Source organism: Staurois parvus, unplaced genomic scaffold, assembly GCF_062004578.1.
Source record: "Staurois parvus isolate SC_StPar_1 unplaced genomic scaffold, SC_StPar_1.0 ptg000669l, whole genome shotgun sequence".
NCBI lineage: Eukaryota > Metazoa > Chordata > Amphibia > Anura > Ranidae > Staurois > Staurois parvus.
Genome location: NW_028318465.1, coordinates 1,295,912 through 1,363,955, shown reverse-complemented (window position 1 = coordinate 1,363,955; position 68,044 = coordinate 1,295,912). Strand labels below are relative to the sequence as shown.

Below are 68,044 nucleotides of genomic sequence, written 5' to 3'. Positions count from 1 at the left end.
TTCCAGTGTCTCCATGTCTGTGAGAGATTGGAAGAAGTGACATCCAGTCTCTGAGGGGGTTTCAGGCCACTCTCCATAGTGCAGTCTGATAGGGACTCTGTACTTACAGTTGCTGATTCTCTGTACAGTTCCAGTGTCACACAATCTGTATTTGTAGACAGAAGACTTGCTATTCAGAGGTTCAGTGCCCAGCTGCCACCATGTTCTGTTAGTCGATCCTGCTCAGATGCTCACACACTGTAGTTAACAGGAGACATTTTATTAGGTGCTCCTAGCTGCCATTATACATGTGTCTGCCCTAGAACTACAACCAAAGAGAGGCAATAACACAGTTGTACCAGTATCTAAGTAGTGAGACCCCTAGAGGCCATACACAGCATATAACATATTGCTACACTCATATTGTGTGACAGCAAAATACCAGTATACCAGCGTAATGAGGCCCTGGGTTTGTTCAGTAAGGCTCCCTCAGAGCAGTGGAAAGGAATATCAGTCCTGTTGCATATTTTAAATAGCAAGAATTTTTTAATTTGAAAATATTGATGACATAGGTTTTTTTAATATAAAGATTTGTTGTCACGACGGTGCACTGAGATTCTGTTAGGTGGTCAGTTTAGATGCAAACAGTGTTTAGTGCAGTTCTCACTTGATGTAGAGTAGAAAATCATTAACGAAGAATTCCAGGTATAGAAATTTTTACATAGTTACATTGGTCCACCTTGCAAAGCATTGTTTGATTGGATAAGGTGGACAGTGTGACGTCAACCCCCACCTGTGCAAGTGGAGTAGTGGTGTATACTACAGTGATTTTCAGCTTCTAGAGGGATCCCATATGTTGCCTATAAGGGGAATGCGTGCTGTTAGCAAGTGAGACAGTTTGCCCAGGCTGGTAAGGGGTTACACCTGTTTCTGCAGTTCCTGCCCATGTCTGGACTCTGCCCTCTTCCCTGTGCTGCTATAAAAAGGGGGAGGACTCTGCCCAAATAGTGGTCTGCATGGGAAGAAGCCAGAAAGATGTAATCAGCAGCTGCTTTACAGAGAGGCTCACTTTGGCTTCTAGGCTTCCAAGATGCTATGATATCGCGCTATGGAGGGGGTCCACTGGGCCCTGCAGTCTGCTCACAGGAGAATCACCACATTATGGACTTTCACCAGTTAGAGACTGTCACGGTAAAAGGTATGCCTAGTCAGCCACATATTAAATAGCTAGGAGGAATGTGTTTTGCACTTGAACTGTAATGCTGCAGAAACATTCAGTTAAGTTTGTAAACGGTTTACTGAGCCTGGTCTGAAGTTACTAATAAGGGGTGCATGAAGGTTAAGACCAAATATTAGAACTTGGGTCAGTAAAGCACATTGGGGTATGAAACATTGACGCAGGACAAGGTACCCTATGTGCAGGGTGAGTGACCCCGCCCCTTGCCTGGTGTCGTCCAAGAACCCCTGTGGGCATACAGCTTGGAGTAGTTGGCAAGGATATTCCTCCCACCACCCACATATAGGTATGGTATATGCAGATACACTGATGCAAGCTGGAATATATGTAACTATGTCAAAATATCCATACCTAAGTTCTTGTTTGGGTCTTTAAGCCCTTAAAGCTGCCTCTCAGTGACTCTTTAAGTGGGCTTTAATGCTGGGGGGAGGGTGCATGTGTCATTGGCTCTCACAGCAGACAGGGATTAGTCGCGGACAACATGTTTCTTTCCTGAGTGTTTCTTCCGCTAGTGTTGTTGCAGTTTTACCGTCGCTATCACTTGCTGATTATCATGTCTTCTCTGCTCTTTCACAGGTAAATGTCTGTGTGCAACACCCATCTGCACTATCCCCATGCCATGCATGACTGCTAATTGATACTGATGTGCTATATGGTAAATGTCTGGGTGCAATATCTTTCTGTACTTATTCCTCTGTATCATCTCCATGACATGTATGACTGCTAATCAGGCCCAGACTGGCCATAGGGCACACCGAGCATTTGCCCAGTGGATCAGGACCGTCAGGATAGGAGGGGCGACCAGGCGGCACACAGAGGAAATGGGCATTTCTCGCTTGCTTTATGTGCAGCCCGGCCACCCCTCCTGTCCATCTCCTCTATGCTCCCAATTTCTTTTTTTCTCTCTTTCTGTCTCCTGTTTCTCTCCTTTCTTTCTCTCTCACACACACTCTTTCTCCCTCTCTCTTATACTCTCTCTCTCTCTCTGTCTCCTGTTTCCCTCCCTTCTTTGTTTTTTCTTCCTTTCCCTCCCTTCCTTCCCTCTTTCCCTCCCTTCCTTCTCCTACAAAAAAATGTAAAAGGCTATCAGGCTCCGAGGAAGGGGTCCCCGTGCTTGGGGCTGCTCACTCCAATTTTTTGTCCCAGTCCAGGCCTGCTACTAATTGACACTGCTGTGCTATATGGTAAATGTCTGTGTGCAATATAATTGTGTACTATCTCCATGCCATGTATGACTGCTAATTGACACTGCTGTGCTATATTGTAAATGTCTGCATTCAATATTCTTTAAATTTGTCTATATACTTGGTGATTTAAATCTTACCTCCTTTTTGCCTTAGTAATCAAAGAATCAATTGCTTTTTATGACTTTGCCCTGTGTCTGTGGCTGGTCTAGTTTTTTTCCCTCCCTCTACCATTCAAGTGTCTGTAATCAGATCCTAATTTCATCAATTTTTAATAGTGGATGAAGCGCTCAGCCATGAGGGTAATAAACTAATTAAACTAAATATATAATTTTTTTTGTTTATATATATATATATATATATATATATATATATATAATAAAGTAACTAGTGCTCCAAATGAATGTGCAAAACAAAACAATAAAAACTATAGATATAAATACAAAAATTCCAATACATAAATATTAAGTGAAGGTGACTGGTGCTTCAAATTAATCAATGTGTGCAAACAAAGCAAACGACCAGTCTGCCGCCCAGTGGCTAAAACTGGTACTAAATGTACACACACTAAGTGTATGAAAAGTGACAAGTGCCCAAAAACTAAATATATATATACATACATACACACAAATCCACACATGATCACGTATATTAAATATATATAAAAACTGTGAATAAATACAAAGTGAACAATCACTACCTAAAGTGACAAGTGTAAAATAAAACAAAAAACAAGTCCAAATTAAAGTGCAACAATCGTGCTATCATTCTTTTGATGTGAAACTAAATATATGCTTTTCCACTTCAAAATCTTGTGCTCAGAAAAAAGGAGTGACACTCTTGTGCATATATCCTCCAGTGGCTAGAGTGCCTCCTCACCTCCTTTATTCGACCCCTAAGGGTCACAAATCATGTAATCAGATATTCCACCCCAGATTAACTTCCGATAATATTGATGACTTCACAATACCTCATCTATCCCTCCGATATCCGCTCCAAATGTATTGGGCATAGAGAGACTCAGCAATATAGTATCAGGGTCATGGAAGGGTAAACAAAAAGAAATACTTCCATAGTGTAGTACGTCCAATGTATTTAATCAAAAAATGCCAGATGAATCACTCACATGGTCCAAGTATACAACCCACGGTTTCCCATATGTTATGGGTGTACTAGGGGACTCAAGATGGCGAAAAACCGGAAGTCCGTCACTGGAACTGTGTCAACGAGCTCCACCCGGAAATGATGTCACTGCGCTCTACGCGTTACGCCCTGAACACGTGGCTTCTTCAGGATAGCGCATTGGCAGGCAGGACTTCCTATTTATACTACCTAGGTAATTGCTCAGGAGGAGTGTCCTACTACACTGTATACATTATATATTAGCATTTACATGGACTGGGATAGGGCTCCGAGAAAATGGAGGAGTAGGACACTCCTCCTGAGCAATTACCTAGGTAGTATAAATAGGAAGTCCTGCCCACCAATGTTAATCCGGGGTAGAATATCTGATTACATGATTTGTGACCCTTAGGGGTCGAATAAAGGAGGTGAGGAGGCACTCTAGCCACTGGAGGATATATGCACAAGAGTGTCACTCCTTTTTTCTGAGCACAAGATTTTGAAGTGGAAAAGCATATATTTAGTTTCACATCAAAAGAGAGATAGCACGATTGTTGCACTTTAATTTGGACTTGTTTTTTGTTTTATATTACACTTGTCACTTTAGGTAGTGATTGTTCACTTTGTATTTATTCACAGTTTTTATATATATTTAATATACGTGATCATGTGTGGATTTGTATATATTTAGTTTTTGGGCACTTGTCACTTTTCATACACTTAATGTGTGTACATTTAGTACCAGTTTTAGCCACTGGGTGGCAGACTGGTTGTTTGCTTTGTTTGCACACATTGATTTGAAGCACCAGTCACCTTCACTTAATATTTATGTATTGGAATTTTTGTATTTATATCTATATTTTTTTATTATTTTGTTTTGTTTTGCACATTCATTTGGAGCACTAGTCACTTTATTATATATATATATATATATTTTTTTTTTTTATATTTAGTTTAATTAGTTTATTACCCTCATGGCTGAGCGCTTCATCCACTATTAGATATTTTTTTTCATCCCGAGGTATAGGGTATAGATGATAGCAGCTGGCCTTGTTTAGTTACTCTGTAGAGCGCAGGAGGACATTCCTATAAAGACTAATTTCATCAATTGACAACTTTTTGCCAGCTCCACCTATAAATTTAGTTCAGCTAATGGGGAAGCCGCAGACAGGGGTTAGTCACGGACAACATGTTTCTTATCTGAGTGTTTCTTTTGTAAGTGTTCTCGCAGTATGAAAGCTGTATGAAGATACAAGAACTCTTCTCCACTTTGGAAGGACGGCAAACAAATCAACATTTGATATTTCCTTTCCTATGATGTCTGATTCCCACTAATATGTTCCCTTTACTCTTTATTCTCACACTAGTGTTCTCTGTCTTCAAATTGTCCTTATTTTACCCCTCATCTCCACCCCACAGCTTATACATATCACCCTCACTCCTACCCTCTCACTTTTACTGCACCATTCACTTCTTGCAAATATTGATCCCACATGCTGACACAAACACCAGGGCAGTGAAATATGTTTGCTCCTATACATACTGCTCCCATCTTACTTTCCTCACCCTCCTTCTTCTAATCTCTGGGGACATTTCCCCTAATCCTGGCCTGCCATTTTCTAACTGCAAACCCCACATTCTGAACCCGTCCTCCTGTGGCAACAGCCGCAATCTACATAGTTTAATTTCTATCCCCCTACTCCCAAAAACTAGCGCCCAATCTCATTTGCCCTCTGGAATGCCAGTTCAGTCTATAACAAGCTGTCATCTGTGTATGTACTTTTTATCTCCCATTGCTTTAACATACTTGCTTTAACTGAAATTTGGCATCAAGATTCTGATTCGGCTTCTCCTGCTGCCCTTTCCCATGGTGGTCGCCACTGGACTCATTCACCCAGACCAAGTGGACGGAAAAAAGGTGGAGTTGGATTCCTTCTATCCCCACAGAGCACCTTCCAAGTCTCTACTATTCCTCCCTCTCTATCCCTCCCTTCTTTCGAGACACACTGTACTTGTCTGTTTTCGCCAATTTCTCGAAGGATTGCAGGGATTTTTTTTTGGGCCTCCTGGACCAGTATCACACTTTTTTGATGACTTCTCTGCCTGGCTACCCTAATTTCTTTCTTGAAATACCCACTATTATTCTTGGTGACTTCAACAGCCCAGCTACTGCTCAATTTCTCAACTTAACCTCATCTTTTAACCTAACACAATGGACACATACGTCCACTCACTCGAATGGTAATACCTTGCATTATCCCATCTCTGCACTCTTAGCAACCTTACCAACACCTCCTTTCCTCTCTCTGATCACAACCTCATCACTTTCACAATATCCTTGTCTTCAACCACTTATCCCCCAAACAGCAAATGATTATTTGTAGAAACCTTCACTTCAACCAACCCTTCACTTCTCTATTCTGCTATTGACCACCTCTATGACAAAATCTCTCCCCTTTCCTGTCCAAACCTGGCCACCTTTGTCTACAACAGTTTGCTTTCATCCTCACTGGACGCACCTGCTCCTCTAACTACACAAAGAATCAGGCCCCCGACTGTTACAACCCTGGCAAACTGACAACCCCAGAAATCTCAAGAGACGTTGTTGTGCTCTTGAACAACTGTGGCAAAAAAACAAATTCCTGCAGGACTTCACCCTATACAGTATAAATTTTTCCTTCCTAAAATAGAATTTCTCCCCCCATGCTGCCAAACAAACCTAGTCATCCAGTCCTCTTCGGCTCTTTGCTATCTTTAACCCTCTGCTTTGTCTCCCACCTCCTTTACCCACTAACTCACTCACTGCCCAAGAGATTGCCAATCACTTCAAAGACAAGATTGATGCAATACATGAGAACACGTCCACTATACAGATATCTTCCCCACTTAACATACCTCTAGCAGCACAGTTTTCCCTTTTGACCCGGCTACTACTGAAGAGGTTACCAAACTGTTCTCAGATGCCCACCTAAACAATTGTCCCCTGGATCCCGTTCCCTCACAACTACTGCAGTCACCCTCTTCTTCTATCCTATATTCTCTTGCTCACATCTTCAATCTCTCCCTCTACTGGCACCTTCTCCTGTCCTCTAAATCATGCACAGATCACTCCCATACTTAAAAAGCCCTCACTGAACCCCACCAAACCTGAACAACGTAAGACCCATCTCTTGCTCCCATTCACCTCTACACTTCTAAAATGCTTAGTCTACAACCGTCTTAGCTCCTACGTCACTGAAAACAACCCTCTTGACCTCTTACAGTCTGGCTTTCACTCGCAGCACTCAACAGACACTGCCTTACTAAAACTATCTAACAATTTACTAACTGCTAAAACCAACCACCACTACTCCATACTCTTACTACTAGACCTCTCTGCGGCCTTTGATACTGTTGAAAACCAGCTCCTTTTCAATAAACTCCACTGCTTTGGTCTCAAAGATTCCTATCCTAGTTCTCCTCCTTCCTGTCACAGAGCTCCTTCAGTGTTATCTATAACTCTGTCTCCTGTTCTCCACTTCCTCTTTCTGTACGGGTCCCCCAAGGCTCTGTTCTTGGATCCCCTCTCTTCTCTATTTATTCTCTTCTCAATGACACCCAAATCTATTTATCTATACCTCACCTCACTCTTTCAGTCTCCTCTCGCATTACTAACTGACATATCAGCATGGATGTTGCACCACTTCCTTAAATTAAATCTCTCTAAAACCGAGCTAATAATATTCCCTCCCCCTCGTGCATTCCTACATGATTTTTCATCAAGATCAATAATACAACTAACAGTCCCTCCCCTCAAGCCAGGGTACTAGGTGTAATCCTAGACTCTGACCTATCTTTTCGGCCCCAAATCCAATAGCTGTCAAAATCTTGTAGACTACACCACTGTATCATCTCTAAAATTTGCCCCTTTTTAACCAAGGAAACCACCAAGCTACTCGTTCACTCTCTTATTATCTCTCGCCTTGAGTATTGCAACTCCCTTCTCATATTTCTACCTCTCCGTAGGCTATCCCATCTTCAGTCTATCATGAATACTGCTGCCAGGATCACCTACCTTACCAACCACTCAGTGTCTGCCACCTCTCTCTGCCAATCCCTCCACTTAAATTCAAAATACTAACTAAAATATACAAAGCCATCAACAACTCTGCACTGAGCTATGTCACCAATCTTGTATCCAAGTATCACCCAAACCGGCCTCTCCACTCATGTCATGATCTCCTGCTCTCAAGCTCCCTTGTCTCCTCCTCCCATGCATGTCTCCAGGACTTTGTCAGAGCCTACTCTGGCTGCCTATAGGCGATCCTCGAAAACTCAGCTCTTTGGGGAAGCCTATCACGCCTCCAAATAGACATTTATCACTTTCATCAGCTCATCCCCACAGTTATAATCTTTTGTACCACTTGCCCCAGACTAAGCTCTTATGAGTAGGGCCCTCTTAATCCTTCTGTTTTGATTGTATTGTGGCAGTACGGTCTCCCTTTATATTGTAAAGTGCTACGCAAACTGTTGGCACTATAATAATGACAAAAACAGCAGTCACATGATCAGGAATCTGTCTACCTGGCTCCTCATCAGAATCCTTGACCAAGAGCTAAAAGTGACAGCTCAGGCAGCGTGCTGGGAGCATGCAGTGAGTACAATCTCAGCACACAAACTTCATGCTGCCATGGACACATATGTGGGGTGACTGTGGGGTTAACATCCATCTTTCTTGCAGCTGCATACATGCATTACACAGTCTGCAAGAGATTTAAAAAAACTTCACAAAACTCTAATTTGTTTTAAATTCTGCTTAAGGGCAATAAAGTGTAACTGAGGGAAAGTAGGGCAGCAGAAGTGCTCGCCATAATGTGTAAATATACATAAGGCAAACATTACCTCTCAGCAACGTCAGTATGGCGGTGCGGGAGGGTGCGGACCACACTCAGGTGACACCCGCAGAGGGGTGACACCAGGGGTAGTCCACACCCCCATAGCATCGCGGCCAGCAGGGGACCCTATGAGAGACTCTAGGGCATGCTGCAGATCCCCCATAAAACCCATCCGTCCCCCCTTTCCACCTCCACCACAGCTGCCGTGCCCAGCCATCATAATCCTTTTCCCTGGGTCAAGACCCAGCATAATGTGGAGAGGGCATGGCACTAGTAGCATTGCTATGCCTGGCATCCAGGTACTGCCCCGTTGCCATCTCCTGCACCCACATTATATCTTCCCGTCTGTCACAAATGTCCCCTTGGCTCCTCCCTATAATGGCCAGTGAAGAAAACAGTGGTAGGCAGAAGTAAAGTGAAGAAGAAAAATCTGAAAGGAGCAAGGCAAAGTAGTGGCAAGAATAAAGGTAAAAGTAGACTGTACAGCCTGAAAAATATGCATTTATAGAGTTATCACAGATTGTGGGAGAAATCACTCTTTTACCCCCCCTCATTCCCTCTCTCCCACCACCCCCCCCCCCCCCCACCACCTCTGTCTCTCACCCGCTCTCTCTCTCACTCTTCTCTCCCACCTGCTCTCTCTCTTACTCTCCCTCTCTTACCTTTTCTCTCTCTCACACCCCTCCACCACCTCTCTTTTACACCCTGCTCTCTCTTACCCCTCTCTCAACTCCCTCTTTTTTACTCTCTCTTTCTCTTACCTCCCCTTTTCATTACCTCACTCACCCCCACCAAATCTCTTACCTCCCTCTCATCACCCTCTCTCACCCCCTTTCTCTCCCCTCTCTTTCTCTCACCTTCTCGTCTCTCACCCCCACCTCTCTTCCGTACCCCCCTCTCTCACACTCTTATTTCTCTCTCACCTCTCACCCCCCCTCTCTGATTCCCCCTCTCTCTCAACCCTTTTCTCTCTCAACCCCCTCTCTCTCTAACCTCCCCCCCTCATGATCTCTCTCACACTTATTGGGGGGGGGGGGTGACACCATGTGTTACTGCACCAGGTAACACCAACCCTAGTGACGCTGTAACAGAAGAAACCCAGTCTGCGCTTGGGTACTTCCGTTATAATACCGCTTCCCTGTCCGAACACCGACCATAGACACCACAGCCGACCAAACAAGACTAGACAACATCAGTCTGTCTGAACATGGAACTCTTTATTTGAAACTTAAACTGACTTTTTATACACTCAGGGGAAAATCCCCCCTCCCTACATAATGACACAGGGTGGGGCAATCTACACTTAGCAACAAGAGACACACAGGTATTCAAACTTCACACCAGCAGACAGCCCCATCAGGAGGGAGGGCTGCTGGAGACACCCCCCCCCCACTAAGCTAATACACATAAACATATACATCCCATAATAGTTTGCTCCCAAGCAAGACACACAATAGAACAATGGGATGCAACCACATGGCATTAAACAATCAACAGCCCCCCACCCCAATATTAGGACAGATCACCCTATACCCCTAACAGGCACAGGGTGACTTACACATAATAGGGATATGGGGAGCTGAGACAGGGGTCTCCCCACCTCTCTAAAGTGAGCTGGGTTCCATGGGCCCCCCACCCAAAGTGACTCCCGTCACATATCTCCCCTTTCGGCATAAGCCAGCACACAGGAGGAGCTTATGAATGATCTGAAGGCAGTTGGGACCAGAGTAACCAAACAAACCACTGGTAACACAAAACACTGCCATGGATTGAAATCCTGCAGTGCCCAGAAGGTCCTCCTCCTGAAAAAGGCACATGTACAGGTCCATCTAAAGTTTGCCAATAAACATCTAAAATATTCAGAGAAGGATTGGGAGAAAATGCTGTAGTCAGATGAGACCAAAATTGAGGTCTTTGGCATTAACTCGGCTTGCCCTGTTTAAAGGAAGAAAAATGCTGACAATGACCCTAAGAACACATCCCTACAGTCAAGCATGGAGGTGGCAACATTATGCTTTGGGGCTGTTTCTCTGCTAAAGGTACAGGTCAACTTTGACACATTGGGGGGCCAATGGATTGCAAAATCTTGGATGAGAACCTTCTTCCCCCAACCAGAACACTGAAGATGGGTCGTGGATGGGTCTTCCAGCATAACAATGCCCCAAAACATACATCCAAGACAACAAAGGATTAACTCAAGAACAAGCACATTAAGGTCATGGAGTGGCCTAGCCAGTCTCCAGACCTTAATTCTATAGAACATTTATGGAGGGAGCTGAAACTTTGCGTTACCAAGTGACAGCTGAGAAACCTTCAGAATTTAGAGATGATCTTTAAAGAATAGTGGACCAAAATTCCTCCTAAGATGTTTGCAAACTTGGTAACCAACTACAAGAAATGTCTTACCTCTGTGCTTGCCAATAAGGGTTTCTCCACCAAGTACTAAGTCAAGTTTTGCTTGGGGATCAAATACATATTTTACTCACTGTACTGCAACTCAATTTATAACATTTGTATCGTGTTTTTTCTGGATGTTTGGTTGATATTCTGTCTTTATCATTTAAAATACACCTATAATAAAAAATTATAGACCCTTAATTTTTTTGTAAGTAAGCTAACTTACTAAAGCTGCAGGGATCAAATAATTATTTTCCCAACTGTAAATGTCATAACAGCCACCTCAGTCTGTCATAACTTCAGCTCTCCCCCTAAGGAACGATGCAACATTGACACTAATTCACCTATGGGGTTATATAGGGGCAGAAATCACCCCCTCACGATACACACCATTTCCGGTATCTAGCGTCGGAATAGCGCGGCGTGAGTGGATATGTCACCATGCACGCGCCAACAAAGCAGTGTGTGCCTCAACGTGGTGCACTGCCGGGCAGCGTGCATGTGCAGTGGTGGTAAGTTTGGCTGAACTGCCAAGCATCCCCATGACACAACCCCATTCAGACAACAGCCCATCCTCCCCTAAACAATCCGAGTCACAGTTCATACTGCATGGGAACAGAGGGGCTGGACCAGTGTCCCAACACAAAGGCAGTCAACAGGAGGCAGAGCAATAACCTCTCCACTCCAGGATGGCAACACAATGCCATTACTCCACAGTCTACCAACAGGCTTCATCTAGTGATCAAAAAACAATATAGCATTCCTGCCAAGGCAATGAACAATAACATGACACAATAACATATATTGGGCACCATCATTTCCAGATCAAATTTATTACAATCAACCTCAGCCTGAGAGATTCTCCATCAGGGTGACCAATAACAAATCCTAACATTCCAATAGGGACAGCCACATATAAACGCCTAATTGATAGAACAGATTGAAGGAGGGAGGGCTCACACATCCAACTGTTCCCTGCAGCTATCTATGTGAGTACTGCAAAGGAACTCCCAAAAACATAAACCCCCTATCACCTCTTAATTCTCAAAGTACAGGGTCAGACAAGCGGAAGCATCCAAAGAGAAGCATCAATAAGCATAGTAAATATATATACAATTCGAACATTCACAAAGATAAGATAATCATAATGATAGTGATAATTGTTATGGCAGATGAGTATTCTTGGATTAAATGTTAACCCCACTGCAGGGAGTGCAGTTTCTCAGAGCTCTTCAGTGTCCAGACAGCATCACACATCTGTTTTCACACAAAGGCTTTGTTTGTAGATGGGAGCCCAAAGCTATGCTCAGGCTTGGCTTATAATGACCCTAAACACCTGTGTACTCACCCAGCCTACAGGCCTTCAGTGAAACCTGAACATTGGATTGAAGGCAAAAAAAACCCCCAACAATCCCCTGCACTCAAGAGTGGTGTACTGGCAATAGATGGATCACAGGTCCTTAGCAAGTCCAATACAGGCACAGGCTTTGCTGCCTTCTGAGGGTCGGGGGGAAAGAATTGAAGGCCTCGTCCCTCCTTATACACTTTGAAGCCTTTGAACTCCGCACCCTGGCCTGGGATTACAAAACCCAGAAAAAGGTTAAAACACATCTTTTTCCACTCACAATAAACATGCCAGAGCTTTTCAAACTGTAACTTTGAGAATCCTGTGTCATTTTTATATCTATTTCCATGGTAGCAGGGCCTTGCACTGTCACAAGAGACACAAGATACATTATTGCTTTCAATATGTTTGAGGCATTGGAGGTATTGGAGGCACAGTAGGAGTGGGATTTATTTAATTTGTTTAATCGGGAAGTGCTTCACTGATATATATATTTTTTCTGGTATTTTTTCTCAAAGTAGGCATTCTTGGCTTATTTGACAACTATAGCTGCTCCATAAATAAAAAGTATTTTCAAAAATATTTAAATTCAATGAATAATAATAATAAAAAAAGTAAAAATGTTTCTCATGGGTAGTCAATGGATTAATGCCCCCTTACACTGGTGGTGGTGAAATAATAGAATATTTACTGAAATATAGCATAATGCTCTTTCAATGTACCATATATTCACCAATACACGTACAAAACTTATAGCAAACCTAAATAACAGCAAATGATCAAATAAAGTCTCTAATTCAAACAAATCCATCTTTTTTCTTTTTTACTTTATGGTGTATTTCCACCATAAAGAGTGATCAGAATCTCTTTTCCACTTGCCTGCAATCACCACCACCAGATGTCCTCTCACCTGGGAACCATGACCTTACATGCTATGTAGGGTCAAAATGAGCTTGTGTCCCCTATAAATGGACCTGTATTAAGCCTCAAGATTTCACAAATGGTCCTCTATTAGCATTCCACCTCCTCCAACTTCCACTTTTGAACTAGGAGTCTTCCTTATTATTTCAGACACTTTCACTTTAACACAATGTTTCCAGCTTTTTCTCTCTCTTCTCCTCTTTCACTCAGCCACAAACAAAACACTATATGGTGCTTTATCATTTAAACTTTGAATTCACTCATTCCCACACTTACGAAGCATCACTCACAATATTAGGGTGCTTACAAACACCAGAACAGAATCCCTTTTGTAATGGTAAAATACTCTACTAAGGCGCGCAGTGATTTCAGTGTACACATAACGATCTATCGACACTTCCTGAACGTGATGATGTCATCCAGTTAGCCCCACCCCTAAGTGTTTCTTCACAGGGTCACATGACGTCATCAGGGGGAATTGATTGGATGACTCATTTCCTTCATATATAGTGAACCCAGCGCCATTTTGTTGTAGTTCGCATTGTTTATTTATAGTTCTTTGCCCTTTGTATGTATTCGGCACCATATTTTTGTAGTTACATCAACTCAGACATTTTTCCTGCGTTTCTACTATTACAATCTACATTTTACTACAGGTAAACAGTATATGGTGTAATATTACATGCACTGGCTCTTAACTTTCTTTTACCTTATTTCGACCTATATAACAACCCTTTCTTATACAATTAAATTAACCTTTACTAGGGACTCTTATCAAAACATAAATTGTACCATGTAACTCCTTTCATGTAAGTGACTCCATACGTGATCCAATCAAATCGTACAGTCAGTAACATCAATTAAATAATATAAAATACTAAAAATATTTTAGTAAATGTTATTTATACAGAACCTTACATTTAATGTACCACTTTATTTAATATCTCGCATGACTATACTAAAATGAAATAAAATTTAATATTAAATAAAATATATTTATTTAAACCTGTTATTCTCTCTGTCACCCCCTAGTGTTTTGTGGACTTTATATACTATTAAAACTCGTATATTTAAATACCTCATTAAAAATCATTTATAAAACCATTTATATAAAAATCCACATTTAGACCTCTGGGGATTAATGTGTGTAATTTGTGGATCCACCATGATTTTTTACTCAATTCCTGAATTGTATTACTCCCTCTCTAATTACTTTTATATTTTTCTATTTCCCAGAATTGGAGTCCACTAGGGTCTTTATTGTGGAATGGTAAAAAAAATTTTGAAATATGGTGCTTTCAAAAATCAGTGCTGATATTATAAAAATGCTCATTTGTTCTATCTTGCAGGGCTCTCTTTGTGTGGCCCGCATTATAAAAGGCCGCAGGGACATTCTAAACAAACGACCCCTTCAGTAGAGCAGGAGATTACAGTAAATATTTTTTTATACTCTTTTCCTGTAACATTGCACACAAAACTATTTCTATTTTTATCATTATTCTTTACCCTTACACAACTATAACAGCAACCACAAGTGTAGAATCCTTTTTTCTTCTCCTCTGTGGTGGGGGAGTCTGTTCAACCTCTCTAAATTTCAAACTCTCCAGACTTCCTTCCCAAAGCATCTCTTGTAAAGTTTTAATTGTGGTGGTCTTTCCTTTAGAACACATTGCTCCTCCCATTTGGCCATGTAAATATTGGCAATACTTAGGGCAAACTTCACAGGCTGCTGGTTTCATTGTTTCCCCCTGCATTTTAGAGCAGGCATTACTAAATGGTGGACCTCAGTCTGGATCTGGATGGAATAATAGTCCTATCCAGACCACAGCCTCGCCAAATAGATGCCTGAGTGTCCTCTCCCGCCCGTTTGCCTGCTGCTGTCATCCTCAAGGAAGGGCACAAGATTGTAGGCGTGGCAGGTCTGGATAGATGGATGGATTTTTCAAGTTATGAAGTGGGTGATTGGTTGCTAGGCTGTCATGCAGTCCAAACAATCATTCACCCACCTTTAACATGCAATTTTCTTACACCCAAATTGCAACGCAGGTGCAGGACTATATGCAATTTACACTCTGTCCTTCATCTACAACCTCTCACAACAGTGTGAACCTGGCCTAAAGGGGGACTGTGATGTAAAAGGGGGGGGGGGTGATGCATGTAAAGGAGAGTCTAGAAATGATGTAAAGGGGGGCTGAGGACACTGATGTAAGGGTTTGTTCAAACTTGTGCAGTGATCTATGTTTTTCTGCACTAGAAGAACACAAGTCTCTGCAAGGCCATTAGAAAACAACTGTTTTTTCTGTGCCCTGTTTACACTGCAATAGTGTCCCTGGGTGCTGAGAAGTGCGATGCAAAAAAAAATGCTTACTGTGTGCATTTTTCTTCAACTGACTGCAGCTCACCTGAAGGCCCCATGCACAGTCTATTAATTCATAAAATGGAACATATTTCATTCACAAACTGACAGGCAGTAAACACAGTTTACTATCTGTCAGTAATTAATGAATACAGAAGTGATCTGTAGTCAGAGGTGTATTACCACAAGGCAAACAAGGCAGTTGCCTAGGGTAGCATTTTTCAGGGGGGCAGCACTGCTCCCCAGAAGAAGGGACAGAAAAAGAGACACACACAGCATGGGGACCAGGTGGGATCCAAGAGAGGCTGCAGGCTGCTTGACAGTATAGACAGAGCCTGACTCTCCTTCTAGGGGATGTCTGGAGCGGTGAAGGTGAGTGTCTTTCTCTCTCTTGCTGGGGGGGGGGGAGGTTGGGGGGTGGGGTGGCCAGTGTATGGAGGGTGGTGGTAGTGGAAGGATCTCTCGGGTGGGGGGGCTGATCTGTGCTGATCACTGTCTGTATTCACTGAGGAAAGATAGGGGGCTGGTAAAAACATATTTACCAGCTCACCCCCACTCTCGGGAAAGGAAGGGGATTGTTAAACACATGTTTACCAGCACCCCGCTCTCCATGCTGTCAGCGGCTGCAGACACAGGAGGGGAGGAGGGAGAGCTGGCTAGCAGCTACAGGGAGGGGAGCCCACAGAGAGGGGGGAGGGCATATTTTCTAGCAACTGGATCTCTCTGTGGCTGGCCTGCAGCAATGAAAGTCAGTGGGAGAGGCAGAGGAGAGAAGCCGACAGCTGCAGGGCAGACACAAGGGGATCGGGGTTTGCGAGGGGGGAGATCCGTGCTGGGGGGAGAAATAAGAGCAGACAGGGCCAGGCAGTGTAAGGGACAGTTAGAGTGGAGGTTGGGGGGCATGTTAGCTGCTAGCATAGGTGGGTGGAGAGGTGGGAGACAGTGTGGGGGGGGTTACCACATTTTAAGTATACCACATTTTAGGTATATACAGTAGCTCTATTCAGTGCTGTAAGACAGAACGCCATGTGAACCTAGCAGGGAAAGGGTTAAAAAAGGAATAAAAATTGTCAATCAAAAACAATATTAAAATGATAATTAATTAGGTTGATAGTGGATGAAACCAATGGCACTACAGTCTCAAGGAAATCTACTATTAAAAATCAATCTTGGCAGATGACGATTAAAATGAAATGCAAGAAAAGATCATCCTAAGACTATAATAACTGTTATATATAGGGTAAATAAGAGACATCCGCAGAAACAAAATGCAACACAGTGAGCCTATAACAGGAAGTATGGGAACTGAGTATTTACATGTAGGCTCCTCTGGCAGGAATGACTTCTGAAATGACATAAACATGTTAAAGCATATGAGGTATTAGTGACTAAGTTTACATATAATGCTTTTCCACTGTCTTCTATGATAAGATTATGCATCATCCACTCTGGGAGGAAAAGACCCTGGGAATGACAGATACACCCAAAAACTCTATAATGAATTACTTTGGGTATACATGACCTGGTCTTCCTTTGCCACCACAGTTGCATAGTTACATAGTTAGTCTGGCTGAAAAAGTACAAAAGTCCATCCAGTTCAACCATTAAAAAAAAAAAAAAAAATAAGTTATAATCCTATACCCACAGTTGATCCAGAGGAAGTAAAAAAAAACAGTAAAGCATCATCCAGTTTGCTCCTGCAGGGAAAAAAATTATTTCCCGATCCCCCGATCGGATATTCCATGGATCAACTTTACCTATAAATGTTAGTATCCAGTTATATTCTGTGTATCTAAGAAGGAATCCAGGCCTTTTTAAAGCAATCCACTGAGCTGGCCAGAACCAACTCTTGAGGGAGTCTATTCCACTTTTTCACAGCTCTCACTGTGAAGAAACCTTTTTGTATTTGGAGATTAAATCTCATTTCCTCCAGACATAGAGTGCCCCCTTGTCCTCTGTGATGACCTCAGGGTGAATAGCTCATACAGAATTCACTATATGAACCAGTGATGTATATACATGTTGATCATAATCCCCCTTAATCTCCTCTTCTCAAGAGAGAATAAATTCAGTTCCTCTAATCTTTCCTCATAGCTGAGCTCCTCCATGCCTCTTATCAGTTTGGTTGTCTTTTTCTGTACATTCTCAAGTTCCCCAATGTTCTTTTTGTGAATTGGTGCCCAAAATTAAACTGCATATTCCAGCTGAGGTCTTATTGATTTGTGTAGGGGTAAAATTATATCTCTCTCTCTGGAGTCTATACATCTTTTAATACAAGAGAAGATTTTGCTCGCTTTACAAAACTGCAGCTTGGCATTGCATGCCATTATTAAGCTTGTGATCTACCAGAACTCCCAGGTCCTTCTCCACCATTGATTCCCCCAGTTTACTCCCCCTAGTATGTATGATGTGTGCATAACCTTACATTTATCAATATTAGACCTCATTTGCCACATAGTTGCCCAATTAAACAGTCCATTGAGGTCAGCTTGTAAAATGAAGACATCCTATAAGGAGGTTATTTTACTGCACAGCTTGGTGTCATCTGCAAAGACTAAAATGGTATTTTTAATCCCAGACCCTATATCCTTTATAAATGTATTAAAAAGTAAGGGTCCCAACACTGAACCTTGGGGTACACCACTGACAACCGTAGACCAGTGTTTCTCAACCTTTTTTTCGGTCAAGGCACCCTTTAAAATTTTGGACAGTCCCAAGGCACCCTTTAGAATTATAGACAGTCTTGAAGCACCCCATTCTACAATGTGAAAAACTATTCTAATAATTTTATATAATGCAGCAACGTCCACACATGTAGCGCACCAAACATTAGAGGTGATTTATTCTTCCAAAGCAAATACACTTTTGCACACTGGTACTGACTAGTATTCCAATGTTTCTCTTCTCCCTCAGTTTTTCTCCATCACTGAGCTAATGTGACCCCCAGCACTGATGGAGAGGGGTGGGGGAGAGTCAAACTAGGATGCTGTGCAGGCAGCTGACATCCTCCTTATCAACTGATGTCATTGGTTGTCAGGACGCAGGTGGCTAGAAGGTTGTAATAATGCACAATGGAAACCTGTGGCTTTGTGTAACTAGAGGCAGGCTTGATCCACCCATTGGCTTGTATTTTGCACAATTTTTAGACATTTTGCCAAGGCACCCCTGAAGAAACCTCAAGGCACCCTGGTTGAGAAAGGCTGCCCTAGACCATTCAGAGTATGAATCATTAACCACTACTACTTTGAATACAATCTTTTAGCCAGTTTTCTATCCATTTACATACAGATTTTTCCAAGCCTGTAGGCTATACCTTACACATTAGCCATGTGTGGGGAACTGTGTCAAACGCTTTTGCAAAATCCAAGTATACCACGTCCACCGCCACCCCTCTGTCCAAGGTTTTGCTCAACTCCTCATAAAAAGAAATCAGATTTGTTTGACAACTTCTGTCTTTCATGAATCCATGCTGTCTGTTGCGTAAAATATTTTTTTCCAGCAAGACCTCATCTATGTGGTCTTTTATTAAACTCTCCAGTATCTTCCCAACTATAGAAGCTAAACTAACAGGTCTATAATGTTGATGTTGTGTCTGTAGAAGACATGGAATTAGGCATGACACCCGCTTTTTTTGTCCCTCCCATCCTGGCCAACCTGGTCTCTGCCTCAAAGACTTCAATCAATACCACACACTCGTGGAGTATTAGTATAGGGTACATCACAGCACAGTTCAGGGCACATACTTACACAGGGTCTCGAAAGATGTTAGGTAGTCAGGAACCTGGGAGAGAGGGGGAAAGGGGGGTAAGCATACGGGCTAAAACGCAGGTGCTGGCAGGTTCTGGGGCTGATCCCGCTAATGCTGCGTTTTTGGGGACACTATACTAATGTGAACGCTGGTATAGTGCTGATCTGATCAAAGATATTGATCCGTTCAAACACTATACTAGCAATAGAGGTTTATTGTGAATGTGAGCGTGTTCCTGGCAATCAAGGGGTTAAATGTGGTTACTGGTGTACTGACCGGCAATCTGACGCTATCTGGGAGGGGCACTAACTGATGCTAACAGATGCTAACGCTATGTGAACTCGCCGGTGACAGTAATACAGTGATCAGCAAAAATCTGTACACTGTACTAATGACACTGGTGACAGGGCAAATGTGTCATAAAATGTGTTCTAACTGTCAAAGTGTAGTGCTTTTAATCACTGTGTCTTTCTTCTCTCTCTGGGACGGAATGTGCCTGTGTAAGTGTAAACACAGGTACCGGAAGATCCCTGATAGAACAGGGATCGATCATCCGATTCAGGCTGACGATCAGTGGCCTAAATAAGATGATTGATCCCTTGGGGATCAAATCACGGCACCCGCGGGTTGGCCCTCGGCCCACGACAACTGCAGGAGCACGAATCACTTATATATATACGTGATTTTGTGCACCTGTGCCGCCCTGTAGCAGTATTTCTACTATAGGGTAGAGCGGAAGTGGTTAAAGATCACCTTCAGAGAATCTAAAGAATCTCCTTTGCAGTAGGGGAGAGTAAAAGCAGTTTTACTTTCCAGATCCTCTACTACCCAGGAGACGGCACCCCTTCTCAGCCTTTTAGCTAAGATCAATTGTAGTATCTCTTCTTATCAGTGCCCAGTAAAGGTGCTCTGCTGACATTCTGGTTTTGCAGCTGCAATGGCTGTCAATATAGTATCCCTGCTGGTATGATGGTGGTCCCGAGATATATAAATAAAAACTGAAGCAGTTCCCGGTAGTGGAAGCTGAGACAAATTCCCTAGTGGAGGATTCAGAGGGATCCAGTGCTTCCTGATTTGTGCAGTGCTCCCTGGTCTACAAGTGGCTGAGAAGGCAGAGAGCCCCTGATGTTAAGCACCCCTTGAGAGTGGCATCCCTGGGGTGCTTCGAGTATTACTTGGGTAAGAAAGGGCACTTAGCCAAGACACTAAGCCTTTTTGCACAATGCCTCATGGGCTGGGCCTTTTGACTGAGACTGGGGCGCTTATTGTTACCAGGCCACAAGACCTAGCAATTGTCTAGTAGGGTGTGGGTCTTCAGGCCTACTCTGAAGTCTAGGAGGAGGATGTGTGGCCATCATACCTTGTGGGGGGGGTCTCTCTTCGGTAAAGCCACCCACCCAGTATTCATTGGTCAGCTTTAGCTGATCATGAGGGGCAGGGCCTGCTTGGCCTTTTGTCTAGAGATCTTAGTGTGCCTTACCTCCATCAGGAGTCTTGCACCCAGGAGAATCAGGGAGGATTCTTTCCGCTTCTGGAGGGGACCATTTGACGCACATTGTGCATTATTTTTTGTGTGTGTTCACATGCACTTTTTTGGTTCAATCTTAGCACACTTTGTTTGTTTTTTGTGCACCGCAGGCTCAAAGAAGAGATAAAAAGCATGCTCTGGTGGTGGACTATCCCTTCATTTCATCACGTTCCGTGCAGGTCTATGGACACTGCAGTGATCTTCTTTATGATGTCAGGACCTAAGATCTCTGGGGCATAGGGGAAAAGACACTGTGGTGGAGTGGAGGATCAAGTAAGTAAATATTTTCTATACCCCCCTAGACCTAAAGGTGCAGCCCCACTGTAAGGGGAGATTTTCAAGTTTTTTTGGAGTTCAGCTTTAATAGATCAGGCCCTTTGAAAGTGGCTTGGAAACCTTTTTTTGGATATCTTTTTAGCCTTGCCATGCAATGTATCTCCAAGTGTTACATTCTTACTGAAAGCTAAAGCGAAATTTCACCTTCTCAGTCAACATTGACTATTTTTAATCCTTATGCTGCTAGAATTAGTAAATAGATAAAAGTAATCATATTTACTTGTTTTAAACTTTTTTTTTTTTTACATTTCATTAGTTACTTCCTGGTTTTCAGGCCTAGGCAAATGATGTCATACATCCCAGGAGTCTTCAGGAGGCAAGGAGCAATTTTCACAGCTAAAATACCCTCCAGCTTGCATGCCTAATCTAAGAACAGATGGATTCCAGGAAGTAAATGATACATGAATTATCTGCCCTTATTCAAGATGACAAGATGAGAAATACTAGGGGGTGTTTTTCAAATGATATCCCAGCAAAGTAAAGCTTGAAGACATGGATGGATGGATGGGGGAGTTTGTTTTGAATATGAAAAAGGAATTAAATATTGTTTTTGGTTTGTGGTGCTAAAATGCAGTAAAAGTTCCACTTTAAACTGACCCATAGCATGGTAAAAACTGACTTCTACAAACCCTGTCAAATGTTACATTTATGTGTCTTCTGAATAAAGGTTTCTACAGTGTCAGCATTGTAAATCACTCCACTCCTCCCTTTCTGTAACTCGGAGGGGAGGATCTATTTCCACATACCTAGATTACAGAGCTGAAGCTCGGGCCTGAGATCTGTCTATACACTGCCTGCTGCAGCATCTGAGCTCCTCAAACATGTCTGCAATCATTTTTATTTTACAGCTCATATTGGCTGGTATCATGCTGCCTCTCTATATTCTTCAATACCTTGGAATCTGGGGTTCAATAGTAAAGAAAATATTTCCCTTGTTTATATCCAAATTCACAGTATCATACAACAAGTTGATGGAGGAACAGAAGAGGAATCTATTTAGCAACCTATCTGACTTTGCAGGCTCCTCTAAAGAGCTCAGGCTTCTAGAGGTTGGTTGTGGCACAGGTGCCAACTTTAAATTCTACCCCAGTGGATGCAGGGTGACCTGCCTGGATATCAACCCAAACTTCCAAAAATTTCTCAGCAAAAGCCAAGCAGAGAACGACCACCTAAAATATGAAGGATTTCTGGTTGCATCAGCGGACAACATGACGCCAGTGGCTGATACCTCAATGGATGTGGTTGTATGTACCCTGTTGGCTTGTTCTCTGCCAAACACACCAGCAGTACTGAAGGAGGTGCAGAGAGTCCTCAGGCCGGTGAGTTTTTTATTATCAGATTCCATCGGTTATCAATCTAGCACGTTAGAAAAAACAATTAATACTTGACTGGTTGCTATAGGCTTTAGTTTTTATTTTTGTATTTTTGTCTTCTCTCACATGAGAATTTGTATGTTTATTTATCTCAGAACAGTAAATTGCCCGGTAAATGTTTAAGCTCTGTTTCTACACAAACTTATAGCATTAACAAAGTTCACTTGCTTGAGTACATATACAGAATTGCCTTTAGCTGGCCATACACTGGTAGATTTTCATACAAACATCCGTGCAAAACATTTCATCAGTACATTCAATAATACTGTCAGAAACTAGGAAATGTCATTAGAAAGTACTTTGGATTTTTATTTGCTTTTAGCATTTGATTTTGGAATGAATAAAATTTCCTGCACAAAAACCCCATAAACTGTTCAAATTTCATTAGTTTGAGAACATTTTTTTCTTGCTGCTCCTTCAATTTTTATCCTCAGTACAGTCAAAATCGATCATGGATTCAACCCCATTAACTATTAGAAAATCAAACATTTCAAAATTACATTTTTTTTTTTAAACAAATTCTACACATGTATGGCCAGCTTAAGTATCTCCCCGAACACAGTTCTGAACGTGGACATACTACAGATAAGGTTACAGATTATCTTTTATTTGTACTACATTTAGAATGGTAGAAACAGGAAACATTGTTCTAGTGTTACTGATACAGAACATTCTGCGCTGAATTTCGTCAGGTCATCCTGTCCTACAAATGAAACGGCAGTTTTGGCTTTGTTGCTGGTAGGGCTTTGTTGCAAACTGATGTCAAAGTAGAATAAATACAAAACTTCAATTTGTGTTATTACACTAAACCCCATCTATCCTTTGAAGTCATAATAATCTATCCTTTGAAGTCATAATAATCTATCCTTTGAAGTCATACAGCAAATTTAACTTCACTGTGTGCACTTTGTGAGTTGGAACCCCAAAAACAGAAGGCTAACATTTTTGTTATTGCACCTAGGTTGACAGATTTGGGAACCAGAACATTACCAAGCAAACTTGGGGCACAAAAAAAAGGAAACACTTTTGGGGTCCCAAGTGAAAAAAGGGAGGACTTATCAACTAAATATCCATCAGAATAAGGTGGATATATAGTTAGGCTGACTGTCTTCTATAGTTAGGTTGATTGTCATTTCACAAGAAGAGAGTGTCAGTTTGCAGCTCACTTGCAAAGCAGAGTGGCCTTTAGGCTCCCCGTTATTTCCCTCTTGATGTGTCACAATCCAAATAGAACGACACCAAGCTTACGCTGCTTAGATTTCCAGAAGAGACAATCACTTTAACACCAGAATATGTATCTTTATTTTAGCTATGTGACCAAATTTCTCAAATCGTTTTGGACTTAAAGTAGTTGTAAACCCTTACATATACCCAATGAAGTGACTGGCCTCAGGTGATACACAGAGATGAAACTAATCCTCCTATATACAGTACATTGTACCTGTTCATCTACAGTCATCTGTCCCCTACATCTATTCAAAGTGTAGAATTTCACAGGATCTATCAGCCCTGAAAAGGAGGAGGGTGGGAAGCTAAAGTAACAACTTTGAGGAGAGCTCTGAGAGCGGATTGGAGGAAAGGGACACACCCCCTTCACACAGCACCCAGGAACAGAGCTGAGGCTGTCAATCACAGGCTGTGCCCTCTCGTCACCATTTTTCTGCTGGTGCCAGGAAAACTCGTCAGAAGTAACTCCTGCTTATAGCAGATGAACTAGGAAGCAGACAGAAATGACAATTAGTACTCTAGATTGAGACAAGCATGCACTATGGAGGGATATGCTTTCTTCATATTTCTTGTCTGAGGTTTACAACTACTTTAAAGTATATGTAAAGATTTCCTCATTTCCTCTCACGTCCATGTGGTCTGCAGTGGGCAAGATGGGGATTACGATATACAGTGGGGCAAAAAAGTATTTAGTCAGCCACCAATTGTGCAAGTTCTCCCACTAAAAAGATGAGAAAAGCCTGTAATTGGCATCATAGGTAGACCTCAACTATGAGAGACAAAATGAGGAAAAAAATCCAGCCAATCACATTGCTGATTTGGAAAAAATTTATTTGCAAATTATGGTGTAAAATAAGTATTTGGTCAATATCAAAAGTTCATCTCAATATTTTGTTATATATCCTTTGTTGGCAATGACAGAGGTCAAACGTTTCCTGTAAGTCTTCACAAGGTTGGCACACACTGTTGCTGGTATGTTGGCCCATTCCTCCATGCAGATCTCCTCTAGAGCAGTGATGTTTTGGGGCTGTCGCTGGGCAACACGGACTTTCAACTCCCTCCAAATGTTTTCTATGGGGCTGAGATCTGGAGACTGGCTAGGCCACTCCAGGACCTTGAAATGCTTCTTATGAAGCCACTCCTTCGTTGCCCGGGCTGTATGTTTGGGATCATTGTCATGTTAGAAGACCCAGCCACGTTTCATCTTCAATGCCCTTGCTGATGGAAGGAGGTTTGCACTCAAAATCTCAAGATACATGGCCCCATTCATTCTGTCCTGTACATGGATCAGTCGTCCTGGTCCCTTTGCGGAGAAACAGCCCCAAAGCATGATGTTGCCACTCCCATGCTTCACAGTAGGTATGGTGTTCTTTGGATGCAACTCAGCATTCTCTCTCCTCCAAACAGTTCTATTTTGGTTTCATCTGACCATATGACATTCTCCCAATCCTCTTCTGGATCATCCAAATGCTTTCTAGCAAACTTCAGAAGGGCCTGGATATGTACTGGCTTAAGCAGGGGGACACGTCTGGCACTGCAGGATCTGAGTCCCTGGCGGCATCGTGTGTTACTGATGGTAGCCTTTGTTACGTTGGTCCCGGCTCTCTGCAGGTCATTCACTAGGTCCCCCCGTGTGGTCCTGGGATTTTTGCTCACCGTTCTTGTGATCATTTTGAGCCCATGGGGTGAGATCTTGCGTGGTGCCCAAGATCGAGGGAGATTTTCAGTGGTCTTGTATGTCTTCCATTTTCTAATTATTGCTCCCACAGTTGATTTTTTCACACCAAGCTGCTTGCCTATTGCAGATTCAGTCTTGCCAGCCTTGTGCAGGTCTACAATTTTGTTTCTGGTATCCTTCGACAGCTTTTTGGTCTTCACCATAGTGGAGTTTGGAGTGTGACTGTTTGAGGTTGTGGACAGGTTCAAACAGGTGCCATTGATACAGGTATTGAGTGCAGGACAGAGGAGCCTCTTAAAGAAGAAGGTACAGGTCTGTGAGAGCCAGAAATCTTCCTTGTTTGTAGGTGACCAAATACTTATTTTCCACCTCAATTTGCAAATAAATTCTTTCCAAATCAGCCAATGTGATTGTCTGGATTTGTTTTCTCATTTTGTCTCTCATATTTGAGGTCTACCTATGATGCCAATTACAGGCCTCTCTCATCTTTTTAAGTGGCAGAACTGGTGGCTGACTAAATTCTTTTTTGCCCCACTGTATATACACCAATTATATGAGGGTGGAACAGTCAAGTCTTTTGAGCAACTTCAACTTGAGCTGAATATTCCATTACAGTGGTCATTCTATTATACACAGCTCTGTCACACAGTGGGAGCCCAATTTGCCTTAGTAATACCTGGCCTGATCACACACGCCTCTTCTCATCTTATTATGCCCTTCATATGGATCATTAGTCGAGGTCATTATTTAACATGCAAAATAGATGGTTGGGAATATTCCACATCTTTCAGTAGAAAATTGGAAGGAATTATTTAAAGACAGGCTTATCCAGCTACTTATACATGAGTGGTTCATATAGTGAACTCATTGTAGAGCCCTTCATTTTCACTCTGAGGTCATCGCAGAGGACAAGGGGGCACTCTTTATGTCTGGAGGAAAAGAAAATTAATCTGCAAACACGGAAAGGTTTCTTCACAGTGAGAGCTGTGAAAATGTGGAATAGACTCCCTCAAGAGTTGGTTCTGGCCAGCTCAGTGGATTGCTTTAAAAAGGCCTGGATTCTTTCTTGGATACACAGAATATAACTGGATACTAACATTTATAGGTAAAGTTGATCCAGGGAATTATCCTATTGCCTCTCAGGGGGATCAGGAGGGAATTTTTTTCCCTGCAGGAGCAAACTGGATCATGCTTTGCTGGGGTTTTTTTGCCTTCCTCTGGATCAACTGTGGGTGTAGGATTATAACTTTTTTTTTTTTTAATGGTTGAACTGGATGGACTTTTGTCTTTTTTCAGCCAGACTAATGCCCCATACACACAATAAGAAAATCGTACGAAAAATTTTGCGGAACCACTGATCGAATGATTTTCTCTTCGTTGATGAGCAGGATGTTTTAACTGATAACGATATTGTGAATGAAAAAATCCAGCTGAACAACAGTGAAAAATGTTGTTTTGCATATGAACGACCAATTGTCTATGCGTTGGTATGACGCTCGTACGAAAATATCTATCAAGCACTATCACGCATCAGCGGAAACAGAAGATGACACGGATGTTTATGTCCACGGAATCTTCATAAACACGAATGAAAAATCCAAATGTTAAAAGTAGATTGGCCTGATGAGATAATGAACCCAGAATTATGCATATTCTATTTTTATGTATCACTATTTATGTATATAGGTAATGTAATAAACTATATTATACTCATTGATGGTAATTGTGGTGTATATTGATCGATCTGGCCAGAGGGGCGTGGCTACAAGGTCACACGCACACCGCATCACTTCCACTTGTATGGAAGACGTCAACACTACGGATTGCCCGACAAACAATATTTTAATGTTTTTAATGGTTAATGTGGGCCATAACTTCGACCAACAAACGAACGCCTCTTGGCCGTCGGATAACCGATCGGTCATTTTTCTAATCGTGTATTCCCTCCTTTACTATGTAACTATGTTGTTTGCATAGAGTCTATTACACACCAATGCGTTTGTTTCACATGCATAAGAAACCCACTCTAACTTGTCATAAATGTGAGAGGGGGATTTCTTACATATGGCTTGGAGCTGTAATAGGATCTGTCCCTTTTGGTCACAAGTTACAGCATTTATTGCAGAAACATTTGACCTACCCAATGCATGCTGCCCCAAATGGTGCCTTCTGGGTATATTTGAGGAACTGGAGGTCTCTGCTGTGACCAGACACTTCCTTTGCTTGTTGGTTGCACTGGAAAATGATTGTTCTGCACTGGACCCATACAGGAGCCCTACACCTTGGGCTATGGGAAAAGTTTATTAATCAAGCACTGCCTCTCTACAAATTAACATATGCGGCTAGAGGATGTCCTTGAAAGTTTCATAAGGTATGGGGCCTATGGCTAGACACTCTAGACATGTGTGATTCTATGTTAGCTTTCATCTCTGACCCTGTTGAGAATAGTTCTGACCTCTGGACTTTGATACGTCTGGGCTCAGAGGGTTTAATGGCCACTGCACTATTTTCTTGATCTGTATGATTTTCCGGGTGATGGAAAGTGTATTAACTATATACTCTATTTAGGGTTTCACTTGTTTGAAGTTTACACATGCAGGTTTTTTTCCTGCATGGGTTATGTCTATTTCTTTTTTCGTCATCTCAAAATTAGAGAATGCATTTGAGATATCGTACTGCATCGGGTTCTGATTGTCCTGTTTCCTTTCATAGTATGCTAAGATACTTATCCTGTGAAATCCTGTATGTAGTACTGATACTAGCCTCAATTACTTTGGCTGTTTTTTGCATGATTGACATTCTGGCTTGTGTATGTACTCATGCCCTTGTTTTATGTGCATACTTTCAATAAAACCAGTTTAAGAAAAGGAAATACAAGGCAAAACGTGTGTATGTGTGTGTATGAGTATATATATATATATATATATATATATATATATACACACATACAGTGAAGAAAATTAGTATTTGATCCCCTGCTGATTTTGAATGTTTGCCCACTCACAAAGAAATGATCAGTCTAAAAATCGAATGGTAGGTGTATTGTAACTCTGAGAGACAGAATAGCAACAAAAAAAATCAAAAGAAATGCATGTCTAACAAATGATGCACTGATTTGCATAAGTATCCTGTAGTTGGTCACCAGGTTTGCACACATCTCGGGAGGGATTTTGGCCCACTCCTATATACACACTCACACTTTTTTCTTTTTTCATAAATGATCATATGACCTTTGTTCTGAGCTGCATAAGGAGTTGGTGGAGTGGAGACTGCAGGGAGGTGTGTCAAAAGGAGGCAGAGAAATAGCAATACACGGATCTTACTAGAGCTGTGCAGTCGTGCGTGTCACCACAAGTCTTGGACATCGAAGGACAGACAGGCTGTTCGCACAGCCAGAAAACTATTCATATTGGTATGGATGTTCTTCCATACCTAGCGTGGTCAGTGTGCAATAGGAAAGCAGGGGGGCTGGCAGGATCACCAGATATTTCACACAAAAGAAGCAATACAAAGAGAACAGGATACTTTTTAACAAGGCTTTTTTTTTTCTCAGAGAATATGTACAGGTACTGCCCCTTCTGAGTCACTCCTTGACCCTACTCCTACCCACTATTGAGCACCATCCAGGGTGGATAAAAATCAATAATTTTTAAAAAAAAAAATCAAAAAAAAAAATCAGATTTTTTTTATTTAAATCGGATTTCTTTGATTTAAATCGGATTTTTTTAAATAAAATGCTTTTTGAGGAAAATATATTACCATCCAAAGGTTATTCCATCATGAAATAAAGATTAGTTTTTTAATTATGTAGAATAAGGCTGTATATGTTTAATTTTTTTGGTAAATAAATTCCATTAATCCATTCACAGTGTCATGCTCTTCCAGAGATTTTTGTAAGATTATTGGGCAGTTTCTCTGCCTACAAGATATGATCACAGATGCTTGGTTTACTTTTGCAGTTCTCAAGACTGAATTTGACTCAGCGGAGATCACATGCCTCTTCTTCACAGCAAAAATGTTATCACATGAACAGAGTTAAGAAAGACCTTAATCCTAACTTCTACAAACCTATGAATACAGAATCAACCCCTTCAGAGTTTCAAGAAGTTCAGTGAATAGAATAGAAACAATATTTTTCTGATTGTTTGGAGTGGAATAGATCTGCACAAGAAGAAAGTGAAACTAAGTGTGAGGAGGAAGGGGCTGACAGTCTAAGTTTCTTAAAATATATATATTTTGTTTAGCCAAATTAGTTAACAAACAAACATGGATGTTTAAGCAAATAACATATGCTGTAATGTTATTGTTTCAGTTGAGTAAATCTATTTAAATTGTTATTATTAAGGTAATGATTATTTTTATTTATTATTTTTCTCTTTCCTAAGTACAACAGAAAAGTTGTCCAAATATGAATGATTAACCTATTAAAGTGGGGATAAAAAAACTAATATGAAAAGTTGTTATTCTAAAAATCTTCATCTACTTGCATATTAAAGTTATACCAGCAAGAATTAGTCTTTATGTAGAAAACTATCATTTAAATCAAGCCTTACTGACTAGTGATTTAAATCGTGATTTAAATAAGTTTGATTTAAATCAAATCCACCCTGGCACCATCCCATGGTTCCACCCCCAGCATGTCCCCTTTTAGAGAATACAGAACAAAGTATTTTGTGGTGCTAAGTAATTTTTATGGAATTTGTTAACAGGAAAAGTAGTAAAATAGAACCCCTACAGCCAGCAACAACATGCCCCCCTCCCAAGCAACAATAGATCGCCCCAACAACAATAGACCCCAACTAGTAACAATAAATCTGTCTCAGGAACAATAGACTCCTGCTTGCAACAATAGATCTCCCAGCATCCAGCGTCAAAAGACCTTTCAGCAGCTTCAAAAACAGTAGATCCATCCCAGCAACATAAGATGCCCCAGCAAAACTAAATCACCCCCGCAACAATAGAACCCTCAGCAGCCAGCATCAATAGACTCTCCAGAACACCCCAGTACCTCTTACCATTACATACATTCCCCCAAGAAAGGTCTGCTTTTTAACATGTGTACATGGAACAACAGACACATGTCAGGAAAGTAAAATTTTGGGATAACAAACATTTTAACAGAAAATAACTGTAAGGCAACATGCACACGGGGCGTTTTAATAACGCTTGTAGTGTTAGCTGTGTAAAGTCAAATTAAAAATGTGAGTCTTTCAGCATTTTTTAGTGTTGAACCACATTTGCGGTTTTTTTGCAATTTTTTTACCGCTAAACAGTAAAAAAAAAAATGTTGCTCTACAAAACATCCAAAAAAGGCCGGTTTGCCATGTTTTACTGCGGTCTGCCATGTTTTTCAGTGTTAGAACATTTTTACAGCTAAAAAACTCCTGATGCTGATTACAGTCTATGTGTGCATGGACACATAGGATAACATGCTGAGGAGTTTACTGGGTGAAAAAAAAAAAAATGCTAAAAAGAGCAGCTGTAAAAACAACATGTGTGCATGAGGTGTATATGTTTTAATAATTACGTTTCTTTATTCTGGTGTGTTACCTCTGTGAATTGATCCTCCAGTGTTGTGAGCAACGAACTTCTCTTTTGTGCTCCATGTTTCTGAACCTGTTTTGCTCCTTTTCCTCTTTTTAAACTATTTGTATTTCCTTAGATAGGAACTCTTTCCATTGTTACTACTTTTCTTTACCATCATGTAGATTTATACCTTTTCTTCTTCTTCTTACGGCGTACATTTCTGATTCCCCCGCATAATTTTCTTCCTTGTATTTAAAACCATGTCATTTAACATAAATGGACATTTTTATACACTTTGGTAATGTGGTAGATGTATATTAGTAGATCGATTATGATTTTTTTGTTTTACTTGATAGCCCTTGTTAGGAATTTGGATTTTCTAATACTAATATCTTTCTATATAATGTTGCAAACATTTATTCTAATAATATTCTTATATTAATTGAGGAGATGAGGTACACCAACCAACCCGGGTCTGGTTCTAGAGGAACATTTTTCAACCAGGGTGCCTTCTGGGTTCTTTAGAAGTGCCTTAGAAAAATGCAAAAAAATTGCCCCAAATCACCCACAAATTGTTAATTAACCAGCAAGTGGATCAAGCCGCCTTTTTGTTACACAAACCACGAGTTTTTATTGTGCAACATTACAACCTTGGGCACTGTGAGGGCCAGCCACTGGCATCCTAACAACTAGTGATGTAATTGGTTGATTAGGAGAACGTCAGGCGCCTGCATCCTTGTTTGCACCCCCTACCCCTCTCCATCAGCACTGGGGTCACTTTAGCTGAGTGAGGGAGTAGAGGAACTTTGGAATACTAGTCAGTACCAGTGACAGCAAAGGTATATTAGCTTTGTAAGAATAAATCACCTCTAACGTTGGGGGTCTTACATTTGTGGATGTTGCTGCTTTATGTAAATCTATTAGTTTAGTTCCTTACATTTAAAATAGGGTGCCTTGCAATTGTGGGGAGTTTTAAAGGGTGCCCTGACTGAAGAAAGGTTGAAAAACACTGTTCTAAAGGCTATGACATGTTCATGTGATCTTATAAGTTGCAGTACAAACAGCAAAGTGCATTGTACATTTATTTTTTAAAAACACTTCTAGTAAAGTTTTAATACGTTGAATAAAAAACCAAAGACTACTTTAATTGTTTTAAATTTATCTTACTTTTATTGTGTTTGTTTGTGTGGGAGGGGGGGTTACATTTTCTGTTATATTTTTTATCTAGTAATACTTTTCTGTTTCTTTTTCTCTGTACTATTCGTGATACTATAGTGAGTTTTAACAGGATCTTTTTCTAAAGACACATTAACCATTTGGGGACTGCAATGTACTACGGCCAGGCAGCCCACACAGGCAAAACAACGTACCTGTACGTCGCTGCCTCACTCAGGGTCTGGGGGGGGGCGCTCTCCTCCCCCTCCCGCTGGCACCCGCTGTGATTCTACAGAGTGGGAGCCTGTCAGCAAGTCCCAGCCAATGATTTAGAGCCGGGACCTGCTGATCGGCTGTGTACAATCACATCCCAGAACTCTATGTTGACAATGAACACAGAGCTCTATAAAGAGGGAACGATATCTGAGTTTCAAGGGATGAGAAACTAAGAGATCATTAGTAAAAAGCAGCACACTTTACACATAGTAAATACGGTTAGGTACAATTTTAACCCCTTGATCAACCTAGATGTTAACCCCTTCCAACCAGTGTCATTAGTACAGTGACACTGTATAGTATTATCACTGTATTAATGTCACTGGTAATTTCAGTGGCAGTCAGTCAGTTCCCCCCAGCGTCACTCAGTGTCAGATTGTCCGTTGCATAATCGCAGTCCCATTATAAGTTGCTGACCACCGCCATTAGTAGCATAAAAAAATCCACATATACTGATAAAGCAATCAACGTTTCAATTCCATTTTTTTGTCAAAATTATGAACCAATTGAAGCCATAAAATGGTGTTTTCATTCGAAAGATAGAATGAAAATATGCCAAGCAAACCCTGGGGAAAAATATGGTTTGCTATCAGTGCAGTTTTTTTCTGTTTTCAAGGTAATCCCTAAATAAATTGTACTGAAGCTGATAACTGCAGCAAACAGCCAGCTGTTTTGTAGCAATACATTTGATTTTGCACCTTGAGTTGGCAATAAGGTCACCTCTTTAGTGTAAATGTCCCATTTGTACCAGCAGTAAAAGGCAATTCTAAAGAGACTGATATTGACAATCTGTTGATTATTCATATTTAAAACACTTGCAAAGTTCCTCAATGCTACTCAGTGAAAGCTTGCATGTAATCATAGAGATCCTCCAAGTCAGCTGCAGTCCATATACCCAGAAGTATGAGTATCATATAAGCAAAAAAAAAAAAAAAGATATTGGGTGCCTCCAAGGGTATCTATTATTATATACAGCAGAAGCAAAATGTGCAAATGAATGTTGCTTACTTATGGTGTCACCTGAGACAACATCATATAGAGCAGTACAGCATTTATGAGTTGCAAAATATTTTTGTGCTCAATTCGATGGTCTTCACTGTACTTTGAGAGGCTTGTGTTGAATCGCTCAGTGTACAGACACCTCCCTTTCATAAAACTGTGTGTGGAGGCTCCCCTTGTGCATGATGGCAATGACATTGCAGAATTTGCTCACATGAGGACCAGGTCTCACACAGTTACATTCCTTTTACATATGCACATACTGCACGTACTATACTCTCTGCACAGCTGCCTTTAAATGTAAAAACAAACATAAGCACGTCAATTAAACGTTGCTGTCTTGGAGACTAAATATAACTGAATAAAGAATCTTTGCTGACAACTAAGATCTAAAAGACTCTGGACTGTAAGCTTCTTGTTAGAACTTTTACAATCTTTATCCTAACTTGACAAAACTGTATTAACTCTTTAGCTCCTGTCCAGAGTAAGATACCTATTTATGCCTAAAAAAATAAACATGTATTGCTACATTCTACTTCTTATAAAGTAGCACACTGCTGAAAATGATAAAAACCCAATTTAAATGTCAGTTTAATTCTGCTAAATGCACACCAGGTGCATCAAAGCAAAATGTGTGCAAAGTTTTACATTTGGGCCAATTCATACCAGTGCGTTGATCTGCATTTTAGCACATTTTAGCGCAGATCAACAAAAGGACATCTGAAAAACAATAATTTCCAATGTGTCCTACTCACACCATAACATTGCGCGTGCATGTCAATGGACGTTAACATGTACCGGTATATCAACGGACATAAAAATGTATGCCAACGGACGTCAAAATGTATGTCTACGGACATCAAAATGTATGTCAACGGACATCAGCGCACATTAAAAAGTTACTAAAATGGATGGTAATGTACATGTATTTTCCATACATTTTAGTGCAAGTCAGTGTGACTTGGCCCACTACTTGGCCAACTGATTAGAAAAACCTGTCTGCTGCTGGCTTGCTGCAAAGAAGGACCATTGCCCTCTGATTGGAAGCAGTGGTCTCTCTTCAGAGATTTTCCTTTCTCTCTGTTGAGTCAGACCTTTAGCTCTGCAATCAAAAAAGTTCATATTGATGATGACTGTTGATTCAAAAACTCTAGCTCTGACTCAGTAGGGTTGAGGGGCTTGTTTACACCATTTAAATTTGTGCTGGGCAAGGCAATCCCAATGCAAAGACATGGCAGTTGTACCTGATATTTACTTGATAGCAGCCTATTGCAGCCCTATAGAACATAGCTCAGACTGAGAGAGGGGAAGCAGCACAAGGAACCACTCAGTTGTGTAAAGAGCACAATGAGAAAAGAAGAGAGCAGAGTGATAGAAAGAGGACCTCATCAGTCTGCTGATTCTTTTTTCAGTGTCCAGTAACAGACTGGAGGAGAGACAACACCTGTAAGTGTTACTTAACCACTTGACACCCGGGCTATAGCCGAATGACAGCTACAGCGTGGTTGTCCAGTTCTAGGAGGGTGTTATTTGACGTTCTCCCAGAACATGCCTCCCAGCGCACTCAGTGCTTTCTGTGATCGCTGTGCCCTACACAGCTGATCACATGACAAAGTAAAAGGCCAATCACAGTGTCCAATGACACAGCTGATCACAAAGTAAATACAGTTGCCGGTTATAGGCAGCACTTTCCTCAGTCACAGAGTGAGGAAAGTACTGCCGATGACTGGCAAGTGTCACAGAAGACATCTGAACTGATAATCATGGCACTGATTATCAGTGCAGCCCCAAAAGTGCCTAACAGTGATACCCAGCAGTCCCACCCATCAGTGCCCAGCAGTGCCACACATCAGTGCCATCCATCAGTGCCGTTCAGCAGTGCCACCCATCAGTGCCGCCCGTCAGTAACATCAGTCAGTGCCCATCAGTGCTGCCTATCAGTGCCCATCAGTGCTGCCTATCAGTGCCCATCAGTGCTGCATATCAGTGCAGACTCATCAACGCACATCAGTGAAGGAAGAAAATGTATCTGTTTGCAAATTTTTATAATAGAAACAAAGAAAAACAGTTTTTTTTTTCAAATTTTTTGCTCTTTTTTCACTTATAGTGCAAAAAATAAAAAACCCAGTGATGAATAAATACCACAAAAAGAAAGCTCTATGTGTGTGAAAAAATTATAAAAATTTCATATGGGTACAGTGTTGCATGACTGTTCAATTGTCATTCAAAATGCAACAGCGCTGACAGCTGAAAATTGGCCTGGGCAAGAAGGGGGTAAAAGTGCCCAGCAGGCTTTTTTGGTCATACTTCTCTTCTGGGTCACAGAAGTGCATTTACCTTTGCTCTCCTGTGCCCCAGAATTAGCCAACACCAGGCTAAAGCTCGCTGTCAGCTGTAGACACAGAGCCGTTCTAGGCTCTGGAAGGATCCAGGACATAGCTCAGCTTTCAGGCATACCGCTGATGGGGGACAGCTGTAGCATCAGACTGAAGCTGCAGCATGGAGGTGAGAAAGTATGTTTATTCTTTTACAATTCCATACTTCTCCTTGAACTGTATCAGAGAAAATCAGGTCTCCTGTCCGACCATACAACACTGTGCTGTGTGGCAGAGCTGTGTAAATCTGTGTACACCCAAACTCCAGGTAGGTATAATAGACACAAATGAATGCAGTTTCCATTTATAAATTAATAAATGCATTTTTTTATCAATGCAAACCGAGTGCTTTATTTGACTTCTTGCAAACCCTGTACTACAGAGCTCAGGCTGGGAAAAGAAGTAGCTACACAAGGAGCCTATCAGATCATGCTGATAGGAGGAGAAAGCAAGACGACAGAGATAGGAGCACATCACTATGATGTTTGTCCTTCATTGTTCAGTCACAGACTGAGGGAAGTTCCATGACAACCTGGGCTCAGAGGAAGTGATTGGAAAGGTGCTGTCATTAAACCTGGAAAGTGAGGACATCTTATGGCAGAAAATAAGTATTGTGGGACATAGACAATGACGCTGGATTGAAGATGAATATGGCAACAAAAGCTGCATTTTTTATTTTTTTATCCTGAAATGGGATATTATTTTTTTGTTTTATTGTTGACTGGAGTTCTGCTTTAAAGTGGTTCTAATGTTAAATCATTTTTACATTAATGCATTCCCTGCATTAAGGCAAACAAATGATTTGCCACTTGCTGTGCCCTTCCCCCCCAAACACTTACATGAATCCTGTATCAATCTAGTGTTGTGCCCATCTGACGATCTTCTCTCCTGTCTCCTCACTCTGACAAGCTTGGCTAAGAGCAGAAGGAGCCATTGGCTCAGTCAATCAAGTTCAGTAAGCAGAAGGCTGGGCCAAGCCAGATTGTGTGTGCCGATGGATGCTCACAGTCCAGTTCAGGATTGAGCCTGCATGTCTGCCCCCATGGCTAGGTTTTGCTATAAGGGCACTCACAGACAAGGAGAGGCCAAGATCGCATGCGGGGGACTCCAGAAGAGATGGTTCGGGGTTGCTCTGTGCGATACAATTGCACAGCGCGTTCGGGGTTGCTCTGTGCGATACAATTGCACAGAGCAAGTGAGTATAACATGTTTATTATTTTAATTTTAAAAATGCCTTTAAAACTGCTTTAAGCTTAAATATTACTAAAACCACAACAGTAAAATCAGTCTGTATATGCAGTAAAGCATGCTTGTTATACTCACTGTGGAATCTAAGGGGTTAATCCTCTACATCGTGTAAAAAGGCCGTTTGGTTCGGTCTTCTCTGCCCCTCCTCTTGATCAAATGATAAGGCAGACTGAACCTGTGGTCACATGCACATGCTCAGTTTGGTGTGTATTGCTAGAGGGTTTTTTTTTTCTTGGGAGAGTACATGTGATCAGTACAGGCCAATCAGCGCTGTCCAGACAGAGGGGCAGAGGTTTCACATCCTCCTAGAGCAGAAAGAAATCTCCTACAAGCTTTAACCAGTGCTCTGCTGAAGTCACAAGACTGCTCTAACTGCTGATGAGAAAAGGTATTTAGCCATTTATATTTGCTAAAATAATTTCATTTCCATGTTGTGTGTACTGTGGGAGACCAGATATAGGGAATGCAGGGTCCTGGGTTTAGTAACACATTAATTTATCATGTGCCAGACATGACCATTGTTTTTTCTCTGATACTGGGAAGTTTCCCAGTTGTGTCTTTTTTATAATTGTTTTCAGGTATACTGTTTTACAGACATTCCCCACACAAGGTCCACTGCTGGCACTGAGTAGATATTTCAGCCTGGGTTCACACTGCTGCAGTGCAGAATTCACACTGGTTTCTGTGCGAATTCCGCATGATCACACCCCATCCATGCGAACCGCTGTGGGTGTGTATGTTAAGTTAACAACCCCCCCCGAAATCGGTTCACAAAAAGCGGTGTGATGTGCAGAATCGGATCGCATAGGTGTGAATACCCATGCGATCCAATTCTAGTGCGGACAAAAAAAAGGGTCCTCCACTATACAAAATGTATGGCTCCAATCGCACCGCACAGAATTCACATGTGATTTGCACAGGAATGCGGTGTGGTTCCTGTGTGAATCACATGCGATGTAACGCACCGCACAAGTGTGAACCTGGGCTCAATAGAGACATTTACAATAATGAGATGAGAGTAATTCTGTACTCTCATAGCATTCAGATACAAGTGGAGACCGACTGAAGCTTTTCTGAGCCTGCCAAATCCTGTTGCATAACATGGACCTTTAGCTCCTGAAATCTAAATGAATTAAACATGTAGACAGGCAGTATTGATCTACATTTCACAAAATGTTCTGTGACATGTACTGGAGTAAAGGTTTTGCATAATTATGTAACGTTTGCGTAATCTGAAACACGACCAGATCTAGCCTGTTTAATTTGGGGGTGTAGTAAAATGTCAGTGAGGCAGAGGATGAAAGGTCAGCAGGGCAGTGTACAGGGGGGGGGGGGTCAGCAAGGCAAAGGATAGGGTTAGCAGTTTGTTGGGGAGAGTTCAGGGGTCAGTAGTAAGCATGGAAGAGTTCAGGGGTCAGGTGTAAGTGACACAGAGTTCAGGGGTCAGTAGTAGATGACACAGAGCACTGATTTTGTCTAAAAGTAGTAATGTAGAGAAAGCAAGGAGTAACATACAAAACAACATATAGTACACCATCAGGTTAAGCCCATTTGTTCACATCAGATTCCCCCCTTACATCAAGAATCACCATTAGAATTCCTCCTCCCCCAAGTTCTACAGTTCTCAAGAGTCCCCCCCCCCCCAACTTCAAGGTCCCCAGAGTAATCCCCCTTACATCAGGGTCCCCATGGTCACCCTTAACATGAGGGTCCCCAGAGTCACCCACCTAACATCAGGTCCCTGGGGTTCCTCATCCTTACCTCAGGGTCCCCAGAGCCCCCCTTCCTTCACTGCTTACATCAGGATCTCCAGAGTAATCTCCCTTACATTAGGGTCCCCAGAGTCACTCCCCCCTAACATCAGGTTCCTCAGCCTTACCTCTGGGTTTTCAAAGCCCCCCTAATATTAGGGTTCCTAGAGTCACCCCCCCATATCAAGGTCACTAGAGTCACCACCCTTATATCAGGGTCCCCAGAGAAATCCCTCACATCAGGGTCCTTAGATTAATCCCCCCCAGAGTGATCCCCCTTACATTAGGATCCCCAGAGTCACCCCCCTAACATCAGGGTACCTGATGTTCATCAGCCTTACTTCAGGGTCCCCCGAGCTTCCCTGACATTAGGGTACCTAGAGGCACCCCACTTACATCATATTCCCTAGAATCACTCCCAAGAAGAGCCCCTAGAGTTTTCCTAGTTACATCACGCCCCCAGAGTCCCCCCTTTACATCAGAGTCCTCCTCCTCCTTACATCAGGGTCCTAAGAGCCCTTCTTGAATTATAGACAGCAAGAATGAAGGATAAAATGAAGGGGTGCATCTAAAGCTGGCCATCGACAGATCAAAATATGGCAGGTTCAGCCAGAAATAGACGAATTTCGATCCATGTATGGACAGACTGGTTGTACTGAAGTCAATCTATTGATCGACTTCAGCATAACTAGCCTGTCTGTTTTTTTGGGGTTTTTTTGTACAATTACTGCTGGCAGCTATAGTCACAGGCAGAAATTAATGTATTCTGACGGCTGGGAAAACTCCCACTGTCAGAAAAACAATATCTCCATGGGAGGGATTCCCCCTTCAACACAGATTGTGTTGATGAGGGAATCAAGACATTTTCTTTCCTTCAACCTGGGGTTGAAGGAAAGAAAATTGCATAATGTATAGCTTGCCTTAGAGTAGCTAAACAATCAATTGCACAGAAGTAAAGGGTTAAATCAAAGTAAACTTTCTCACCTGACAACAGAACCTACAGTGTACACAGCCTTATTTAGTGCCCAGAATAAACAAAATACTCAGTGAGTGCTTAGTAGTAATAGCAGTTAAAAGCACAAAAAAGGCAACCAGAATAAAACCTCATAAAATACTGTAAAAGAAAGTGCAGCGCTAAAGATAAAAACAAATAAATATCAATCCATAGGGCAAGCTGCATGGTTAATCCCAGTAAAGCCAAAGTATAAAATGGTTACAGTCTGTGACACGTGATGGATACAAGAGATATAGGTGACTGTACGATCCAGGTTGCGAGGTGATAGAATGGTTAAAATACGCACTCACCAGATGCATATCTTTATATACGCAAATAATCATTAACCAGAGGTCCCCCTCATGGGATGGATGAGCTGCACCGCTAATAATGGATCCTCCCCCTCTTGGCATTGGTCTGGTCTAGTTAGTGGACGTCACTCCTGGGATAGCCCTGAATGCCACCGTGGAAGCCTCTTAGATACACAGCTTAGCTGAATCGTACTGGACCTGGTGTGTTCCTCTGGTAGTAGCAGGCGGATGTCAGCAGTATGGAATAACTTCCTATGCCATGGAGTATGGGCTCTGGAGATGAATTGTTGGCTCGCAAAGAGTCAACAAAAATAATAGCCCATAGTGTAGTAATTTAGATAAAATAATTTATTAATCCACATTGGTGCAATAAAGTGCTAAAAACAAAAACTGGTAAAAAAAAAAAAAAACGTACACTGACCGTACATGAATTTAAAGGAGGCCACCGGACCTATAACAGGAGTCGGTGGCTGGACGTCACGCCGTTATGGCCCCTTGGACGCGTTTAGATGGCTATCCCTTGCTGAGGAAGTGCTTTGCACGAAACACGTCCAAGGGGCCATAACGCCGTGACGTCCAGCCACTGACTCCTGTTATAGGTTGTTTTCCTTTACAAGGAGATGAAAGCTGCTGGAGCTCTCAATGGGACCCTGCCTCTTGCTTTGGTGGGGCACAACTGAAATCTGGGGGTGCACAGCCCACCCCAACATCCTCCTAGATCCAGCCATGATCTAAAAACGAGCATCTTGTGGCATTTGTCCATCAGGTTACATTAGGTTCTGTATGATCTCAGAATCTGTACTTTGTCCTAATAATCTAGATAGCACAATCACAAGCAGTGGCAATTTGTTTTAGGCGTGGCAGTCCCAATCGGTGAACCATTTCCATTTTAAACTGTCCAGACAGGCTCAATGCCTGCGGCATAATGTGGGTGCAGAAATGGGCCAGCTCTGTAGGTAAACACTCTTAGGGACACCCACCACCCCGAGGTTGATGCCCCTAGATTTAGTTCATAATTTGTCTGCTTTGTCTGCCAAGCTGGCAAGGCATGATTGCAGCATTTTATATTTTGCTGGTGTTTTCAAGAGGCAGTCATCTAGCGTGCTAACTTATGTCTCCAACTGTCATAGCTGCCTAACGTGGGTGACTAGTTCATTCTACATCAGGCCCAGCTCTTGTATCATGGTGCTAATCAGTTAAAACAGTTCTGGCATTTAAGTGTTTTGCTACTTGTGCAGCTAAGTGTATGTAGTTAATGTGTCCAAGCTTGAAAAGCGATCGATTCATCTTTTCCGCTGTGACGGGTTTCCTCCTGGTTTGTCATACAATCAATGCATGAAACATATTAAAAACAGTGAAATACCGAGGCTGCAAGATGGCATTAAATTCTATACTCACCAGTGATGCTGCCTGTAGGGAATGTGAGTTTAGTCAATGACGTGATGCAGCAAATTATGGCTGGCTCCTCTCCCTGATTCTTAAATCGGAGTTCCAGCTAAAAAAAATAAAATAAACGTCAGCAGGTACAAAAACTGTAGCTGCTGACTTTTAAAATATAGACGCTTACCTGTCCAGCTGTGTCCCTGCCACGGCCGGTTTCACTTTTTCTCCTTGGTGCCGGCATCTTCAGTGTGGGCACCCAGCTGTGACAGCTTGCGGCTTCACAGCCGGGTGCCCACTGCGCATGCACAAGAAGGGAAATGCCGAGTTACCCAGCAAAGGAGCTAAAGGAATATGGGGGGATTTAAAACCATGTTTATTAGCCAATCTATCTCATAAGGACAGAGAGAATGATAATGTTGGACACAATATCGCGGGTCTATCTTTAGCTTTCAGCCACAACATGGCTGATCGGGGTATTAGGGATAAGGTATGACTCCAACTGCATCCATAGGGGGCGGATGCGTTTGGAGTGGAAGTGTAATAATGGGGCCGATTGAGCCACATAAAAATATTTAGATAGGTCCGGGGACGGGAATTTTTACTAAAGCTAAACAGTCTTTGGCTTTTGCAAAGTAGTACATTTATTCAGGGCTCCATCTAGTGGTCAAATTTAATATTGCAGGGAGGGCAACAATGAATTTCCTGGAGAATTCCATGGCAGAACACATTTACTATATTTGATTTATATACAGCACTTTACAAAATAAAGGGAAACAGTATAGTTACAATACAATTCATTACAAAAGGATTAGGAGGGCCCTGTTCCTGAGATTTTACAATCTAAAAAGAGAGAGTAAATAATTAGCAATTTTTTGGTTAAGTTAGCATTAACGCCTGAATGCAGGAGATTTGGTGAAGATTTGGTTCAGATTTAATAGAAGTATATGGCAAAGCACAGCAAATCCTCAGGAAAGCTGCAGGTGCACAGTGTGAAAGCAGCCTTATAGGGGGCTCAGGACAGTAAGGGCTTGTTTACATTTGTGGTTTGAGGGGTGGTAAAACCCCATAGTTGAGAGATGTTCTTACCACACACCCCCAATCACTGGTGTAGCATCCGGGGTCACAATGGTGATCCCACTCCATGCTCCGGGGCCCCGTGGAGCCTCCCTGTCACATTCTCTTTTACATTTGGACAGGAGGGGTAGTGGGGGTGGCATATACAGGAACTGATCCACTCAGTTTTCCTCCTACAAATGCTAAAAGCCAGCTTTTTCTGCTTTCTCTTCTGCCAGCATTCAGCGGCTGCAGGAGGAACATGTTCATTACGCTATTCAAAATAAACAATTCAAAATTGTAAACCATTTCATTTTGGCCCGTGGCCTGTGGCCGGTTACCAAATCACTTAAGTGACCTTCACTCTTTAAAAAGTTGAGCACACCTGACCTAGATACTAGCATGTTTTTCATTTTCCAAAAATTGTGGCAAAAAAATCAGATCATTTTAGAGTGTCTATTTTCCAAATATTTTGGGGTGTTTACACTTTCCTGACATTTTTATTTAAATCATGAGAATCTGTGTTTTTTTTGTCAAAATTCTTGTTTTTTTTTCCTTTATATAGTGAGGAAAGAAAAAACCCAGCGGTTATTAAATACCTTCAAAAGAAAGCTGTATCAGTCCAACGCTGATGTAGGAATTTCCCAACCAATAAATGATAACTGGACTTTTAAAATACATTAGCTCTTTTGATATATTAGTTATTGTTTGGCTCTGCTGTGAAAGTTCAGCTATAACTGGTTGAGGAATGTTCCCATACTTCCCAAGCATTAAAGAATAACTGTACTTTTGCAACACAATAGTTTTTTTCGTATATGCTGTTACAAGTTACATTTCCCCCCTCTCCATTGCCTGATGCTGCCTGTACCTTGGAGGTCCAACTGTAACTCTCATTCAAGAATGTTTCCTTACAGACACAACCGAAACAGGGGCTTTTGGAGGGGACTATGGGCTAGCCTTTTACCCACTGATTATGGACCATGGAGGAGACCAGGGATTTTGTCTGCTTCTCCCGGTCAAAGCATGGAGGAGAGCCAGGTCCTGAAACCCCTAGACTGGCTGGGAGTATCTACCAGGATTATTCATCCAGGAAGTCCTCAGAACAGTGGTGTGTCTGTGGGAACATTGTTGGACAGATCGTGCAGATGCACCTTCACCAGCCGGGGATATGGAACTCTTTTTGGGCATATTTGTTATCTTGCCCCAGCTGGTCCACAAGAGCTGCATAACGCAGTATTTGCTCATTTTTGCCTAGCTACTACCCACTTTACGTTAATAACTTTTTATACTATTTCCGCCAAAGATGTGCCACTTGGTAGCCTAGATCCGAGCTGGATTTGGGGTGGGATGTTTACAAACGAGCGGTGTAATGTACTTTATGTATCCGTGGCTGTGGAACTGTTTCTGGGCATCCGGGTGGGCATACCCTGGCTAGTCAAGACTTATTGTGGACATAGACAAGGGAGGCATAGTGGGAAATTCCTATGACTCCTAGCCATACTGATAAGACTTGTCTAGGTGCCTAGTTGTAAATCAGATTAACATTTTAGCCCTCATGCACACTTGACGTTTTGATAATGCTGGTAATGTTAGCTGTGTAAAGTCACGTTAAAAACATGAGTTTTTCAGCTTTTTTTAGTGTTTTTTGCAATAACGTTTAGCAGTGTTTTTCCACGTTTGCATTTTTTAGTGTTTTTTTTTAAAGAAAAATTTTTTTTGGGGTCAAAAAAAGTGCAAAAACGCTGGTTTGCGGCGTTTTTCAGCGTTAGAGTGTTTTTACAGCTAAAAAACTCCTCCACTAGTTTTGTTTTTTTTTCCCTGCCAAAATAACATTGATTAAAGCCTATGTGTGCATGGACACATAGAATAACATACTAGGGAGTTTATTGACTGTAGAAAAAAATGTCAAACGCCAAAAACAGCAGCTGTAAAAACATCATGCAGGGCTAAAGGTTGCATAGTCATATTTGTACTGGTTGCACGACTTATCTTACTATGCTAATATTCCTAATAGGGGAAAGTCCTCCTGGGAGTATAAATTATATCTCTGGGTTTTAATAAACAGTTATTCCTTTGGTTTTATCTCAACACTTTGTCTGTGTACAGTTGCAAAAAAAAGTATGTGAACCCCTTGGGATTACGTGGAGTTTTGCATGAATTGGGCATAAAATGTGCTCTGAATGTCATCTAAGTCACAATAGAACACACTCTGCTGAACATAATACTACACAAACATTAGATGTTGCCATGGTTTAATTGCACATAACATGTAAACATTCACAGTGCAGGTAGGGAAAAGTATGTGAACCTTTGGACTTAATAACTGGTTGACCCTCCTTTGGCAGCAATAACCTCAACCAAACGTTTCCTGTAGTTGCAGATCAGACCTGCACAACGATCTGGAGTAATTTTGGACCACTCCTCTTCACAAAACTGTTTCAGTGTAGCAATATTCTTGGGATGTCTGGTGTGAATCGCTCTCTTAAGGTCATGCCACAGCATTTCAATCGGGTTGAGGTCAGGACTCTGACTGGGCCACTCCAGAAGGCGTATTCTGTGCGGTTGCAGCCATTGTTTTGTTGAATTACTTGTATGCTTTGGGTCTTTGCCCTGTTGCATCACCCATCTTCTGCGGAGCTTCAGTTGGCGGACAGATGGTCGTACGTTTTCCTGCAAAATGTCTTGATAAACTCTGGAATTCATTTTCCCATCAATGACAACAATCCGTCCAGGCCCTGAGGCAGCAAAGCAGCCCCAAACCATGATGCTCCCTCAGCCATGTTTTACAGTGGGGATGAGGTTTTCATGTTGGTGTGCTGTGCCTTTTTTTCTCCACACATAGTGTTGTGTGTTCTTCCCAAACAACTCAATCTTGGTTTCATCTGTCCACAGTATATTTTGCCAGTAGTGCTGTGGAACATCCAGGTGCTCTTTTGCAAACTTCAAACGTGCTGCAATATTCTTTTTGGACAGCAATGGCTTCCTCCGTGGTGTCCTCCCATGTACTCCATTCTTGTTTAATGTTTTCCTATATCATCACACTGATTGGAGTCAAGGTTGGCTCACTCCTGGCTCCAATTAGCTTTGGGAGAAGTCATTAAGCTAGGGCCTCACATACGTTTTCCTCACTGCACTGTGAATGTTTACATGTTATGTGCAATTAAACCATGGCAACATCTAATGTTTGTGTAGTATTATGTTCAGCAGACTGTGTTATTCTATTGTTGTGACTTAGATGACATTCAGAGCACTTTTTATGCCCAATTCATGCAAAACTCCACGTAATCCCAAGGGGTTCACATACTTTTTCTTGAAACTGTATGAGGCTTGGGGTCAAGGGCTGTTATTAGCTATTGGTCTGCTGGAAGGGTTGGGAGGGCAGGAGGCACTGTTTGGTAGAGGCACCCAGTCAGGGTGCTAGGCAGTCCATCACACCAACCATTAAAGGATAATTGTACTTTTAAAACCCAATCATTCTCTTAATATATCCTGAAATATCAAGAAACATTGCAAATATACTCTCTTACCTCTGCCTTTTCTCTTGCAATGCTCTAAAAGCTGTCATCACAGGCACAAGAGCATTGTTCCTGGCACTGGAAGTGCTATGCTGGTAGTTTTAAGTGTGGCACTCCCAGCACTGAACTACTTGGCTGCTAGGCTCTGAGATTATCACAGGGGATAAGGTCACAGGCTTCCCCATACCTAGAAATTCTAGGCATTATCCCCAACTGCCATGAAATAAGAAACTGTGAGGGAGCACAGGGAAGATCAATACATTGGGCTCAGATAAGCTGCATGGGCAAGGTAACAATGACTCAGCACTTTTGTGTATGAACCTCAGTCAGCATTTGACTGTATTATGCCCTGATTTAAATTAAAAAAAAACACATCTGATTTAGCAAGGTATTCTTAGAACCTTTTTGTTTTCCTTGCATTGGTACATGGCTTTGGCAAAGTTGAGGATCCTGGTGAATCGTGCTGTGTGGTTGGGGCATGGCTTCTCTGGTGGCAGCAGATTATATATTTGTTTAGTAAGATAAACATATAAAAAGTACAGCTCTATAAAAACATATATATCATAATGAATATATAAACATTCATAAAATATCAAGTTCAAAACATCCATAAAATAAAAATGTGTAAATAGTTAACTAGTGAATGTTCCAATCCATCGTGCACCCTTTTGTATCATTTTTCACAATGGTCCAAAACCAAATCTGTAAAATATTCCAAACATGATTAAAGGTGTTCAAACAATATAAAACAGGGGCGGACTGACAACTCATGGGGCCCCCGGGCAATAGGGGATCATGGGGCCCCGGGGTCCTTGCCCAAACTCAAAAAAGCCTATGAAAAAGGTACCAGGGGCATCTCATGGGGCCCCCTACTGACCCCGGGCCCTCGGGCAGTGCCTGAGTTTCCAAATGGTCAGTCCGCCCCTGATATAAAAGTTTCACGTCTATCATTGTGAACCCCTTCCACACCTAACTGGGCTAGAACTCACCTTCTGAAACAGCACACTAATAATGTGCCAGTAGTTAGCCCTGTCCTCTTTCCTGACAGCAGTGACCCCTATTGTCTTTCCTTCCAGCGGTGAACCCTGCCCTCTCTCCTGCCAGTGGTGTTCCCTATCCTCTGCCTTTCCAGCAATGTCCTATCACCTGCCAGGAGTCACCCCTGTTCTCTCACCTGCAAGCAGTGACCCCTGTCCTCTCTCTTTCCAGCAGTGACCCCTGTCTTTTCTTCTTCCAGTGGTGACCCCTGTCCTCTAGTGATTGCTCCTGTTCTATCTCCTGCCAGCGGTGACCCCTATCCTCTCTCCTGCCAGTGGTGACTCCTGTCCTCTCTCCTTCCAGCAGTGACCCCTGTCCTCTCTCTTGTCAGCAGTTACCTCTATCCCCTGCACTGCCAGCGATGAACCCTCTCCTCTGCCATACCAATGCCTGTGAACTCCCCTACTGACCCCTGTCCTAAAAAATAATAGCCCTGATATAAACTGCTGCTATCTATTATCCTCTGCCCTGCTGACCCCTTTTACATTGCCCTGCTGATCCTCTGCCCCCTTGACATTTTTTTACTGCAACCCCACATCAGACAAGCTAGATCCAGCCCTGATTACATGTGAGCAGGCACGTTAGCTGCAGGAGCCAGCAAACTCCCATTGCTTTTAATGGGGCTGCCTCTCGCAACTAATTGCAGAGGTTCTCGCACGTAATTGGTATCGGGCCCTTTAGCAGGTGTGTAGCCTAAAATTGATCTTTGCTTCATCATGTCCTTTCTCAAGCTTATGAAGTGGGCACTAACAGCTGGAAGGTGGATCTGCAAAGAGAAACTTGTAAACAAAAAAAGGCTGTGTAAAGATAAATAAAGATAAATACAGCATATACTCTGCTCAAAAAAGGAACACTTTTTAAGTATAGCATCAATTCAATTAAACTCCTGGGATATTGAACTGGACAGTTAAGTAGCAGTTTCAGCTGCTTTGGTGTTAATGAAATTAACAACAGTGCACTAGCTGGGCAACAATGAGATGACCCCCAAAACAGGAATGGTTTTACAGGTGAAGGACACTGACATTTTTTTCCCTACTCTTCTTTTCTGAATGTTTTTCACTAGTTTTGCATTTGGCTAGTGTCAGTGTCACTACTGGTAGCATGAGGCGATACCTGGACCCTACAGAGGTTGCACAGGAAGTCCAAGTCCTCCAGGAGTTGGCACATTAATACCTGCCATTGCCGGAAGGTTTTCTGTGTCTCCCAGCACAGTGTCAACAGCATGGAGAAGATTCCAGGAGACAGGAAGTTACTATAGGAGAGCTGAACAGGGCCTTAGAAGGTCCTTAACTTATCAGCAGGACCGGTATCTGCTCCTTTGTACAAGGAGGAACAGGATGAGCACTGCCAGAGCCCTATAAACTGACCTCCAGCAAGCCACTGGTGTGAATGTCTCTGACCAAACAATCAGAAACAGACTTCATGAGGGTGGCCTGAATGCCTGACGTCCTCTAGTGGGGCCTGTGCTCACTGCCGGGCACCATAGCATTTGATTGGCATTTGCCATTGAACATCAGAATTGGCAGGTCCGCCACTGGTGCCCAGTGCTTTTCATAGATGAGAGCAGGTTCACCCTGAGCACATGTGACAGAGGTGAAAAGGTCTGGAGAAGCCGTGGAGAATGTTATGCTGCTTGTAACATCATTCAGCATGACAGTTTTGGTTGTGGGTCAGAATGGTCTGGGGAGGTATATCCTTAGAGGGATGCACAGACCTCTGCAGGTTAAACAATGACATCCTAACTGCCATTAGGTGTCGAGATGAAATCCTTGGACCCATTGTCAGACCCTACACTGGTGCAGTAGGTCCTGCGTTCCTCCTGGTACACGACAATGCCCGGCCTCATGTGGTGAGAGTATGCAGGCAGATCCTGGAGGATGAAGAAATTGATACCATTGCATGGCCTCCATGTTCACCTGATCTAAATCCAATAGAACACCTCTGTGATGTCATGTTTCGGTCCATCCGACGCCGTCAAGTTGCAGACTGTCCAGGAGCTCAGTGATGCCATGGTCCAGATCTGGGAGGAAATACCACAGGACACCATCCGCCGTCTCATTAGGAGCATTGTCAGACATGCATATGAGCACATGAGGGCCATACAAACTACTCAGTACTATTTTGAGTTGCTGCAATGAAATTTCAGCAAAATACATGAGCCTGCTGCATAATTTTTTCACTTTGATTTTTGGGGGATTTTTGCCTTTGAATTCAGTCCTCTGTAGGTTGATCATTTTTATTTGCATCAAACGATGAGCCATCCTTACGTTCGTAACACATTTCCCAGTACATATCAGTATAGATATCCAGCATGATATTTTCCCCATTGAGATCTGATGTGTTTTCAAAGTGTTCCTTTAATTTTTTTGAGCAAAGTGTGTATATATATTGTAACAGGATTTTCTTGGCAGCGGGTGTGTGTGACCCCCTGCAAAGGCACAGCAAAACAGACGTTTTGGTGAAAAAACAAAGGTGTGGTTTATTTACACTACTTACATAGGAAAAAAACATCAAAACAAAAAGAAACATGAAAATAAATCCTTGCCAACTTGGCCACTTACTATACAAAAATGCTTTCCTTACTATCAACTAGGTGCAGCCTTGTGCTACACTCAGTCCCTATCTCCCTGTTAATTTGAGGCTAGCCACACAGACAGGTATGATGCTCCCCAGTCTACTCAGGCACAGAACTGGTTCCAGGTTGGCACATCTCCCTAAGCAGGCTGGGAAGTTTTACTGAGGCCCTAATGAGCCCACTACCTTCAGCTGGGCTCATTACCTCACTACTGAAGGCTCAGCACTTCCCCCTAGTGGAACAATTCTACATAGAGCCTAAATCTCAGACAAATGTATCTTCCATCCTGGATGTAACCAGGTGATTTTACCTGCCTACTGTCACATACCCCCCCCTCTTGTTTCAACCTTGGGGTTGTAACAAAAGTAGTCAGGCAGGATAAAGCATCCACATTCCCCAATCTGAACCCCAGGGCGATGCTTTACAGTGAAGTGGAATTCTTGCAGGGCCAGGAACCACCTATTTACCCTTCTATTGGTCTCTTTATTTTGAGCCATCCACTTTAAGGGAGAGTGATCCGTGATCAGGTCAAAATGTATGCCTAGCAGATAGTACCGAAGGGAATCTAGGGCCCACTTTACCGCTAAGCACTCCTTCTCAATTGTGGCGTAATTTTCCTCGTGAGATTTTAGCTTTCTGCTGAGGTAGATTACCGGGTGCTCCTCCCCCTTCCAAACCTGGGACAACACTGCTCCTAAGCCAACATAGGATGCATCCATCTGGACCACAAAGTCTTTTGAGAAGTCCGGTGAGTATAGAACTGGCTGGCTAAATAAGGCCCTTTTTAAAGACTGAAATGCTGCTTCAGCCTCTGGGAACCACGTAACCATGACTGACTCCTTTCCTTTGGTCAAGTTGGTTAGGGGCACTGCCAGAGAAGCAAAATGGGGAATGAATCGCCAATAGTAGCCAGCAGTTCCTAGAAAGGTTTCTTGTTGTTTGGACGTGGCCAACTCTGTATCGCTTCAACTTTGTTGATTTGGGATTTTATTACTCCTCTCCCAATAGTGTACCCAAGGTACCTGGCCTCTTCCTGTCCAATAGTACACTTCTTTGGGTTGGCCGTAAACCCAGCTTTCCATATCGAATCCAATACAGCTTGAACTTTTGGCAAATGTGAGGCCCAATCTGTGCTATGGACAATCACATCGTCCAGGTAAACTGCAGCATACTTCTGATGGGGGTGAAGAATCTGATCTATTTTTAGCTGAAAGGTGGCCGGTGCATTCTGTAACCCGAACGGCATTCGTCTATACTGGAATGACCCTTTTGGGGTTACAAATGCAGTCTTCTCCTTTGCTGACTCAGCTAGGGGAATCTGCCAATATCCTTTGGTCAAATCAAGCGTTGTCATGTACCCAAATTAAATTCAAAATCCTAAATATAGCAAATATAATATAGATACACCATCTATTTGGTGTATCTATATTATATTATTTGCTATATTTAGGATTTTGAATTTAATTTGGGAATTTATCGTATCACAAAAAGGTTTTTTTATATATTTAACACTTTCTAGGGTGGAAAGTATTAACTTTTTGAGGGTATAAGGAGGATATACATCTAATTAGTTGCCATGTACCGAGCTGCTCCCAGTCGGTTGATTAAATTCATCTATCCAAGGCATAGGGTAGGTGTCAAATTTTGTAACTTTATTTAACTGTCGAAAGTCGTTACAAAATCGCCAACTCCCATCCAGTTTGGGCACCAACACTATGGGGCTGGACCAGTCCCTCTGGGACTCCTTTGTCACCCCCAAATCCAGCAATCTCTGCACTTCCCCACGTATTGCCTTGCGACGGGCCTCTGGGATTCTATAGGGTTTTAGTTTTACCCTTTCACCCGGCGGGGTGATAATGTCATGCTCCACCCCGGTTTGTCCCTGCAGCTCAGAAAAAACTTCTGTGTTGCAGAGCACAAACTCTTTAACTTCCTGTTGAGTTTTAGATAGAGTGACTGCTATTCCAACCTCAGGAACCAAGCAGTTAGATTGCACTGGTGACAAAGCCTCTGCAACTAGAGATTCCCTATCCCTCCAGGGCTTCAACCGATTAATGTAATATATCTGTTCAGGTTTTCGCCTTCTGGGTTGTCTGACCCTGTAGTTCACCTCGCTAACTCTTTCAATCACCTCATATCGGCCATGCCATTTGGCCAGGAATTTGCTTTCAACTGTAGGGATTAGCACTAGTACTCTATCTCCCTGGGCAAATGACTGGGTCTGGGCCCCCCTAATTGTACACCCTCTGCTGCGCTAACAGCACTTGGGCCAAATGTTCTTTTACGATCGGCATTACCTGTGCAATTCTGTCTTGCATTTGGGCGACGTGCTCAATCACACTCCGGTGGGGAGAACTCACTTTCCCAAGTTTCCTTGCCAATGTCCAACAGCCCTCTTGGGTATCTCCCATAGAGCAACTCCAAAGGTGAAAAACCCATAGAGGACTGGGGTACTTCCCGGATGGCAAACATCAAATAGGGTATTAGATAATCCCAACCCTTTCCATCTTTATCCACCTTTCTTAACATTTGTTTCAGGGTTTTGTTGAACCTTTCAACCAACCCGTCTGTTTGGGGATGATAGACAGAGGTGCGCAATTGTTTTACTTTGAACAACTTCTACAGCTCTTTCATCACCCGGGACATAAAGGGGGTTCCCTGGTAAGCAGTTCCTTTGAAATACCAATTCAGCTGAAAACAAGAAATAGCTCCTTAGCTATCGTCTTGGCATTTCGGAGAGGAATCGCCTCTGGATAGCAGGTGGCATAGTAGCATATAACCAACATGTACTGATACCCCTAGTGGACTTCACTAACGAACCTACCAAATCCATTGCAATCCTCTCAAAAGGGACCTCAATGATGGGAAGAGGTACGAATGGACTACAGAAATGGGGCATAGGGGCCAACTTCTGACACACAGGGCAAGAGGAACAGTAATTTTCTATCTCCTTAATGACCCCAGGCCAATAGAACTTCTGCAATACTCTCTCCCGTGTTTTCTCTGCACCCAAATGACCTCCAAGGATGTGTCCATGGGCCAACTCCAGCACCCACTTCCTGTAAGGTCTGGGCACCACCAGTTGCTCAATGGTTTCTTCCACCCCCTGAGCGACTTGATATAGTAGATCCCTTTCCACAAGGAAGTACGGATAAGCGCAAGTATTATCTGGGTTCACTAGTTCGCCATCTATTTTTTACCACATTTTCCCATGCTTTTTATCAGTGTGGGGTCTTTTAACTGTTCGGTGCCAAATTTTCCCTATGAACCTCTAAGGCAGAAAACTCAACAGCCGGCATGTTTTCGTCTGAAGAGGTAGGCTCCTCCCTAGTTCCTTGAGTCTCCCCTGCTAATACCGACAAGGGGAACTCGGGAGAGTCTTCACCACACTCAGAGGATTCCTGGCATTCACCTCCCTGGTCTGAAGGGGAGACAGTAGGGGGGTCAGGACAATCCCAGAGTTCCCAGAATTTTGGAAAATCCCTCCCCACAATGGCATCATGTGGAAAGTGAGGCACAACCCTACCTGATGAGACAGGTTACCTTTGGATCCCAAAAGACATGGTCGCCACTGGATACTCTGGTGTCCCCATGCACACAAATAACAGCCACTTTTTTATGCCTAGAGACCTCTGTAGTGACTAATTCCTCTTTTATCAATGTTACCAGGCTACCAGAATCCAGCAACACAACAACATTACTTCCATTAATAGACATTTTACATTTCTTGGTTCCCCGGCTGGCAGTGCATGCGACTGTCGCAAACAGCGACTGACATCTGTCAGGGCTCCGGGGTGTGACCAGAGGTATGTGACTGACGCAGGGAAACGCAGGCTTCAGATAAGTTATAAACAATATAATTTATTAAAGACTAACAATACAAACATAAACGCAGTGCAATACTAAAACATAACACAGTGCAAACGAACCAAACCACCCACAGATAACAGTACATACAATGCAAGCGTCGTCAGGCAGGCCGGGTCAATAACAATTGGGCAGGTAGGTACAGGGGGTCAGGCAGAGAATGGTCGGGGTCACAAGCCAGGGATGAAACAGGAGAAGTCAGCAGAGGTCCGGATCAGGCAGGGTCAGCAACGAATCAGTCAGACAGGAACAGGAATGCAGGAACAAGATACAGGGCCCAGGAAAAAACACACACCAAGGCAGAGACTGCAGGTCTGGCCATCCCTTAAATACATCTGCATGATCAACTTCAGGTGTTTGGCTGGCTGCAGGATTGAGTATGATTGCCGGGAGCACCCGCTGGCCAGCCCTGGTACTGCAGCCCACAAGGCAGGTGGGTCCCACCATTACTGGCAAGTCCATTCCTGACAACATCTGTCCCTTAGAAAGTCATATTGTATTGGCTCATCCACAACTGAGCAATTGGCTGCAATATGTCCCTCTTGCCAGCAGTGGTAGCAAATAACCTTTTTCGCTGCCTCTTGCGGCCTTGACCTTCAAGGCCGCTCTTGCCAAAAATTGGCTAGGACTCCCACCCTCTCACTCTCTCCACCCTCACCCCTTAGTATCATCTTACCTGCTACTGGGGATGGTCTGGTCTTAGGGTGGAAAGTTCGTGAGTCTCTGGAAGAGGAGGTCAGGTTTTCCGTAGCCAAGTACCTCTCAACTAGATCCACAAGCTTGTCTGCTGTCTCTGGGTTTTCATGGCTGACCTACCTTTGAATGGCATTAGGAAGAGATATCAGGAACCGATCCAGAACGACACGTTCCACAATTTTTGGTGCGGTCAAAGTCTCTGGCTGCAGCCATTTCCTGCTCAGGTGAATGAGATCATACATCTGCAACCTGGGAGGTTTCCCAAGCCGAAAAGTCCAATTATGCACATGCTGAGCCCGGTCTGCGAGGGTAACACTCAATCGTGCCAATATTTCTGCTTTCAGCACATCATAGTCTTTTGCTTGGTCAGGCTCCAGGTCATAATAAACTTTCTGTGACTCACCAGCTAATAAAGGGACCATCAGTCTAGCCCACTGCTCCCTAGGCCACTTTTCCCTTTAAGCAGTCCATTCAAATGTGGTTAAAAACACCTCAGGATCATCCTCTCCAGTCATTTTTGGCAATAAACGTCCCACACAAAATGATGGTGTATTACCGGAATCACTCCCAGCCTCAGTTTGCTGCCTCTGCTGGAGCTGCTTCATGACGACCTCAATTTGTTGCTGGTGTCTCTAGTCCTGCTGCGCCAGCAATTCCCTATGGTGGGCCTCCGCTTGTTCCAGGGCTTGCTGCTCGGCTGCAATAGTCTGTTGTTGATTGGCATTTGCCTGTTGTTGATTGGCATTTGCTAGAGACAACTGTCTTATCTCCTCCATGCTGGCCTTTATTTACCACGAACTGCCTGTGGTCCTCCACCATGTGTAATGGGGTTTTCTTGGCAGCGGGTGTGTGTGACCCCCTGGGTGAGTTCACAACACAAAACAGGCACAGCAAAACAGCACTTTTGGTAAAAAAACAAAGGTGCTGTTTATTCACACTACTTACATAAGAAAAAACATCAAAACAAAAAGAAACATGAAAATAAATCCTTGCCAACTTGGCCACTTACTATACAAAAATGCTTCCCTTGCAGCCTTGTGCTACACCCAGTCCCTATCTCCCTGTTAATTTGAGGCTAGCCACACAGGCGTTTGTCTCACCGCACAGAGAGGTATGAGGCTCCCCAGTCTACTCAGGCACAGAACTGATTCTAGGTTAACGCATCTCCCTAAGCGGCTGGGAAGTTTTATAGAGGCCCTAATGAGTCCACTACCTTCAGCTTGGCTCATTACCTCACTGCTGAAGGCTCAGCACTTCCCCCTAGTGGAACAAATCCACATAGAGCCTAAATCTCAGACAAATGTATCTTCCATCCTGGACGCAACCAGGTGATTTTACCTGCTTACTGTCAATATATATATATATATATATATATATATATATATATATAACTTTTTTGTGCCAGTTTTCATTTGATTAAAAAAAAAATAGGAGAAATCAATGATAACTTACCACCAAATGTAAGTCCAATGTGTCCTGAATAAATAAGTTATAATTCATCTGGATACACTAAGTAGTTGATATGTAGAGCTACGCCCCACACAGAGGCTACCGGGCATCCAAGCAACAGTACATTCACTATGGCTCCAATAAACAGTCTGGGGGTTGTCTTTTTAGGATTTATTGCTGATAAAACTTGTAACAGGTGGGCTTTTGGGGGCATGGGATAGTTCAAAATGCTCAGTGGCAGATAATGAACAGAGGACAGCAGAGGACAGTCTTTTTACCAGTAGCAGTAGTGGCTAAGAGGGAACAAGTCCAAGGCCCCACAGCTGAAGACCATGGGGCAGGTCTTTGGGCATCTGGTTACCCTGCACCAGTGCACAACTATCAGTACCCAGTGCAGAGCCCAGCACACAGTCTCAGGGACAAACTTAAGTTCACTACTCACACATCCCCAGGACAGTTGCCTCAACCCAGTGTGTGGGGTAGTGCCTCTCAGGACCGGATCCCTTGTGGTGTGGTTCTGCAGTCAGCTCTGAGCAAAGTCCATTTAGCCTTTAATCCTAGCACCTCTGAGGTCTCCTAGAGCAACTGTTCAGTCTATGGGCTGCCTGGCAGCAACAGCCCCTGCACCTCTGGATTGTTTATGGGGAGAAGGAACCTTGCTCTCCTGTGTCTCAGAATATTTATCTGCACTCTGATCCCCTTCTGGACACTTGACACAGTTATTGATCGGAGCCTAATATATATTCAAGCTGGTTGATTTGAATCTCCCGCCCTAAGGCTCCATTCACATCTGAACATTTTGTAGCCAGAAGCTCGAAGCTCCAAACGCTTGAAGAGCAAAAATCAATTATTCCCAATGGAAATGGTTCACATCTCCATACCAATTTACCTGAAGCCAAACACCTGAAGTTCAAACAAGTCCTTGAGCTTTTTTGAAGTTCAAATTGGGCAGATGTGCACATTTTTGGCGCTTTTGTATTCCCACAGAAAGTAATGGAAATGATCGGTTTGCGCGGTTTCACATGTTTTGTCACGTTTTTGCGTGATTTTCTGCTCAGATGAAAAAATAAAAAACATTATATAAATCAGTAATAATAATAATAATAATAATAGTAATTTTTTTATGAAATTAGGGAGTTAAAGTTAGGGGTTATTATTTATTTATTATTAAATACTGTACTGTTAATTTATTGTATTTATTTATGATTATTAGTATTTATTCTGTATTTATTTTACATTAATTTATACATTTAATATTATTATTATCACTCTCACCCTAACAAAAAAAAAAAAGAATAAATAAATAAGAAGACAATAAAATATTAACCCCTAACCCAATCCCTTACCCCCTAATCCCAACCTTAACCCCCAACCCCTAATCCTAACACTATCTAACCTTAACCCTAACCCCTTACCCGAACAAAAGAAAAAAAAAGTTCAAACAAGTCCTTGAGCTTTTTTGTAGTTCAATAGCACATTTTTGGTGCTTTTGTATTCCCACAGAAAGTAATGGAAATGAGCGGTTCGCGCGGTTTCACATGTTTTGTCACGTTTTTGCATGATTTTCTGCTCAGATGAAAAAATAAAAAAAATTATATAAATCAGTAATAATAATTATTATTATTATAGGAATTTTTTAAAGAAATTAGGGGGTTAAAGTTAGGGGTTATTATTTATTATTAAATACTGTACTGTTAATTTATTGTATTTATTTATGATTATTAGCATTTATTCTGTATTTATTTTACATTCATTTATACATTTATTATTATTTTCACTCTCACCCTAACAAAAAAAAGAATAAATAAGAAGAAAATAAATAAAATATTAACCCCTAACCCAATCCCTTACCCCCTAATCCCAACCTTAACCCCCAATCCTAACACTAACCTAACCTTAACTCTAACCCCTTACCCTAACAAAAGAATAAAAAAAGAATAAAAATTAAAAAAAACTGAATAAAAGCTGATGGAAAATCTAAAAAAGTTGAAAACCTATCAACAAATGATGCAACAGATGGTTATTTAGCTAATAAAAAAATGCTCAAAAATGCCTAAAAAAAGCTGTATGAAAACACACAAAATCGCAGCCTAACTTCTGGAAACTTCTTCCAGAGGCAGGGGGAAGCAATCAAACCCAGCCTGTAGACACTGACAGAACAGACAATCACTACAATCACTACTCCCTTGATTACAGAAGGCACCAAAGTTAAATTTACCTAGCATCCTATGCTAACCAGGTGCTACATTGAGGTTTACTAACACATGTCAAAGCTTCAAAACTGTTCAGGTGTTAAGATTTGTTTTACCATCTGTTATAAAGGGGTTAATGTGAATAAAACAAAACAGGATGATTGCAATGTGTCGGGTCAACATTTCTACATTCATATAAATATAATCTCACCTCTCATTTTCCAGGGTGGAGCTTTCTACTTCATTGAACACGTGGCCTCCACAGATGAGTCCAGCTGGACAAGTTTTTTCCAGAAGGTCATGAATCCATCCTGGAAGCTGATTTTTGATGGCTGTAGCATAAAGAAGACCACATGGAAGGACCTAGAAGATGCCAACTTCTCAGACCTGAAACTGCGCCATATAAATGCCCCTACATCTTTGAAACTTATTAACCCTCATATTATTGGATATGCTGTCAAATAAAATCATATAATGCAGGTTTTTAATGGAATGTTAGGCAGGTTCCCTTATTTGTAAAACCAATCCACATGAATAAATGTGTAGACATATTGTACTTGCATTGCAGATCGATGGAAGTCAGTTAAGAGCTTTATACAGCGCTCTGCATTCAGAAAGGATATGCATAAACTGGATACAAAAATGACCTCTTCTTTATGCCCATTTACACTATTACATTGCAGAAATACACGCATCACCTTGTATGTTTTTTCACTTTCACTTGTTTTATATGTGTTTTAGTTGGATGTAGTATGTTTTCATACGCATTTAGATGCTTTTTTTCTTGTGTTTTATTATGACAAAGTAAACGTTAAAACACACTGTTATGCACATAAATGTGTGCCAATACATTTGCAAACATGTGCCTTTTAAAACTTAAAAGTGAATGAGCCCTTCATAAAAAGGTAAAGAGGGGAAGCCATAGAAGCCCTGTTAAGTTTACATTACGCTCCGGTTCCCCATTGAGATTTTCTCTCCCATCCAGATGAGACAGGAAGTGATGGAAAATCTCTCCAATGAGGGAACAAACTGCAACAAAGTATATGTTTTTAATAAAATTGGGAAGTGTTAACATTTATGTTAGCTTATTATTTCTGTCTCTGACTTCCTTTCCTGACCGCTGGTGACTTCTAACCTTGTTTCTTATCTTGCTGTCAGAGGGAAATGAAGTGAGATAAAATCTCCCCAATGGGGTCATGGACAGTAATAGAAGGTATTTACCTTTTCCAAGTCTATCTGAAACAAAAAAAAAGTTTTGCCTGAAGTTGTGCATTAAGGATCTTTTTGGAGTATAGCAAATAAACAAATATGTTTTGAGCATTTGTCCCTGGAAACAGTTAAATATACAAATTTTCTAAACCAGACACCTAAAATAAACAGTTGTTGTGCAACTTTAAGATCATTTTTGTTGTTTCTTTAGATGTGCACATGTGGGGGCCCAGTGAGCCTCTCCAACTACACCATGCTAGGAGGTGAACTCGCCAGGTTGTGGGTGGGGGTCACTCACCCATGCACATGGGGTACCTATGGATGTGTGATCACGCTCATTAATGCCTTTTCCACCAGTAAATTACAGAGTCCGTTTGTGATTGTATTGCCCCATGTCCCTGCACATCTTGCTATTAAGTTCACATTTAAGAGGGACATTACTGAGCCCATGCCCTCTCCACCTGTCCAGTGTACCACTGCCACCTAACTTCCAGTGACATTATGGGGTCCTGCCAAGCACTAGCGTGGACTTCATGTGTGCTCTCATTTAACTCTGTGAGCTCTCCCAAACCCCATTATGAGGCTGTGGGTCTCTGTAACACATTTGGTTCTGGTTGCTCTGGGAAACCAACCACTGGGGAGTGAGCCAGATCACTGGTCCTAATCACATTCCCAACGCACACGTGCCCACTCACACTCCTGTAGCAGTTGATGCAAGTCCATAAAGGATGGTCGCATACAAGAAACTTTATTTGAGACTGCTCAGATAGAACATGGTTCTGACAAGGTGTTCTTTCTGAGCAGTCTTCAATAAAGTTTCCTGAGAGTAATACCAGCAGTGTGAGACCCTCCTTTTCAATTGGCGTAGAATTTCATTATTCTGATAATAATTAAAAGTAGATGTCCACAGTACCTCCACCATCAGAAGTAAAGTGTTCCCTACCCTCCCTTACATCCAAGTCACCTCCCTTACCTTGTGCTGCTGCCAGGAAAAAGCTGGGTGCAGGTATGGAAAGCAGAAAGTGCAGGGTCTGGAGGAGGACAAGAGGAGAGCAGAAGGCAGCTCCTGGAAACTGCTCAATGCTGAGACCAGGAGAGGCAGAGACAAAGGGGTGCTGTGGCTGCACAGAGAGGCACAGGATTTAGTAGAGGAGTTCTGTCCTCCTCTCTGCTGCAGACTGCTGAAACTAGGTGGGGCAAAGATGAGGGGTATGCCAAAGCTGCAGGAGAGCTGCAGTTGGATTTTCTTAGGTAGTAAGTTTAGATGCAAACAGTGTTTAGTGCAGTTCTCACTTGATGTAGAGCAGAAAATCAAGGAAGGAAAAAAGGATTCCAGGTATGGAAATGTTTACATAGTTACATTGGCCCAGCTTACAAAGCATTCTTTGATTAGATAAGGTGAAGAGCGTAGCATAATTCCCTGCCTGTGCACCTCATCCATTCACAGAATTCTGTACACCTGTCTTGGCAGGGTGACCTCCTATGTTCACAATGCAGGAGGGCAACCATTCTGCATGGTTCCTGAAAAACAGTGGAGTAGTGGTGTATACTATAGTGTATACTACAGTGATTTCCAGCTTCTAGACCAGGGTTTCTCAACTAAGGTAACTCCAGAGGTTGGCAGGGGTTCCTTGAGCAATTGTTGCCTCTCAGATAAGTTCCCACTGACACCATTGATCTTTTTAGCTATCTGTAAGGGGGTAATTCTTCCCAATGACCACAAGTGTAAGGAGCATTCTTACCTTTGACTATTACACTAATGTATCATGAGTAGTAGATAAAGTCATTTTTAGCAGTGGTTCGCTGTATCAAGGATCATGATAAAGGCCCTCTGCTCAAGAAAGCACATGTCCAGGCCCATCTGAAGTTTGCCACTGAACATCTGAATGATGCAGAGGAGGACTGGTTCAAAGTGTTGTGGTCAGAGGAGACCAAAATCTAGCTCTTTGGCATCAACTCAACTCCCCGTGTTTGGATTAGGAGGAATGCTGCCTATGACCCCAGGAACACCATCCCAACTGTCAAACATGGTGGTGGAAACATTCTGCTCTGGCGGTGGTTTTCTGCTAAGGGGACAGGACAACTGCACCGCATCAAAGGGACGATGGACAGGGCAATATAGCGTCAAATCTTGGGTGAGAACCTTTTTCTCTCAGCCAGGGCATTGAAAATGGGTTGTCGATGACTGTTCCAGGTTTGCACACATCTCAGGGACATCCTCTCCAAGTTATAAAGGCACAAAACCAAGTTAGAAGCCACCTCCTTTAGGCAGAAAGCAAAGCTAGAAGTTATTGTGTGTGTTGCAGACTCAAAGGGCAGCAGCATCAGCAGAGACTGTGCTATACAAAACTGAGATTGGTTCAGAAGGAGTCCAGCTCCAAGATCATGTGGAAATAGCAACTCATGATTCAGTGAAAAGGACTCAGGAAAATGTACAGAACCGTGCTCTGGACCAAGTTACGACAGAGTATGCTTCTATCAAGCCTGTTTCCAACATATTCCCATGGTTTCCTGACTTGACATACTGAAAGCCCTCTCCAGGTATGTCTGTACTGTCTCCCACTTTGAACATTGGTGCTGTCCCAGTACCAAGGGTACATGTTCAAGAAAAGACAATGTTAACCTTCAGCATCTACCACAGGACATGGGTTATCATGTATCCTTATTCAGAAATGACCTGTTAGTATTCTCAGGGACAACTGACCTAGCAAAGCACCTCATTTGGCAAGAATTAGTGATCACTGGGCTACATTTGATGAGAACTATTGGGCATGGAAGACATGTTTCCAAGGCATCAGAGATCTCATGTCTTATGGCTAGAGAGGAGCTACACCTTCTGACAAAGTGGCTCGGACAAGAGTTATCTTGACAGGTCAAGAGAATCAGGTCTATACACATTCAAGATCCAGCTGCTAGGGTTACAATAGTGTGGCAGAGATTAGAGGACTGTTATAGCAGCCCTGAAGCTATTGAGAACGCTTTGTTGAAGAAACTGGAAGACTTCCCTAAAATATCGAACAAAGACAAACTAAAGTTAAGAGAACTTGGTAACATGTTGTTGGAAATCAATGCAGCCAAGACCGAAAGCCACTTACCAGGATTGCAATACCTAGACACAGCACATGGGATTAAACCAATAATTGAAAAGCTCCCATACAGTCTGCAAAATAAGTGGATTTCTCAAGGCTCTAAGTACAAGGAATATCATTGTGTCTCCTTCCCACCATTCAGGTTCTTCACCAAGTTTATCGTCAACCAAGCAAAGACTAGAAATGACCCAAGCTTTATATTCTCGACATACAGTAACCAGATGTCAGCAAACACAGAGAATATAGGAGTAAAGCATGGCAAGAGACTATCAGTGTCAGTCAGAAAGACAGAGGTGTCAGCCACTGATGCAGCTTTACATCTTAACAACTGAAAAGAAGTCCATGGACCTAAACAGTTCATGTCCAATTCATAAAAAAACACACGCACTTTCAAAGTGTAGTGGATTCAGAAGCAAGCACATTTATGAACGTAAAACATACCTGAAAGAAAATGATGTTTCAGATGTTGTACATCCACCAAACACATTGCTAAAGACTATAAGGTCAATATAAAATGCAGAGAGTGCAGTAGTGAAAAGCATACCTTGGCACTGGATCCAGGTCCAGCCCCTTGGGCAACAGAGACTCCAGTATACAACAAAGAGCAAGGAGGAAGATGAACCTACCCCATTGACTGTTGTATCCAAGTGCACAGAGGTATGCGTAGAAAAGACAATCCCAGATCATGTTCCAAGATTTGTTTAGTGACTGTATACTCCTCTAACAAACCTGACTATTCTGTAAAAATGTATGCAGTGTAAGATGATCAAAGTAATTGCTCGTTAGACAAGTCAGAGTTCTTTAATGTTCTTAACATTAGTGGTGAAAGGTTTTCTTACACAATAAAACATGCTCAGGTACTATGGGAAAAAAACAGGGCATAGGGCAACTAACTTCACTCTTCAGTCTATTGCTGTGAAAACACACACAAAATTTCCACTCTCATTGAATGTGACATGCCGGATCACAGGTCAGAACTACCATCCCCTGAGATAACAGCATTTCCCTCATTTGAAATCCTTAACAGACAAGATCCCTTCACTTAACCCTAATGCCCAAATACTCGTCTTACTAATGGGCTCCCTTCTCTATTCAGCCCATGCACCAGCTATATACGAGTAAATGAGACCTTTAATGCTTGCGAACTACAGCCATGCACTTCCTCATTATGCCATTCAGGGACCACAGCTCGCAGCGTGGACAGTTTAGGTGACATTGTGTTCACTAGAACTCCAAATCACAAAAGATCTGCCATGTCCATTGAAAATCATGTGTTACTTGATGTAGCTGAAAAGGAGATGTTTGTGGACGAAGCAAACCACCTACAATTTCACTCACCACGCCATAGACTACCAAACAGGGAGCAAGCACAGAAAAAGACCATTTGCTCTACAGCACTCCTTTGCAAGAAAACCTGAAATAAAAGAACATTTTGTTAACTTTATGCAGGACCTTTGACCATGACCATGCAGACCTTGCCCCACAACTGAAACCAGGGGAAGAGGGTGACATCACGGCCGGCTCATCCGCTGTCCCAAGAGGGTTTTGATTCCCAGCTGGGGCCGCTCTATAGGAACCTCCTGCGGCGGGAGTCTGCAGACCAGATGCCCTTGATGGAGAAATATTCATGAGTCTTTTATCACTTTTATCTTGCTTACTTAGCACAATACATTTTGCTTATTTAATGCTACACTTAGATGGCACTTGCATCTTTTTTTATATTCATTTGCACAGTATAGAGTTTTTTTCTGACTATAAAGATAAGCAGTCTGAAGTGTGTGTGCCCCCTCCATGGCTTCTATGGGCATTAAGAAACCTCTGGACTAGGTGTAATGTAACGGACATGTAAGGTTTGAGTGGATAAAGATTTGATCAGTGGAAATATGTTTCATAGCCATAGCAGGTTGAGTAGATTAAATGTAGGTCAGGCCTTCATCACAAATGGGTATTCAGGAACAGTCTGTTCATTAAGGATGTATATTGAGGGAAATTAATAGAAGGTACAAACAATGGTCATCAATTGATCTGGGATACAGATGTGTATGTATACACAATTACTCAATAGGCCCTACAGACTCAATCATTTAGCATCAATTAGCATTATTTAGTCTAAAGCCAGGTCTCCTGGAGGTGACACCTTTGTGTTATTGAGATTATCACCTGCTGGGATGGCTAGGTTTATGCATTCATAAAAGGAGTATGTTTATTCTCTTATAAAAGCTGAAATTAGTTGGAGAGAGATGAACATGCTTCCTTTGTGCAGGACCTGCTGTGCGCTACATTTGCATATAAGAATCATATTTGTGGCTTGGGGAGGAAGCCAGGAAAAGCAAGGAACAGTTAGGTGGCGTGGGGTTGCGACAGTCGGATGGTGTTTGGTACTGTCGCGATCGGGCTGACGCGCCGGTGTCGGAAATCCAATCCCCGACTTGGTGCTCAGGCCAGTCTTGGCCCAATTGAACTTGGGCAGGTCCATGCACGGTACCTCTTGTGGGCGGGTCAGGACCACCTCCCCAGGAGCGATTGGCCGTAGACTAATGTCCCGCCCATGTCTATATCCCAATAAATTGAGCACATGGACATTTAGACATTTGTGATTCGTACGGAGCTGGTCGATTTTTTCTGGCTTGCTCCAGCCGCAGGGTAAAGTGTTATTCTGTCTTTTTATTCCTTTTTATTTTATAGTAATTAGTCATTTGTGTGTCTTCTTATATCTTTTGTATTTTCTGTAACTTTTTTATATTTTGTACAGTACATATTTTATGCACTGCCCACTTCGGGAAATTAAATCTTAAAATTAATTAGTGAACTTCTGTGTATTTAAGCATGTGCTCATATCTTTGGAGAGACTAGATCGGAGAGATTAGATTGGAGAGATTAGATTGTATTTTAGTGCCTTTAAACGCTCGGTTAAGCTCACTGCCAATCTGTATGCAATTGCTCTGTGTGTGGGCAGATTGCGTGCAGATTGTAAAAGGTAACAGATTGGCCAGACGGAGATCTGTGTGTGTGGGGTGTCTCAACAGACCATTCTGCGGAAAAACTGTTGGGTGGTGGCAGGCTACCTTTTGTGGTGTGTCTGGTGCGGAGGGTGTGTGGACAGTGGAAGGGTGATTAACACCGGGGTTCAAGCTAGGATAGCTGGAGGGACCTTAGAAGGGTGTCTGATTACTAAGTTGGTCCTCAACTCTAATCAGGGCACCAGGTTGTATGTAAGATTCGTATCTGCCAGTGTGTGGTCGACCAGCTGGATTAGGGTGGAGTCTCCATCTGGTGGTGGCCAAAGGTAGTGCGGGCTGTGAAAGGTGTCACGGCTGATCTTATATACGGTTTTATAGATGACCATTGTTTGTACCTTCTATTAATTTCCCTCAATATACATCCTTAATGAACAGACTGTTCCTGAATACCCATTTGTGATGAAGGCCTGGCCTACATTTAATCTACTCAACCTGCTATGGCTATGAAACATATTTCCACTGATCAAATCTTTATCCACTCAAACCTTACATGTCCGTTACATTACACTAGGTTGCTTCTGTTCTGCAACAGTTATTTCCTTGTTGCTCTCCTCACTGTCATGTGACTGGCCAATCAGGCTCCTCTCCTTCTCCTGAGTACCCGCCTACAATTCCATCACTCAAAGGAGGAGGCTTCAGACACGCCTCCTCTTATCTCACAAATTGAAAGCCACACACCAGTTCTGGTGCTGGCAGATTAACAGCCGTAAGCAGCCAATGACAGGCGCATCCTTCATGCAGGGGTCAGGATGGTGAGTGCGGACAACCAATGGCATTCAAGGAGGAGGGCAGTAATGGTTCCCAAACAGAGCAGAGAGGCGGCAGACGAATACTCCCAGTGTGTACCAGCCTGTGCATGGGGGAGAGGTGCAAGTAGCTGGTCTTGCCGAGGGCGCAAAATAGTCTAGCACAGGCCCTGCTTCTAACAAAATGTGAGTGTATCAAGCTGTTACACACAAGATCAGTGTAATCAAATGCTTTCCCAATTTAAAAATGGTGCGGTTTACATCTGGCGAAAGCAGAAGAGGTGAATGCTCATTGGTTCCAGTTTCTGATACTATAGAGATGATCAGAGCTGTTCCAGTCTCTGATCAGCACTTTGGCCAGTCAACGAATGCTCAGGTCTCCTGGTGGAACAGGAAAGCCCGAGAGAGCTGTGGGAGGGGGAACATCCCCTCCCACTGCTTGTAAAAGCAATCCAGTAGCTAATAAGCTGCTAAAATTGCTTTTACAAGAAATCCAACTGCCAGCTGAGAAAAAAACAATACCAGGATGTTGCCTGCAGCTACCTTATACCAGTGTCCATGTCTTTAATTTTGTATATGTGACCAATTTTCATTTTAACCAGTCCACACAGTGTTTCAACTCCACAAGCAGTTGTGTGACTTTAAATCACCATATACTGTGCAATCCCATCACCACCAATCTGATGCTCCCACTTTTTTGATCTCACCCAAATAAATCACATATAATGGGCCTTCCCTTTACATGGGTTCTCTTAGCCACAAATGGTATCTCCTGCTACAGATTCCCGGTACCTCAATCCATTTCCACTAAATAACATGTACTGTATAACAATAAACACACAGATCTTTTTAACCACTGATTGCTCTCCTATTTGTGCTTAAGTCATTTACAGTATTATGAATATATTTCCAGCCTCATCCATCCATGGGAAAAATGTCACCATCCACTTTTTTCTCAGAGTTCCACTTTAAAATGACATATGACATGTACAGGGTTCCTTTTCTGATGTATTGTATTCTCTTATATAGTTGCTGATTAACTCCAGACAAGATGGGTGATTGCTCAATCAAGCATGTCATGGCTCAAAAAGTGAATGCACCCATGAAATGGTGAAAAAGCATGGTATCCAAAAATGTTACATAGGCAACACTTCAACAGCCTTTACAGTTAATCAATTTAGAGTTAACCATAAATCATGGCCCTAGAAATTTTGCTCTCACCCTGATGTGCACAGCAAGACCTAATATTTGAGATGCAACCATTGCTATTGTATGCAAGTGCTCCATCCTGCCTGTTTTTGTACACAGGAGTGTGTCAGTTGGGGATGAGGTACTTTTAACAATTTGTTTGTGCTTTTTTGCTTATTAACCACATGCTGCCCAGCCACTGTAGAAATACGGCGGCAGGGCGGCACGGCTGGGCAAAACCACGTTTTAAAACGTGTGTTTTTAAAACAGGTAGGGGGCGCGCACGAGGCGTGCCGCCGCCCTACCTGTCCCACCGATCACATCCACGGATGTCAGTCGCCGGGTCACAGCCGATCGTTACCGGCTATGTCCTGGCGATCGCCGGCAATCGCTGACAGAGAGCACAGCTGCAGTAGCTGTGCTTTCTGTCAGTTCCCTGACAGCTCCAGGACACGCTGATCAGGACAGAAGAGTTTCTCTCTCTCGATCAGCGGTGTTCCCTGCAGTACACCCCCCCCGCCCCCTAGTAAAACACTCCCCTCACACAGTTAACCCTTTTCCTGAATAATAAACTTAACCCCTTCCTCCCCAGTGCCATTAGTACAATGTCAGTGGGTTTTTTTTGCACTGATCACTGTATTGGTGTCACTGGGGATGTCAGTGACCCCAAGTCAGTACCCCCAAATGTCAGAATGTCCACCGCAGTCCCGCCATAAGTCGCTGATTGCCGCCATTATTAGTATAAAAAAAAACTAAAAATCCCAGTATCTTTCCCACCATTTGTAAACGCTATAACTTTCACGTAAACCAATTAATTTACACGTATTGGGTTTTTTTTTGCATGACCGCGCAATTGTCTGTTAAACTAGCGCAGTGCTGTATAGCAAAAAATGGCGTAAATTGCAGTATCTATACCATAGTTTGTAGACGCTATAACTTTCACACAAAGCAATCAATATACACTTATTGGGATTTTTTTTACCAAAAACATGTAGCAGAATACATTTTGGCCTAAATTTATAACTAACTTTGAGTTTACTATTTATTTTTATAGCTGAAAGTAAAAAATATAATTTTTCTTCAA

The 68,044-nt window shown here is 42.4% G+C and overlaps 1 protein-coding gene and 1 pseudogene across 2 annotated transcripts; both read left to right on the top strand.

Moving 5' to 3' along the window:
• The first annotated feature begins 20,003 nt into the window (after positions 1-20,003).
• LOC149447808 (U2 spliceosomal RNA) lies at positions 20,004-20,124 on the top strand (annotated as a pseudogene).
• Positions 20,125-21,766: 1,642 nt separating this feature from the next.
• LOC149447807 (thiol S-methyltransferase TMT1A-like) lies at positions 21,767-59,105 on the top strand. 2 transcript variants are annotated; one of them, XM_089652043.1, is made up of 2 exons: positions 21,767-22,346; positions 29,265-31,978. In XM_089652043.1, exons 1-2 carry the CDS (start codon positions 21,849-21,851, stop codon positions 29,418-29,420), a joined length of 654 nt encoding a protein of 217 aa, XP_089508169.1. In that variant the 5' UTR covers positions 21,767-21,848; the 3' UTR covers positions 29,421-31,978. The 2 variants fall into 2 exon arrangements, with proteins under 2 accessions (XP_089508169.1, XP_089508167.1); XM_089652041.1 differs by lacking the exon at positions 29,265-31,978 and adding an exon at positions 57,934-59,105 and having other exon boundaries at positions 21,774-22,346.
• The last annotated feature ends 8,939 nt before the right edge of the window (positions 59,106-68,044 follow it).

Bases quoted from the DNA above. Each gene is read 5' to 3' on its own strand.
- LOC149447807 (XM_089652041.1), top strand. From the start codon at position 21,849: ATGTCTGCAATCATTTTTATTTTACAGCTCATATTGGCTGGTATCATG. The intron at 22,347-57,933 runs GTGAGTTTTTTA...CTCATTTTCCAG, and splicing joins TGCAGAGAGTCCTCAGGCCG to GGTGGAGCTTTCTACTTCAT.